The 70,721-nt window shown below is 48.9% G+C and overlaps 1 protein-coding gene and 1 non-coding gene across 3 annotated transcripts; both read left to right on the forward strand.

Moving 5' to 3' along the window:
• The first annotated feature begins 656 nt into the window (after nucleotides 1-656).
• On the forward strand, nucleotides 657-48,786 carry RAMP1 (receptor activity modifying protein 1). Of its 2 annotated transcripts, none has more exons than XM_053598139.1 (3): nucleotides 657-975; nucleotides 22,014-22,152; nucleotides 22,580-23,310. In XM_053598139.1, the coding sequence occupies exons 1-3, from the start codon at nucleotides 924-926 to the stop codon at nucleotides 22,833-22,835; spliced, it is 447 nt and encodes a 148-aa protein (XP_053454114.1). In that variant the 5' UTR covers nucleotides 657-923; the 3' UTR covers nucleotides 22,836-23,310. The 2 variants fall into 2 exon arrangements, with proteins under 2 accessions (XP_053454114.1, XP_053454113.1); XM_053598138.1 differs by lacking the exon at nucleotides 22,580-23,310 and adding an exon at nucleotides 48,282-48,786 and having other exon boundaries at nucleotides 818-975.
• LOC128591037 (small nucleolar RNA SNORD55/SNORD39) lies at nucleotides 16,291-16,367 on the forward strand. The gene has a single exon (XR_008381479.1). It is a non-coding gene; the product is annotated as a small nucleolar RNA SNORD55/SNORD39 (small nucleolar RNA).
• Nucleotides 48,787-70,721: the final 21,935 nt, after the last annotated feature.

Consider the following 70,721-nt stretch of genomic DNA (forward strand, 5'->3'; position numbering starts at 1 on the left):
AATGCATTTGACTCAATTCCTGAGAGTTCTTGAGACAAGATGTTACAAGCAAGGTAAAATCCAGCCAATAGCACTGAGAACCCTCCTGGGACCTGCTCCCCCATCCCCACAAGAGCTTCCCCAGCTGATCTCATGTCACTCCAGAGAGCTAGCTCTTCTGTCATCACTTTATGTAAACCATTACAATACAAGATTCTTCCCCCATCAGTTCTCCTTTGGTTGCCAGGTGACCATGCCCCAAGGCAAGTTTGTCTTCTTTCTACTTACCAAGCCCTTTGCCTCAAAGTGCATTGAGGGTTAGGACTCTGAAGCTCTCTTGCTCTCCTGTGGGCCTCTCCTCGCCTCTCTCCACCCAACCTGTCTGCAGCCCTTCAAAAGAGCCCAGTCCCTCTCATTTCCCCGCACCCCATGCAACCCTTCCCTGCAGTCCTCCCCTCTGGGGTACCTCTGGACACTCGTCTTGCAGGCCTCAGCATTCTAATTCCTTATACGTGGGTGTCTTATTGCTATGGGTCTCCCTGAGGGCTCCTCCTGGGCCTGTACCTGGGTGGAGAGGTATATGCGAAACTGGAGGCAAGCGTGGCCACACCTAAGCCACTAAGAGGTGGGGGAAGATGCTCAGGTCAGACTGCGGTGTTAGTAGAAGGCGCTGCCCAGTTTAAAGATTGCTCAGTGAACATTTCAAGAAGCCGCTCCCAGAGCCCAAGTGTGCTGCCCTGGGGGTGGGGGTGGGGGTCCGGAGACCTCCACGCTGTATCCGAGGGGTCTACCCAAGTGCTGCTCCGCCCAGCTACCGTTCGGTCTGCCTATCCCGGCGGCCACCGCCTCCCGCCCTCCCCGCCCCCCCGCGGCACTGCGGCAAACTCAGTCCTCCGCAGAGCGCACTGCGGTAGGACTCGGCTGGCTCGGCTCCTGTGTGCGCCATGGCTCTGGGCCTGCGTGACCTCCAGCGGCGCGGCCTCTGGCTGCTCCTGGGTGAGTAGGGGTCCGCCCTGAGCCCTGAATCTCCGCCGCGGCTCCCGCCCGGTGTCCTCGAAGGGAGGGCTGGGGAAGGCGGGTGCCTTGAGCTCACCGGCCCGCTGCCCTTGAACACTAACTAGCAGCCGCATTGCGGCGCGGGTTGGCAGCGAGGAGGGGTCCTCACGGCAGCTGAACGGGCAAACATTGGGGGCCGGGGCACCGGGAAGGAGGTTCTGTGATGAAGGAGAGGTGGGGGTCCGCGTTGGGCTTTGCCAACTGCGGAAGAAATAGACAGCTTTGGGGACGTCAGGAGAGCCCGGCATTCTGCAAGGCGATGGCCGGGAGGAGCGGCTGTTACCGCCGGCCGCAGGCTTCCTTGGGCTGTCTTATTAGCAAAGCCAGAAACAGGCACCTTGCAGATTAAGTGTATCGTTCCGGAATCAGAAATTAGTTAAGATTTGAAGGCTGACTCTTTGCCCCCTGCAGCGTTGCTTGTTTGTAAATGATGTCCTTTGCAGAAATGAAGCCAGCTGTCTTCCTTTTCGGGGATATGTCTACAGCTTTTTTGTTAATTTGCTTGCTTGTTAACTTGCCCCTTCTGGCTAATAGAAATTTAAAGAGAGACAGGCGCCTTTGGTAAGCCTGGAGAACATGCTTGGCTTTCTGCTTTGAAAGATGATAAACAACCTAGGACAGGCAGGAACCTGCAGCAGACTTAGCAAGAAAGCGTCCTCTTGTCTGTGATATTTTCATAAATTTGCTAAATTGAGACTGTTTCTAAACTCTGTTAGCTATTGGATTGATTTCATGAATTTAGCTACCTTTTAATGGGAACTAAACAGGATACGTCAGTGGGAGAACGCATGCCCTAGAAGGCCCCTGCGGTGATTTCTGGTACTTGTGGCCTTTCACCAAGATGGACGTGGTCAGAGGCACCTGGAGCACAGGACACCCTCGGTGCTGACAGTGGTGACAGGATGACCACCAGTGCTGGTTTTGTATCTGGGTAAGCAGCTTATGGCAAAGTGGCTGCTGGGGGTTACCAAAGTCTATAGGGGTTACCCAGACAGAGGGGCTGAGGGCTTCCCAGGAGCTTTGAGGTTTCTGGCCCTTATTGGTAAACCTCTCGCAGAAGTCTCATCTGCATAAAAGTTTCAGTTTCAACAGAATATAATCTGAAAACACATCTTGCCACTGTTGGTTAAACTTACATGAAAAGCAAAATCTTACAGTAATTTTATTCTCTTCTGTTGTGTTAGGATCTGTGTGGCTTGATATAGACATTTTGCTATTCTCGTTTCCTAAGAAACAAAACATTTCTCAGGTAGCAAGACAGACTGCTGCATTGTGTAATTTTTTTTAAAAATAGATAAATAAATAAATGTCCTTTACCGGTATCCAGAGGCTGCACCCTCTAACGCTTATGTAAATGAAACACTATGTCGAGATCACAGATAAAGACCTTCCTTGTTTACCAAGAAAACAATTCATGTTCTGCTGAAAGTCCAAAGTCATACAATCTTAACATTATTCTGAGTGGTCTGGCTAATGTTATATCTTGGAAGAACAACACAACTTTATTAGGTTATCAGTAAATTAATGTCACTGGACCTCAGCAGTAATTAGTGGAATTACCAACCACATGCTCTTTCCTTCCCAAGCTGTAGCATGAGCCAGATCTCCTTGGTAACGAAGATTTTGCTACCCAGAATGGCAACGTGGATTTTTTTTTTTTTTTAAGTGTGCTAGTCCATAGGTTTAAGAATTTATCTTTGGGCTTGGCACTCGTAGGTCAGTGAGTAGGGTGCCGGCCACATTCACCAAAGCTGGCGGGTTCGAGCCTTGCCTGGGCCTGCTAAACAACACTGACAACCGCAACCAAAAAAAAATAGCCGGGTATTGTGGCAGGCGCCTGTAGTCCCAGCTACTCGGTAGGCTGAGGCAAGAGAATCGCGTAAGCCCAAGAGTTTGAGGTTGCTGTGAGCTGTAACAGCACGGCACTCTACTGAGGGCGACAAGTGAGGCTCTGTCTCAAAAAAAAAAAAAAAAATTGGCAATTTTACAATCAAGATATTTTTCTTATGAAGTTATTAAATCTCACTATACATATAATTCTTTTCTCTCTGTGCACCCTGTGTAGTCTTCCCTTTACAGAATACTGATGACCACATGGATTTTTAAAGTTTTATGTGTAGCCACTGAAAGTTAGGCCATTTTCAGATGAGCTGGAGTTATTTATGCTGACCACATTGCAGGCCCCTGCTTTTCCCAGCCAGTCCTCACTGGGGCGTGCTGGCTGGTGCTGTCGCGTCATGAGCACTTCAGTCGTCACTCCAGGCAAACGCATGCCTTCCTTGGCTGTCGTGCTGGCAGCTTTGGGGATTTTCTTAAATGGCTGCAGTATTTATTAAAATATAGGATTTTATATAAATACAAGTATAACTGGAAATGATTGAGACAACACAGGAAATGCCAGGTATGTGACTGCTCCAGATTGTTACGTGCTTTTAAATCCTGAGTCCAAATCGGAAGGGTTCTTACTTGCTAATCAACTCAGTGTGTTTGTTTACCCTGTCTGTGTGTCTGGCTACAGGAAGAAATGTTTGGGTTTTTGTCTTCCTTCCACTGGCACATGCCTGTCAGTGTGCGTGCTGTCAGTCTGAGGCCAGGGCCGTTAAGAAACATTTATACCCACAATAGAAATAGCATTCAGAGCATGACGAGGAAATGTTTTAGGTGGAATCCTCACTTCCAGTGAATAGCTACTTGGAAAAGTTGTTCCTAATTCTCCTACAGAATGAACAAATTTCATAGCTTCTAATCAGTTAAAACTAGCATCCGGCAGAGTGTGTGTGTGATGTGAGCACCGTGTGTAGGGTGTGTTCCAGTGACAGTGCTGAACACCCTCTTTCAGGCCCAGCATCTGTCTTTCCTGAAGGTCCACAAAGCACGGTGGGCTGTCCCCACAGTGGGCCCTGACCTAGGCCTGGCCATCAGGATTGTCCTGAGGAGGAGAAGGGTAAACAGTTTTCTGCTAGAGCTATGGGGAAAAACTGAGTGAGGGCTGCCCGAGTCTGTTCTGCCAGCCAGGAAACAGGGTCTCCCAACACCTTTCAAGCCTCTAGATTGAGCCTGTGGGGTGCCCTTGTCAATCATGTGAGTCTCACATGTGCTGTTTGAGTTGGGTATCTATTGCCTCCAGGGACAGTGCCTAGTGGAAGCAGGGCTCAGGGGGCTCTAATAAGGGCACCCCTGGAATCCTGCCCAAGAGCCTCTCTCTCCACGGGGGACTCCAGGAGACCTCCTAAAGGAGGAGACACTGCCCCCAAGAATATAGTAGAAGCCAGGAAGGGGAGAAGGGGTGACCAAGGCTATAGGGCCCCAATGGCTCTAGTACCTGCATGGGACCAGTGTGCCCATGGCCTCTACACTACAGATTCTATGTGGCAACAGAAGAGACAAAGATGACACTAATATCCTGCCCTGCTCCCAGTCCACATGACAAGGCTCCCTCGGATGATCCTGCCCTGTTCCCAGTCCACATGACAAGGCTCCCTCAGCCCACGCTGCCTCTTCACCCTGCAAAGCTGCTGCAGAGATACCTTGTCACCAGCACTTCCCTCTCCAGGGCAGGCCAAGCCCAGGCTGGGCAGTGTTGCTAGAGAGGACTCATTTCTCTTCAGCAAGAAGGATTATGTCAATTTAGCTGCCATAGAAGGGAGGGCTCCTGACCTAAACAAGACCTTATTCATTTAGCATAATGGTGTTATTGTTGTTCAAGGAAAAGATATTTTTCCTAAGATGGTTTTATTTCAGTATTTTCTATAACATCCAGAAGATATCACTTTAATTATTGCTTAAACCACAGATTCTAAATGACTTTGTCATAGCAGGGTCCGTGGAGCCCACTGGCAAGACACAGCCAGGGTGCAGTGCCCACAGGCCTGGGCAACAAGCTAGCCTTATTTTATTTCCTCACTAGATCTTACAGTGAAACCTTGTTTTGCTACAAGATTGCCTCTTTTCCTCCCTGTGCAGTTTCCATGGTGGATTCTCTGGGACCCAGAACCCTGGCCATCCTCATGTCCTCCCCCACCCCATGTCTTCTCTAGAGTCCACAGCCCACCAGGGTCAGCCCAGCTCACCCCTTACCCTGTTGGCCACATGGCCTTCCTGAAGCCTGCCCTCCTGTCTCATGTGCCTTTCTTGGCCCCTGTGCCTCAACCCTGGTCAGCAGCTCTGGAGCTTGCTGAGAGATTGCTGAAACCAAGGGAGCCAGTGGCCCATAGCCTGGGTCTGACTCACAGGGCCTAGGCACAGCTGACCTGGGCAGCACCGACTGCTCCCCAAGCCCATGTACCCCCGAATGAAGCTTAGAAAGGGTTATCCTATGCAACTTCCACCCAGGAGGATAAAGCTAGCAATTTGCCCAAGCAAGAAATTTTTTGCAAAATAATGCCTGGCAGGTTGTACTCTGGCCAGTTACCACTGGAATAAAAGCAGCTCATGTGTCATGTAGCAAAGCCCACATCTTGGTGGGGAGAAGTCTAGAAAGCACACTCCCTTCAAGAGATGTATGGTGATGCTGCCCAGGGTGGTTCTCACTGTGTAGGCCTTAACCACCTCTAGAGTTGTGGGAGAGGAGGTGGGGAGATGCACTTATTGTTCTGGAAACTTCTGTCACATCGCAGGGGTGGTCCTACAGGGTTGTGCCTAGGAGGATTGGAAGCCACGACGCTGCTGAGCAGCTTCTGCTGTAGGGCATCCTGCATAGCACAGGGTCACCCTGAGCAGAATGACCAGCCCCAAATGCCCACAGTGCTGAGGCGGGACAGCCCTCCTCCCCCCAGCAGAGGATGACCAGCCCCAAATGCCCACAGTGCTGAGGCGGGACAGCCCTCCTCCCCCCAGCAGAGGATGACCAGCCCCAAATGCCCACAGTGCTGAGGCAGGACAGCCCTCCTCCCCCCAGCAGAGGACGACCAGCCCCAGATGCCCACAGTGCTGAGGCAGGACAGCCCTCTCCGTACACACTGCATGTGGCAGTGCCATTCACGCAGAAGAAAGCAAACAGGAGACCACAGGGGCAGAGCCTGAGATAGGTGCTTGGGAAGCATGCTTAAGAGTGCAAGGATGGCCCTGCAAAGGGCATGATTTCTTGGAGGTTTCTGGAAGGCTTTTTGACTGAGGATGGTAGGAAAGAGGACTCTGAACCAAGACTTATGCCAGAGGAGGGACTGCTCCCCTGATCATTCAGATCTCACTCCAAGGGCAGTGGGGAAACCTTGAAGAAGACCCAAGGGGATGATGTGATAGGACATACGGTTTAAGAGAGCCTGGGCTGTGGGCTCCAATGTGGGCTAGAGGTGCTGGGGTGGAGGGGGCTGCGCTGGGCTGGGAAGGGTTCCAGGTGTGGGAAGTGAGGCAGCTGGAGCAGCTAGAGAAGCTAGGAGGAGGGGAAGAGTGGGAGATGGTCACAGCAGAGCTGCAGGAACACAGGAGCCCGACAACCTGGAATTTCAGATAAGCAACAAATGGCTTAGTATAAGCATGCCTCATGCAACTTTTGGGACATACTTATACCAAAAAAAATTGTTTCTCTGAAATGCAGATGTAACAGGGCAGCCTGTGATTTTATTTGCTGCATCTGGCAGCCCTAACCACGGCAGCCTCAGGGGGTTAGGTGTTCCCTGTGGACATTCTGGAGATGGTGGGTAGGTGTCTATACAGGTATCTAGGGTTCAGGAGAGAGGTGTGGCTCGGAGAGGCATTTCGGGTGACACCAGCGTCCAGACAATGTCAAAGCCTTAGAAGGGGCAGCTAGTCAGAGTAGTGGAAACTGGCTTGGGCTCTCTGTGGGGAGCAAGACAGGAAGATGGGCCCCAGGCGCCAGTGGGCACCTTGTCCTGGCAGGTGGCAGGGTCATGTGTGGAAGAGGTGTCAGCAAATGCAACCTGGTGAGGCAGAGAGGAAATAAAACCAGAAAGCAAGTCCGTTGAGGTTTCCTCTGGTGCCGTATGGTTTACAACATGCAAACTTTTGCTTTATCTGGGATTGATCATGATATTTTAGCATTTTTAAATCATTTGCTAAGTATCTTTTGGGGGGTTTTTTATTGTTAAATCATAGCTGTATACATTAGTGCAATCAAAGGGTACAATGTGCTGGTTTCATATACGTTCTGAAATATTCTCATCAAACTGTTCAACATAGCCTTCATGGCATTTTCTTAGTTATTGTATGTAGGCATTTGTATTCTGCCTTTAGTAAGTTTCGCCTGTATCCATTCTAAGATGCACCGTAGGTGTGGCCCCACCTATTACCCTCCCTCCACTCTAACCTCCCCCCTCCCTTCCCCTTCCTTGGCCCTTTCCCCATATTCTTGTGCTATAGTTGGGTTATAGCTTTCATGTGAAAGCTGTAATTTAGCTTCATAGTAGGGCTGAGTACATTGGATACTTTTTCTTCCATTCTTGAGATACTTTGCTAAGAAGAATATGTTCCAGCTCCATCCATGTAAACATGAAAGAGGTCTCCATCTTTCTTTAAGGCTGCGTAATATTCCATGGTATACATGTACCACAATTTGCTAATCCATTCGTGGATCGATGGGCACTTGGGCTTCTTCTATGACTTAGCAATTATGAATTGGGCTGCCATAAACATTCTGGTACAGATGTCTTTGTTATATTGTGATTTTTTGGTCTTCTGGGTATAAACTTAGTAAAGGAATTACAGGATCGAACAGCAGGTCTATTTTTAGGTCTCTAAGTATTCTCCAAACGTCCTTCCAGAAGGAACGTATTAGTGTGCATTCCCACCAGCAGTGTAAAAGTGTGCCCTTTCTCCATATCCACGCCAACGTTTCTGGTTTGGGGATTTTGTTATGTGGGCTACTCTTACTGGGGTTAGGTGATATCTCAAAGTAGTTTTGATTTGCATTTCTCTGAGATTAAGGATGATGAGCTTTTTTTCATGTGTTTGTAGATCCTGTGTCTGTCTTCTTTACAGAAGTTGCTCTTCAAGTCCCTTGCCCACCCTGAGATGGGATCACTTGTTCTTTTCTTGCTAATACGTTTGAGTTCTCTGTGGATTCTGGTTGTTAGACTTTTATCGGAGGTATAACCTGCAAATATTTTCTCCCATTCCGAGGGCTATCTGCTTGCTTTACTTACTATGTTCTTGACTGTGCAGAAGCTTTTTAGTTTGATCAGGTCCCAGTAGTGTATTTTTGATACTGCTTCAATTGCCTGGGGAGTGCTCCTCATAAAATATTCACCCAGGCCGATTCCTTCAAGAGTTTTCCCTGTACTTTCTTCAAGTATTTTTATAGTCTCATGTCTTAAGTTTAAAGCTTTTATCCAGTGAGAGTCTATCTTAGTTAATGGTGAAAGGTGTGGGTCCAGTTTCAATCTTCTACAGGTTGCCAGCCAGTTCACCCAGCAGCATTTGTTAAATAGGGAATCTTTTCCCGATTGAATGTTTTTAATTGGCTTGTCAAAGATTAAATAACAGTAAGTAGCTGGATTCATCTCTTGGTTCTCTATTGTTCCAGACATCTACTTCTCTGTTTTTGTGCCAATACCATGCTGTTTTGATCACTATCGATTTATAGTACAGTCTCGGGTCTGGTAGCGTGATTCCTCCTGCTGTGTTTTTATTGCTGAGAACTGTTTTGGCTATTCTGTTTTTTTTCTGATTCCATATAAAACGAAGTATTATTTTTTCAAGATCTTTAAAATATGACAATGGAGCTTTAAATAGGAATTGCATTAGAATTATATATTGCTTCAGTGTAACTGGCTTATTGTACCCTCAATGAATCCCCAACAATAAAAAAAAAAAAAAGAATTATATATTGCTTTGGGTAGTACAGACATTTTGACAATGTTAATTCTTCCCAGCCAGGAGCATGGTATGTTTTTTCCATTTGTTAACATCTTCAGCTATTTCTTTTCTTAGAGTTTCATAGTTCTCTTTGTAGAGATCTTTCACGTCCTTTGTGAGGTATACTCCCAAATATTTCATCTTCTTTGGCACTACTGTGAAAGGAATAGAGTCCTTGACTGTTTTTTCGGCTTGGTTATTGATGGTATATATAAAGGCTACAGATTTATGGGTGTTGATTTTGTAGCCTGAGACATTGCTGTATTCCTTGATCACTTCTAAAAGTTTTGTAGTAGAATCTGTAGTGTTTTCCAGATATACGATGATATCATCTGCGAAGAGTGAAAGTTTGATCTCTTCTGACCCTATGCGGATACCCTTGATCGCCTTTTCTTCCCTAATTGCAATAGCTAAAACTTCCATTACAATGTTAAAGAGCAATAGATACAATGGGCAACCTTGCCTGGTTCCTGATCTAAGTGGAAATGATTCCAATTTAACTCCATTCAATACGATATTGGCTGTGGGTTTCCTGTAGATGGCCTCTATTAGTTTAAGAAATGTCCCTTCTATACCAATTTTCTTAAGTGCTCTGATCATGAAGTGATGCTGGATATTATCAAAAGCTTTTTCTGCATCAATTGAAAGAATCATATGGTCCTTATTTTTTAGTTTGTTTATGTGCTGAATTACATTTATAGATTTACGTATATTGAACCAGCCTCGAGAGCCTGGGATAAATCCCACTTGGTCGTGGTGTATAATTTTTTTGATGTGTTGTTGGATTCTGTTTGTTAGGATCTTATTGAGTATTTTAGCATCAATATTCATTAGTGATATTGGTCTATAATTTTCTTTTCTTGTTGGGTCTTTCCCTGGTTTGGGGCTCAAGGTGATGTTTGCTTCATAGAATGTGTTGGGTAATATTCCTTCTTTTTCTATATTTTGGAAGAGGTTTAGTAATATAGGTACTAGTTCTTCTTTAAAGGTTTGGTAGAATTATGAGGTAAAGATCTGGTCCTGGGCTTTTCTTTTTAGAGAGCTTTTGTATAGTTGATGCTATTTCAGAACTTGAGATAGGCCTGTTCAACATTTCCACTTCATTCTGGCTAAGTCTTGGTAGGTGGCATACTTCCAGGTATTGGTCGATTTCTTTCAGATTTTCATATTTCTGAGAGTAGAATTTCTTGTAGTATTTATTAAGGATATTTTAAATTTCTGAGGAGTCTGTTGTTATTGATGAAATTAGAGATTTTACTCTTTTTTTTCTGCTTAGGTTGGCCAAAGGTTTATCTATTTTTTGATCTTTTCAAAAAACCAACCTTTGGGTTTATTGATCCATTGTATAATTCTTTTGTTTTCAGTTTCATTTATTTCTGCTCTGATTTTGGTTATTTCTTTTCTTCTGCTGGGTTTGGGGTAGGAGTGTTCTTCCTTCTCCAGTTGCTTGAGATGTCCCATTAAGTTATTAACTTCTTCTCTTTCTGTTTTCTTGAGGAAGGCTTGCAGTGCTATAAATTTCCCTCTTGGGACTGCCTTTGCAGTATCCCAGAGGTTCTGGTAATTCGTGTCTTGATTGTTGTTTTGTTCCAAAAATTTGGTGATTTCCTTCTTAATCTCGTCTATAACCCATCTATCGTTCAGCATAAGGTTGTTTAGCTTCCATGTTTTTGTATGGGTTTGCAGGTTCCTGTTGTTATTGAGTTCAACTTTTATTCCATGATGATCTGAGAAGATGCAAGGAATAATTTCTATTTTTTAAAATTTGCTGAGGTTAGATTTATGGCCTAGGATGTGGTCGATTTTGGAGTATGTTCCGTGGGCTGATGAGAAGAAGGTATATTCAGTTTTGTTGGGATGAAATGTTCTGTAGATATCTGTTGAGTCCAAATGTTGAATGGTTAAGTTTAAATCTAAAATTTCTTTGCTTAGCTTCTTTTTGGAGGATCTATCCAGCACTGCTAGAGGGGTGTTATAATCTCCAACTACTATGGAACTGGAGGAAATCAAGTTGCTCATGTCTGTTAGAGTTTCTCTTATAAATTGAGGTGGGTTCTGGTTGGGTGCATAAATATTAATAATTGAAATCTCATCATATTGAGTATTACCTTTAACAAATATGAAGTGTCCATCCTTATCCTTCCTTATTTTGGTTGGTTTAAAGCCTATTGCGTCTGCAAATAGGATTGCAACGCCTGCTTTTTTCTGCTTTCCATTTGCCTGGAATATAGATGACCATCCCTTCACCTTGAGTCCATATTTGTCTTTTAATGTAAGATGTGATACTTGTATGCAGCAGATATCTGGCTTGAGTTTTTGTATTGAGTCAGCCAACCTGTGCCTCTTTAGAGGACAATTTAAACCATTCACATTAATTGAGAATATCGATAAGTCTTTCAAGAGTCCAGTGGACATTTTTAATCCTTTTGCGACTGTGGAGGTTGGCATTTGATCAACATTTTCTGGGTGGGTGGAGGATTTGTGGTGGAGGATTACGCTGGTCTTTATGGAGGATTGGTCTGAGAATATCCGGGAGAGCTTGTTTAGTTATGGCAAATTTCTTCAACATGTGAATGTCATTGAAGTATTTACTTTCTCCGTCATAAATGAAACTCAGTTTAGCTGGTACAGGATCCTGGGTTGAAAGTTATTTTGTTTTAGGAGATTAAAAGTCGATGACCATCCTCTTCTAGCTTGAAAGGTTTCAGCAGAGAGATCTGCAGTTATTCTAATATTCTTGCCCTTGTAGGTGATGGTTTTCTTTCATCTGGCTGCTTTCAGAATTTTCTCCTTCATATTAACTTTAGTGTAATTGATTATGATGTGTCTGGGGGATGTCTTATTTGGGTTGAGTTGTGCTGGAGTTCTGAAACCGTCTGCTATCTGAATTTCAGAATTTCTTGGCATGTATGGAAAGTTGTCCTTCATAATCTCATGGAGAAGAGACTCTGTGCCTTGTGAAGCCACTTTGTTTCTTTCGGGGATCCCTATAAGACAAATATTGGTTTTCTTCTAGTTATCCCAGAGCTCTCTGAGAGAGTGATCTATTTTTGCCCTCCATTTCTCTTCCTCTTTGAGAGTTTGGGAGCGTTTGAAAGCTTTGTCTTCAATGTCAGAAATCCTTTCTTCTGCTTGCTCCATTCTGTTACTGAGGGATTCTACTGTGTTTCTCAGATCTTTGAGGGCTGCAACTTCTTGTCACAATGTGTCAAAGTCTTTGGTCATTTGGTCTTTGAATTCGTTGAATTCTTGAGATATCTTTTGGGTTACTGCTTAGAATTCTAATTTGATCTTATTTGCTATCCAGATTCTGAATTCGATTTCTGACATCTCAGCTATTTGTTTGTGCATGGGATCTTGTGCTGTGTCTGCCCCATTGATCCTTGGGGGAATTGATCTACTCTGATTATTCATATTGCCAGAGTTTTTCTGTTGATTTCGCCTCATGATTGTTTTTTACCGTTGCCTCTGGCCGCCCTCAGAGTTGGGGAGGTGTCTCTCCAAGATTAGACCCCAGCAGGATCACTCTATCCTTGTAGGGAGTGACCCTGTGTAGTTCTTCTGGGGCTGCCCCAGCTGGGGAGTTCTGGTTGTGGAAGCAGCTCCAGAGTGTGACACATGGTTCTGGGAGTGCCTGGTGCCCAGTGACTTTGGCACAGAGAGCCCAAGGCTCCAGCAGTCTCTGGCCAGGAGAAGGGCTCTGTGCAGAGGCAGGGAGGGCTCCGGAGGTCACGTGGCTACAAGAGTCTTCTTTGGGGATTTTTAATGACAATTGCTCTGAATTTATTAACTGGTCAGGGAGGATTAAATAAAGACCAAGAAACAGCAGTCTGTTTCTCTGCCCTCAAATCTTTATCCGGGCCTTCCACAGGGGTCTCACTCCTCCCGCTATCATTTGCTCAGCGTCTAGGAGTCTGGTGGGCTTTGACTGCTACCATAAGTAGGGTATTTAGCTCCCAGTTTAATTTTTAGTGGCCGTTGCTGGACCTAAGGTAGGCTCCTATCTTGTGTATTTGCTTTGTGACTGTCATCTCCCTGTGCTCCTTCTGATTCTGGCAGGACTTGTTTCTTGTTCTCTCCCAGACTTCTTCAGACAGGTCTTTAGATCATCTCTATCCAAGGGTAACTTGCCACTTCCACTCTATTTCATTTTTTTCTCCAATCTCACCGTGTTGAAGAGCAGCTCACTGCTGCGGAGGGGAGTGACAGCAGCGGCCCTCCTTGGTGGCAGATTGATGGCCATAAGCTGCCCCTTGAACAACACGAGGCTGAGGCACCTACCTCCCATGCAGTCAAAAAGCAGTGAATAGCTTTTGATTTCCCCAAAACTAATAGCTGGTCGCCTACTGATGACCAGAAGCCTTACCAATAACATAATGTAGATTAATGGCCAGGCAAGGTGACTCATGCTGTAATCCAGCACTCTGGGAGCCTGAGGCAGGTGGATTGCTTGAATTCAGGAATTCAAAACCAGCCTAGACAAGGGCAAGACCCTGTCTCTACTAAAAATAGAAAAACTAGCTGGGCATTGTGGGCACCTGTAGTCCCAGCTACTCAGGAGACTGAGGCAGGAAGATCACTTGAGCCCAGGAGTTTGAGGTTGCTGTGAGCTGTGATGCATGGCATTCTACCCAGGGTGTCACAGTAAGACTCTATCTAAAAAATATAAAAATTAAAAAATAAACAGTGGATTAACACTTTTTTTTTTTAGAGACAGAGTCTCACTTTAGCACCCTCGGTAGAATGCCATGGTGTCACAGCTCACAGCAACCTCCAACCCTTGGGCTTAGGCGATTGTCTTGCCTCAGCCTCCCAAGCAGCTGGGACTACAGGCCACCACAACGCCTGGCTATAACACATGTTTTATATGTTGTATTTATTATATATACTATTCAGTATTTCATACAATAAAGTAAGCTAGAGAAAAGATAATATTAAGAAAATCCTAAGGAAGAGAAAACATTATTCTTTAAGTGGAAGTGGGTCATCATAAAGAATTGTCAAAAGAGGCGTTGGTTTTGCTGTCTCAGGGATGGCGGAAGTGGAAGAAAATCCAGATATAAGTGGGCCTGTGTAGCTCAACCCCATGTTGTTCAAGGGTCAGATGCTTTGCCGTAAGCCTTCCAGCTTTCTCCTTTGGGTCCAGAAGCTTTCTTAGTTTGTGGGGATAGCAAGCAGGACAGAGATGAGGAATGCACCTTTGCGTGTGTAAAGTACATCTTTATCAGGTTAAGGAAGACTCATTTGAATATCACGCCTAGCAGCTTGTTGAGTTTTGTGTTCCCTCCGCGGTTGGGGAGCTGCTGGCACTGATAGAGAAGAGCTGTGCCGGGAAGCATTCTGTGTTTCTGGAGTGAGTGGGGTGCTCCTCAGTCCCTTGGTGGTCTGGCAGCAGACTCCTGCTCATGAGTGTTTGGAGTTTTGCTTCATTATTCTTAGGTGAGATTGTTCCGTACTTTCTTTTGCAGGTTTTATTTCCAGTATCACGTTTTCTTCTCAAGAGAAATGTGTGCTATTTATCCCTCCCTCTGAGCTGGGACCGTCTAGAATGGGTGCTGGGAGTGAGCAGTTCCTCCAATCTCAAGGGTCTTCACTTCATCTGCCAAACGATGGCAGCCAGACCCTTTGGAGCAGTGAATATAACTGGCAACCTTTTTAGTATCTTTCACAGTTGTTGGTCCGCCTCGGTTGTCTTTGTCTTATAACAGGAAGCTGTTTTGTATTTTCCTACGAATGCATCTACTTTACCCATCATGTTCTATTGACACTTATTTTTCTAGTTCCTTTGCATTCGTGATGGTTGCCCTTTTTGTGAATTGGTGTTTTCATGTTATTTCTTGATTAGAATGGACAGTGATTAATCTCTACAATTAGGCTCCTTCCCTCCCAGCACCAAACCCAGTTCTTGAGTTTACTTATTCCGCTTCTATCCTTAAATGCCTGATCCATTTGTTCTTGTCCTTCCTTGCGTAGGAATGAAACGTGCTTGTCAGTCCTCTGGCATCTTGGCTGCATCCCCTGAGTTTTTGTCTGTCTTGTGCCCATTGTTGATATTTTCTGGATTTTCTGTGTCTGTGGTTTGTATTTCCTCTTTGATATGTGAATTTCTTGGAAGCGAAGTTTTATAAATCCCAGTGGCTCAGGCTTTTTGATTTCTGTGCCAATTACTAGTTTTATTGTACTGTGGCCAGGAAACAGATCATGGGCCACAGCCACTACTTAGCATGTGTTGTGGGTTCCTTCCTGGTCTTATAAATTTTTCCTCTTATAATGGTCCTATAAATCCATGGGAAGAGTGTGGAATTTTTATGTGTCGATTCTAGTCAGCGTATTAAATTACAATATGTTGTCCTCTGTATCCTTATTTATCTTAGTCTTCCAGATCTGTGAGAGTTACATTAAAAGCTCACACTGCTTTTGTGATTCTGTCAGTTTTCCCTGTGGTTGTATTCCTGGATGCTCTGCCAGGGAAGATGACAGGGAATACAGCTGCCTGGTGACTTCTTTTTTTGAGACAGGGTCTCGCTCTGTTATCTATGCTAGAGTACAGTGATACCATCACAGCTCACAGCAGCCTCCAACTCCAGGGCTCAAGGGATCCTCCTGCCTCAGCCTCCCAAGTAGCTGGGACTGCCAGTGCCCCCCATTGTGGATGGCTAGTGTTCCTATTTTTAGTAGAGATGGGTCTTACTCTTGCTCAGGTTGGTCTCAAACTCCTGGGCTCAAGCAATGCACCTGCCTCGGCCTACAAGAGTGCTAGGGTTACAGGTGTGAGCCACTACTCTCAGCTGACTTCTTAGGGCATAACCTTCTCTGTCTCATTCATTGCTTTTTAATTTTATTTTTAGCTGTGGTAAAGTACACACAATGTGAAATTTACCATCCTAACCATTTTTAAAGATACAGTTCAATGGCATTAATACATTCTCATTGTTATACAACCACTGTCACCACTATCCCTCTCCAGGACTCTAGCTGTCTTGCAAAACTGAAACTGTTGCCACTGAACACTAACCCTACATTCCTCACTCTCCCCCCAGGCCCTCACACCCATCATCCTACTTTCTGTCTCTGATTTTGACTACTGCAGGGACCTCATATAGGTGGAATCACATAGTATTTGTCCTTTTATAACTAGCTTATTTAATTTCCGTAAGGTTCATCCATGTTGTAGAGTGTGTCAGAATGTCTTTCTTTTTGAAGGACAAATATTATTCTATTTGCGAGCACGCACAACATTTGTCTATCTGTAACGCTGCCGTGAACGTGAGGGCACTGATCTCTTTGCTTTCGCTTCTTCTGTATATATACCCCAAAGTGCAACTGCTCAGGCATACAGTAATTCTATGCTTAACTTTTTGAGGAACCAAATACTGTTTACTGTAATGGCTGCCACACTTTACATCCTACAAACCCTGCACAGGATTCAGATTTCTGCATATCCAGGTGTGGTGACGCCCCAGTCATGCTGCAGACTCCTAAGTCCACAGTGGGGAGGCCAACCTAGGGGAGCTGAGCAGGAAAAAAAAAGAAGAGATAAGTTTCTCTACGTCCTTGCTAGAACTTTTTATTTTCTGGATTTTTTTTTTGTTTGTTTGTTTGTTTTGTGGGGTTTTGTTTGTTTGTTTTGATAGTAGCCATCCTAAAAAAGTGTAAGGGGCCATTCATTATGTTGTATTAGAATTTTGGTGGGTGGTGGCCCTGGGCAGAACCCAGACCAGGGAGGAGCATGGATCAGGTGGGGGGGGGGGGCCCTATGTACAGAGAGTCTGTCACTAGGTGGGCAGGAGTTAGGAGGCAAGGGCAGAAGCTGCCACACTGATCCGAGTATGTGGACACCAAGGATGTAGGGGAGGGCCACCAAGCTGTGTGCAGATCCCCCACGTCCAACACAGAGCAGGCACCTCTGGGGACAGTAGGCTGGAATGTGGTCCTTGTCCTGGTCTGCAGACTGGCTGGGAAGATCAAAATCAGACAGAAGGAGCATTGGCCTGGTGAAGGACTCACTGGGCCAGCAGCTGTGTGAACAGGAAGTGGACAGCCCGGGCCCAGGAGAGCTACCCCTTCACTCACTCCACTTCCACTAGCTATTCAGAGCTTGAGAAGCTGCAATGAGAGGTTCTTGTGGGGACAGAAAATGTCTGGGGTCAGGGTCAGCAGCCCTTCTGGAGAGGCCTGTGGACAGAGAGGGGCCAGAGAGGGGGAAAGTTCAGAAGGACCACAGTGGGGAAACATCCACTGTGCAGAAGACACTGGGCCATCGTTGGCACCTCACTTGGGGACTATGGTACCTGAACAGACCAGGTGGCCACACAGGAGCACAGGGATGGATCGTGGTGACCAAGGGGGCCCTGCTCTGGAGACCTCGCCACTGGGGAGGCAGGATTGGGCAATTCACGGGCCGGGGAGCTCCAGGTTCCTCCTCACCCCTGCCCCCACCGTGCTGAGTGCTCCATCCTCTGGAAGGGTCATCCCCAGACTCTCTGTCTTGCCCTGCCAGGACCATGGATGTGGTGGTGGGGCCTGGGCAGTGCATCTTCTGGAAGTGGTGAGGACCTGATCTAGAGTCTGATCTGGAACCCAAGCCGCTTTCTATCCATTTGTACCCACTCTGCTACCAGAAAGAATTTATGGTGGCTTTCGGCAGGGACATGCGCATCAAAGGTGCCAAACTGTGACGCTGCATCACATGACACTGAGAGGAGACCAGTGAACGCTTATCCGAAACCATCTCAGGAGAGCCAGGCTGAGGAAAGGTGAAGGTCGTCAGGCCAAAACCCTCTGAGCTTCCAGAGTGGTCCCACCCTGGCAGGAGCCCAGGTCCTGAGACCCTGACCTCGGCCACGCAAAGGGCTCCTCCTCACTGGGCGGATGCCACGTTCCTTCCAGGTTGTTGTTCTTGGTTCTTGTTTTCCCTTTCAGAGTGGGCAGCCTGTTCAGAGCAAGGCATGTGGCTCCTGGGGACTTGGCTCCCGAGTGGGTGTCACTGGGGAGTCCTGGAAGTGGTGGTTCCCACACTGTTGGCCTCCGCTGGGCGAGCAGGAAATGACTGGAGGCCGCAGCAAGGAGCTGCAGGGCCAGGGTCTTCCCAGCACCTGCCAGAGAAGGGCCACTGGAATAAGAGGCAGTGTTCTCCAGATTTTATGGTGGGGTTTTAACCTGTGGAACACTCAGAAGGGCACAGGCAGAAAATGAAGATCACGTGTAATCACACCGCTGAGAGAACCCACTCTCTCCCTTTATGATTTTAAACATGCCACTGACCTAAAATAAAAACGAATAAAGGCTCTGACATATGTATACGCCTGGAACACCCTCACCACACTCGAGAAAGTGAACATAAGTACTCACCACCTCCAAGCATCCCTGCTGCCCATCCCACTGCTTCTCGCCCACCACCCCTGCCCCTTGCTGTCCACCAGGCCACAGTTCCAAGGATCTGGGCCTGAGTGTCCCATGAGTTGCCAAAATCCCGCAGGGGCAGGCTGCTTGTTGTGAGTGGTTCAGTCCAGGAAAGCGTCCTCTGGAAGTCCATCCTTTTGTCCTGGGAGGTCCCCAATTCACAGGTAAAGAAACTGCTGCTCCAGAGGTGGAGAAACTCCTCTGGTGGCAGGGCAGCTACTCCTGGGCTTTGAGTGAGGCTGGCGCAGCAACAGAGGCTCTGTTCTAGTCTGCGATCCCACAGTGCAGGGTAAGTAGGCTGCTCTGATAGGTGACAGTCCCAACTGCCCACTACCCTGTCCTGTAAGAAGACAGTGGCCAGGTATGAGGTCCTGACTACGAACATAAAGTGCACATCAGCAGGATCAGCCTCTCCTGCCCGACTACAGGCACTAGCCCAACACACCTACCAGCTGGCTCGCACCTCTGTGCCCATCTCTTTAGATAACTCAAGTACCTGCCGGGCAATATCCTGGGTCCCCTCTGGGGACTGGCTGCCCTGCGGACACAGCCCCTGTTTTCAGCCTGCTTCTGTGCTGGAGGACCACCCCAACCCCTGCCTCTGCTGCAGCTATTTAAGTTCATTTCAGGGTGAGTTTCCTGCTGGTGGGAGAGTGGCCCTTTCTCTGAGCTCCCTCCTCTCCTGCAACAGTGAATTCCTAAATTATACACAACTCCAGGGAAGCTCCTGTCTTAACACGCCTGAGGGAGGAAGGCTGCCTCAGCACACAGCTCTTTAAAGACAGGAGTTGTGAATGATTACTTTTAAATCACACAGGAATGAGACCCATTTGGCACCAAACGGCTGCCAAGTTTTTAAACTTGGCAACTATTTAGTTTTGAAACGGTGATGTTTCCTTTCTCTCCAATGAAAGAAATATCCGGCTTGCTTAAGAAAAATGACATGTTCTCCTATATCTAAAAATGAACCTGGTTTCCAGATTCCTCTGAACAGCTCCCCTGGCCTCAGCCCAGCTGTAGGGGAGAAAGAGCAGGGGATGGGTTGGGCTGGGCCTGGCAGGCTCTGCCCCTTGGGAGGCAGGAGATGGCTCAAAGATAGGACCAAGACAGCAGGGGGTGGAGGGTTGGTGGGAGCTAGAGCTGTCTGGGCAAGGTGGCCTGGCTGTAGGACAGGACAGCCACTGAGGGCCCGGCAGGTGTGGGGGCAGGCAGCTGTTCACAGCCTAGAGGATAGCAGGAGATTGATTGGAATGTGTCAGGGAGGGTGGCCTGGGGTCTTCCTGCATGGAGTATATCCCAAGAGGGTGCAGGGGACAGTATCAGTCTTTCTGGCCTCCAGCATTCCCCTTGCCCGTTAGGAATGCCCACCAGAGGAGGCATCTGGGGCTCTCCTGGGACTGGCTCTGCAGCTTCTGCTTCCCCAGCCCTCCTGGGGCCTTGAGAGCCACCCAGGTGCTTGTACCAGAGTCCTACACTGCTCATAGTTGGCTTCTGTTGTGTGCAGCCGAGACTGGGCACAGAGAGGCACATTCAACTCTGTGACTCTTACAATGTGGAAGTGGCCCCCAGAGACACCAGCCTGCCCATGGCAGTCAGACAGCCTGAGGCACCATGCTTCACTCCCCCGCAGAACGTCCACCCATCAAGTTGGGTACGGCTTGCTCATTTGTTGGTTCCTGTGACATGTTAATGTGCAGAGCAGCTCAGTGCCAGGGAGGACATATGCATGAGTCAGGAAGGAGTGGGAGGTGAGTGGGCAGCACTAAGGTTCTGAGGAAAGAAAGCACCTACTGGCTGAGGGGAGGCTCTGTGAAGGGGGCTGCGGCCTCTTGGAGGACAGGTCAGGTTGGGGCCTGGGGTTTACTGGGGAGGGCATCTAGGTAGGGAGCAGTGAGAGACAGATAGAGGGATGGCCCTGTAGCTAGCTGGACAGGAGGCTTGAAATTCCTTCCATGAGCTGAGTTCATGTCTGAGTCTCCAGCCCAGAGTGCCTTGGTTCACTGCTTTTGCCTGTGTCCCATCCTGGCCCAGGTCCCCAGAGGCACAGGCCTTGGCCAGGGTTGGGTCCCTGGAGGTGCCTAGGCAGAGCACACAAGAGGCTGACTTCAGGGGGCACTGCCTGTGCTACTGGCGTCACACACGTGGCCTTGTGCCCAGCTGGGCTCCCAGCCCTCCGTGGACGCCTTGAGCCCCCATCAGTCTGTCCCTTTTGTCTAAGGCAGCTGGTTGGCTGTTGCCTAAAACCAGGAACCATTTTCTGCCTGTTCTCTTGTAGGTTCACACAACTGGCTCTTTCTGCCCCATCTAGGGCTTTAGATTTCCCGTTCACCCCTCTCGGGCTTGTGGCTCGGGGCTGGGCCAATGGCCAGGTCTGCAGTTTGTGAGGTCATCCATCCTGTCTCCAGCCAGTGGGCCTCTGGAGCAGTGCTATAGGCCACGCCCCTGGCCCTATCGCCCACCCCCTCTCTGAGACCACCTGCTTGGTCCCCCTCTCCTCTCCCACCCCCTCCCCAGGTCTACCTGAGCCTTGAGCCCGGAGCCAGTTGGCGCAGGGCCTCGGGAGGTGAGGCGTGGGTTCAGCTCGCACTACACTGCGCCCTGCTGTGGGACTTGGGGCCTGTTCCTGAACTCTGAAGCCTCAGTGCTCCCTGCGAACTGATGATCATAGTGAGACCCACCTCCAAGGTAGCTGTGTGTGAGGAGCTGTGCAGGTGCCTGGCACATCCAGGGACTTGATTCTAGTTCCTCTGCATTTTACTTTGGAGTTCCAGGGGTCACTCGAGTTCACATCCCTCCCTGGGCCATATTCTGAAACTAGAACTTAACCCCCCTACTCATCTGCCTACCCAAAGCTGCTGGCCTCTCCCTGGGGGGCCACTCTGCCACTGCCCCTGTGGGCTCCGTGGGCCCCAGGACTGTAAGAAGCAGCTTGGTGTCCATACTCAGGAAACCGAGGGTCGCCTCCCACCTCCACCCCCCAGTGTCTGATAAGGACCACTGGGGAGTCCGAGAATTCCCAGTGCAGCCCTGGCCTCCCAGATCTCTCCAGCAGTTAGGAAGGGTGCTCTGTGGGCAGAGGATCCTAGCCTGAGGAAAAAGGGAGGCCCAGGGAGGGCAAAGGTGGCCTGAACAGGGAACACACAGACACCCCAGCTGTCCCCCAGAGAGTCTGCGGAGGAGGAATTGGCGGGGGCCGTCCCACCGGCCCCCACCCCACCCTCCAGCAGCGGGCTCTGGTCTCATGCAGTGTGCTGCTCCACTCCTCACCATGGCTCTTACACATGTGTCAGGAAGGAGCATGAACACAGCTCGTGCTTCAGTTTGTCAGCTTGGTTTATAGCCAGCAAATAATAAGACAGAGATGTGCCAGTGGCTCTCCGGCTGGTGGCCTGGCCCTGGGTACACACTGAGGCAGGTCAGCCACAAGCGTGGAGGCTGCAGACCTGGGTTCACTCCTAGCCAGTTCTTGTTGCCTTGGTCTCCACACCTGTGAAGTGGATGTGGTGGGAGAACCACAGCAGTGGTTGGTGCCTTGTCATCTGCCATGAGAAGTCCTCTGGCCCTGCCGGAAGTGGTGAGGGCACTGCCAGGGCCTTTGGAGGCAAGGTGGGCCTTTGTGGGGACACAGAGTGATGATGATGGAAGCATCTGGTCAGAACCGCTCTCCAAGGACCACTCAGAGACCTGTCCTAGTGGTGCTCCTGGGGTGGGCCCGGGTGGGGGCCCTGGGGCTGGTGGTCACAGTCTTGCCATCTCTGTTGCAGCCCATCACATCTTCCTGGTCACCGCCTGCAAGGAAGCCCAATCCGGTGTCCTCATGCAGGAGATTTGCCTCTCCCGGTTCAAGATGAGGATGGACGCCATTGGGGAGAGGCTGTGGTGCCACTGGGGCAAGACTATCAGGTAAGTCCCTTCCCCTGGGGCACCCCCGGGGCAGGAGCCCGGGCCTCAGGGACATCCTGTGGTCATGCCAAGGCTGTCACTCCCACCCCACCCATAGTCCCCACTGAGGCTGCCGAAGGCCCTTCTCACCCTGGGGGACTCTCTCATTGCCCCCTCGGTCTCTCAGGCCCTGGGCACCCCTCAGCGGGCATGGGGTCCTCCTCTGTTTTCTGGAACAGAGATGAGAACATGGCATGTCCAGTCTTTGTCTCTGCCTCTGTGTGCCAGGTACTGGGGACATCCCAGGGAACCCACCTGGGTGAGAACCTGGGTTAGCAGTGCCCCTCAGGAGTAGGGAACCCTGGGGCTGGGCTGGGGAGGGTCTTGCAGAGGAAGAGTCCAGTCAAGGTCACACACAAAGCACATTTGGCTTTGCTGTCTTCCACAGGTCCAGAACTCACCGGACAGACCCTGTGGGATTCAGCTCCCTACTTGGAGCTCGCAGCCCCTCCCTGTGGGGCTCAGGCCAGGGTGGGGTGGGGCACGCCCAGGGCCACCCCTTCCATCTGCAGGTCCATGAGGCCAGGCACTATGACGGCTTAGCCCCAGTGTATCCTCTTCTCTCACTGAGGGGGTGGACACGAGCCCTGTCTTTCTCCTCCCAGGAGCCACGTCCTCCTGCAGGCAGAGCTCAGGGCCCCTGAGAGGATACAACTGACCAAGGAGCCCCCTTCCACCTCGCACCTGGGGTGCCCGCAGCGGGATCTCCTCCCCTGCCATACTCAAGGCTGCTTCAAGGCTTCAGGGTCTCATTTTCCAGGCTGAGAAAGGAATCAAGAGTTAGAATCTGAGGGGTGAGAGCTTGTTACAAATGAGAACAGCCTGTTCTTTAGGCTAATTGGCCTTCTGCCTTGGCTGAGTAATCTGTACTTAAACTGAGCTCACATCTGATTATGATCGGCGAAGGCACCTCCCGGAGGGCCCTGGGAAAGCACCCTCCACCTGCTTTCTGTGGACAATCGCTGATTGGCGTGGATGGATTGCCCCATGAGGCCTGGGGAGGGCAGCTGGCAGCACAGGCCACACTCTGAAGGAAGTGAGGTTATGTCTTGGGGCAAAGAGCACTTGCCCCCGTTAGAGCCCTATGGTGGCAACACAGCTGGTAACAGGATGGGGAGAATGCTGGGAATTTTATTTAATAAAAAAATCAAAATAATTTGTAGCATTTTTTTTTGAGACAGTCTTACTTTGTTGCCCTCTGTAGAGTGCCCTGGCATCACAGCTTACAGCAACCTCAAACTCTTGGACTTAAGCAATTCTTTTGCCTCAGCCTCCTAAGTAGCTGGGATTATAGGCCCCGCCACAACGCCCAGGTATTTTTAAAGATGAGGTCTCACTCTGGTTCAGGCTGGTCTGGAACTTGTGAGCTCAGGCAATCCACCCATCTTGGTCTCCCAGAGTACTAGGATTACAGGTGTGAGCCACTGTGCCCAGCCAGTTTGCAACATTCTTGAGACAGAGTTTCTTAGCTAATTAAGGCATGTTGACTAAAGGGGCCCCCCACACACACACCATCCAGGGCCATTTCCTCAAGGCGGTTGAGTGGAGATGTCACCCACATCTCCAGAATAGCCCACAGTGACATCTGAGGGTGGATAACCAGGCACCATGGCTCAGCCAGGGCAACACAAAATCACATCACACCGTGGTGCTGAAGCTCCAAGCTCTGAGGCTCCAAGGTGTGCTCAGAGAGCTGCCCTTTCCCCACCCCCTGCACCCCCTTTCCCACCTCTCTCATTCCTGGCATTTGGTTCCCACCCACGTCCAGTGGACAACTATTCTGGTTAGTTTCTGGTGTTTCCTTCCCGTATCTCTTTTGTACAAGGGAGCAGATGTATACGGTTTTTCTCATGTCCCCTTCTGTCTCACATAAAGGACAGTCTACACATGATACTATTTTACACTCTGGTGTGTTTTCCTTTTCACTTAACAGTATATGCTGGAAATTGCAGCAGAGGACAGAGAGCGTCCTCGTTGGTTTCCACGCCGTGCAGTGAGCCGCTGTGCAGAGTGTTTCAGCTGTTTCCCGTGACTGCGTCCTCCACGTGCGGACAGTGTTGGGAAGGGCGGCCTGTGCCGGGGGCTTGGCAGTGCTGCAGCTGTCTTCAGGATAGACATGCCCTGAATGGGAGCCACTGGGTCAGAAAGTAGGGCTGTGTCGCCCCAGGAGGCTTAACCAGTCCCATTTTACCAGCAGCACAGACGTCAGGGTCCTCACTGTGTGGTTAGTGAGGAGTGGCATTCTGTGCTCTGTTAACCTGCATTTCTCACATTACCAGGGAGTCTGGGCATCTTTCATGTGTCCAAGGGCCTTTCTTCTATTTTCGCTCTTTGATTTGTCCCTGTCTTTCCATTTTCTGTCAGGTTTCTGGCCCCTTTTAAGGAGCTCTTTGTATGTGAAATGAGACGTGAGTCCTTCGTCTCTGATACGGGTGAAGTTTTTTCTCCTAGTTTGATGGTTGTCTTCGGACTTGGGTGTTTCTGTTGCCATGCCTGTGGTCAGACCCACCAAACGTTCCTCCCCTTTGGGTCTGAGTCCTTGGAAAGCTGTCCTCCACGCTAGGGTCAAAGAGGGGCCCTCCATACTCCTTTTAGCTCATCTGCCTCCTTTGCTTGCACCAAAGCCCTGTGCTATCTGGAGTTTGTTCTGTGTACGGTGTGAACTAGGAATCAAATTGTATCTTTCTCCGGATGGGCCACGCAGTAGCCCCATTTATTTAAAAGTCCATCTTTACCCCCAGTGATCGGAGATGCCGCCTTTGTCATGTAGAGTTTCCCTGCGCACTTTGCCTGTCTGTACCTTTCCAAATATAGTCCCTTTTTCAAACCTTCCTCATATTATTTGTATCTATATTAATTCTTCTCCAGAGTGGGTCCTCGCCACTTACTGAATGTTTAACTATCCCTCACCCCAGTCCCCCACAGCTTATTACAGCTAGCGTGTATCGAGCGCTCACTGGCTGCCCAGCTTCGCACAGAGCACTAAGTCACCCTGTCTCGAGACGACAGTCTGAGGAGGCAGAACTGCCCAAATCCCTGCTTTGTCTGCCCAGGGCCTCACCTAGTAGCTGGCGGCTCTCTCCTGATCCCCGGGAGTGTGGGGATGCCCTGCCTTCGTGCAACTCTGGCCTCCTGGGAGGTGGACACCAGTCTTCAGGTGCCATCTCAGCCCGGCCAGTGTCCCACGGGCCGCCACAGTCCATTTGCACCAATATGCTAAGCCCGGTGCTTGGGTCAAGGGCAGCCTTTCCAGTCTCCTGGAGCAGTGGAGATGTGGGGGTCTAGGTGGACAGAGAAGAGGACCCTGGAGGGATCACGGGGGACCCCAAAGGCAGGAGCCACCAGAGCCAGAGCCCCACATTCCTGCTACCTGAGGTCATAGCTGTCCTGGCGGCCTGGGCTGAGCCTGTAGCTGGCTCTGGATATGGCAGAAGGAAGCTTCTGGGCCCCCTGAAATCAGAGATCGGCTTTAACAACAACTGCATGTCATAGGGAACTCACCTTCCACAGCGAGCCAGCCGGCCCTTTGTGGGACCCACACGCAGGAGCATTGGGACACATTCGTGCCAGCAAATTCTCCGGGCTCTGGTCCAGCAGACAGAGGGGAGGACTCAGGAGCCCTGCCTCATTTGGGACATCAGGTGGAAGTCTTCAGATATTCAGAAGGGGCTTCTCAGAACCACAGTGTGTTGTGGCTTAAAAATAGAAATTTCCCCAGTGAGAGCAAAGGGCTGCTGAGAACATTCAGGCCACATTCCAACCGGAGGACAGTAGACGTTTTTGAGGGGCCTGCCTTGGACTGTAGGCCCACTTTGCTTTTGCATTTTCAGAGTTTGCGATGGCTGAAGCCTGCTCTGACCACAGCTGCCCAGCATGGGTCTGCATTCATGTCCGCAAGGCCAGCATGACCATGACCCCCACTCGACCTCCCGACCCCCTGTCCCTTTGATGCATTGCCTGGACAGGTGGATATTGTTGGGTTGCTGTAAGGATGACTGGGGGTTATTCCTGAGTCCTTTCTCGAGGGCTGAGTGTCTCCTACCCAGCTGCACTGAACAGGGCCCTGCGGAGCAGGTGGGTGAGCTCAGCGCGGCCCCACTGAGTGGGCAGTCATCTCACTGCACGGCTGCCCTGGTCTGCTAATGGACACGTAATGTAATCTAGTGCATTAGCTGTGACTCTTGTCTAATTTGGAAGGTACAGAATGTGGAAAATGCGTCACAGGAACTCTCATGTCCAGAAACCTTCCTGTGGGTGTTGGGGAAGGAGAGCACAGCAGAGAAGAATCTAGAACATGCCTGGACTCAACTACAGAATGTCGGTTTTAGGATGCCACACATCGGATTTTCTGTGATTTAAAAGAAAGGGACACCTCTGCTCCCCTTTCCTGTACAGCTTCCATGTCTGAGGTGTCGTGTAGAGCAGGAGAAAGCTGTCAGGGGCAAGGGAGATGCCGGGGCACAGGGCTGGTGTCCACCGTGCTGGGCCATGAGAGTTCAGCAGGCCCCTAAGAACCCTGCTCTACCCTCATGCCAGTCAGCACCTCCTTCCGTCTGCCCTAAAGCTTTATAAACACTGCTGTTCCAGCCTCAGCTCCACTCAACTTCCACATACAGTCCTGAGTCCCAGGCCCAGGGTACCCGTGCTGGGCGAAGAAGGGCCCAGTGGCCTGGCCTAGCTGCCCAATCATGGGGGAGAAGGTCCGGGCCCCAGGGAGCAGTGGCTGCCCATGTGTTAACTGAAGAACGCAAGACACGTGTTCAGAGTGCAGCGATGGTGCTGTTGCTGAGATCGCGAGCAGGAAGCATGACGTCTCATTCCAGAAGACCACTGGTGAGGGCAGGGTGCACTGACCCACTGTGGGTCTGCCCTGGGCCTGCCACATCTCCAACTTGCGTTTGGAACAAAGAGCCTCCTTTGTGTCCCTGCTAAAAGAGTCAAGTCAGGAAATTCTTCAGAACACAGCAACAACGTTGGAACAGCTGCTTTTGTTTTGAATTTCAACAGGAACTGAGAAGGAGGCATCTTGTTAAATCACGAGAGCCCTTCAGGCCAGCAGGCGCATCATCCTCCCTGGGGTCCTGCTGAGGTAGGCTGTCTCACCAAGGTCTTGGGGGGCCAATTGCCAGAGTCCTTCCAGCAGCATGGCCCCTCCTGGCCAGGCCCCCGTCTTCCTGAGTCTATTCTACATGTTTAGGAGCTTTAGAGCAGGGCTGGGGCTGCCAGAAGTACCCTCAGGGACTGGTCATTCAGGCATCTGCCCTGGAACTTAGGACATGCCCACAGCCCTGGAGTCACATGTGTGTTCTGGTGGCTGTAGTACTGACCTCCCTCTGTGCACTGGTAGGAGAGTGAGTTCCAAAGAAAGATCACGGAAGGCTCCCCAGCACAGCCAGGCCTCAGAGGATGGGAAGGGGGGTGCTGCCCAGGCCAAGGCTGCCCATCATGGGTCTGCACAGGGCACAAAGCCACTTCTTGTGGGGGGAGACCTGGTGCAGAAGCCCACTCCCCACCCCTTGCCCAGCTGGGTAGGAGCATACTTCCAGTGTTTCCAGAGCACATGTCCACTACCTAGAGGTCTGGCTGCCGACTCAGGGTGTCTTGGGGCCTTCAGGGTGACGGCCAGCCCTGTAGGGAGGTGAAAGGAGCAGGAAGAGGCCCAAGGACCAGGTCCCCACAGATGCCAGGCCACGGCCTAATGAGGCGGGAAGGAGCAGAGGAGGCGGGGCTGTACCAGGAAGAGCCCTGCCCTCTCCTAGAGACACCAGACTGGCTCTGCTGAGGACATCACTCCTGTGCCAACACAGGCATCAGCTGGGGTGTTGTATCTCGACCGGGAAGAGTTGTAGACGCAGCTCATGGCTGGGGCAGAGGACATCTGCTGAGGCCCATCCCAGAGCCCCCTCCGCTGTTTCATTTACCTTGACCCACATCTCTGGTGTGCACAAGTGGCAAGGCGGGGACCACCTATGTTGCTGGGTTTCAGCAGGAGGAATAAACCCGAGCTGGGCCCAGAACCCTTGGCAGCCACCTTGGAACCCACTGGTGTTGGTGCTGCCAGCCAGCAGCGAGGGGCTGCCTCACTCAGCACCCTGCATCCCTCTCCACAGGAGTTCCAGGGGTACCCACCTGCCGGCTGTAGACTCTGGAGGGGTAGGGGAAGAGGAACCCCACTTTGGTTCTCAGAAAGCTCCTAGAGAAACATGTCTAGGGAGACCTGCCTCCCGCCCTCCACACCCAGGGGCCCCTGTGTTGTCCTCAGCCCCACTCCATCTCTGGGGCACCAAGCCTTCTGGCCCTGGGGGAGGGCACAGTGGTAACTTAGCACTGAAGGCCCTGAGCCCACAGTACCGTCTCTTCCCACCAGGAGATCAGCTGCCCAGTTTCACATCCTCCTTGGTCTGTGTGCGATGACAGCAGGCTTGCCTGTCACCAGAGAAAAGGCCAGAAATGGGGAAACACTAAGCCGATCCCACTGTGAGCAGAAGGGTGGACGGGTGGGCTGTGTCCCCTGGTGGGGGTGGTGAACACTACTGTCCATTATCCGCCCCCAAAGCCCTAGAACCATCCTGGCTGTGCGCACAGCACTTGGCTGTCCTGGGACACAGGCTGGGATTGCTCACACTGGCAGCTGCCCAGCAAGGCAGGCGCAGTGGGAAGGATGATGACAATGTGCTCAGTGGACACAGTGGGCAGCGAGCGGGCAGGGGTGGTGACTGATGTCCCTTCCTGACGCTGACCCTCACCCCACCCCCAGGCCCCGTTTAGGCACCTCCCAGGATCTGTCCATTCATCATTTTGTTGGCAGACATCTCCCAAGCACAGGCAAGGACAGGGCCGTGCTGGGACTCCTGTGAGGAGGCCTCCAGGAAGCGGTGGCTCAGCGTGACAGCAGCCTTCCCCATGTGTATTTGGAGGGCTCTGGGTATCTTGCAGGACTTGGCCTTAGGTCTAAGTTCCCTCTTCTCCCAGCTTCCTGTCTCCATCAAAAAATAGAGAAGCCACCATCACTTCCAGGGCCAGGTGCAAGCAGGAAGGCCAAATTAGCGCATTGTGACCGTGCCTCTGCCGGTGGAGCCATTTCCGGGTTCTTGCTGTTGTAAGCTAAGGGATGCCACCATAAAAACCTGTGTACATATGTCCCCTTCTTCGTTTAAAAATTCCTGGGAGAAATCATTCTTGCACGTGTGCTTACTGTAGCATGTACTGTGAACACTCTGTGGTCCTGAATAGGTTCTGCTCTTCTAAAGAACATCGCTAACACTACCTGCAATATAGGAAGATACTTCCTCATAGGTTCACAGGCACTGCGTTTGTGGAGATTCTACTGTTTTATCAAAACAGCAAAGGGGTTTCACCTTAGGTCTGACTTTGGCCATCGCACAAAGATCCAGTTGCTGAGAGAATGAGGGTTGCCAACCGAGGGAGAAGGGAGTGTTGTAATAGGACGGATGTCTTGCCAAGAGAATCTGCATGAGTAACAGGATCGTGGCTCCTAAAGGAGGGGCGAGGGCCTGGGGGCAGGTCTGCTGTGACTAACATGGGGCCACGCGTGTTGTAGGGGTGTGGAGAGTTGCGAATCTTGGCATCAGGAAGTTTTTCAGGGGCTTCAGAATCTCAGCTTCTTTCCCAGAAAATCCACCATTTCTGGGAAACAACTCAAAAGGTCAAGTAGGTAGTTAAGGAAGAGTATTATAAAAAAGCACTTAGGGGTCACTGAAGTTTGCTCATGGGGCAAGTCACTTGAGTTTTGCAAGTTTTAATGTGATTTCCTCTTGTGTTTTAATGTGCACATCTCTGATTTTAGGAAAGTTGACCTGATCTCCTGCAATTATCTTCAATCTGTTTCTTCTCAAGTGCAGATTACCTCACCATGACCTTTCCTATTTGTCCTTTGAGTCAGTACATTTTTTTCTTTTTTTTTTTTGGTTTTTCCCTTTTTTAGGTTTTTCCCTTTTTTAAAGACTTTATTTTTTAGAGCAGTTTGAAGCTCACGGCTAAACTGAGAGGAAAGTACAGAGATTTCTCATGTACCCAGGTATTTTTAATGCTCTTTTACAAATCCTTGAATAGTGTAGCTATTAACTATAGTGAACCTCCACAGTGGACCCATTCCCTACACTGACCACCTCCTTACGGTGACCCAGTTTTCACAGATGGGACACGCACCACATGTACCTGTAGGCTTAGTTCCTTATGGTGACCACCTCCACATGTTGACCAGTTTGCTACAGTCCCTTAGTGGTCAACTCACAGGGGTTCCACTATATTTGCCATTATGTTCTAAGTATTTTCTTATTTCATTTGTGTTGACTTTGATGTTTACTTTCTGTGTTTTAGTAAATCAGCTAACACACTCAGGTCCTCAGAGGTTGGTGCCTGCTGACCTCTGTGCTTCCTGTCCACAGAGTCAGATGGCCACGGTGTTACGTCCTGTTTCTTCATAGTTCTGTGTTTTATGATAATATTTATATCAACATAATGGGCAGACATATATTAAAATTTATTTCCATCCTAACATAATTTGTTAAATCACATCTCCTGACTCCGTTGTCTCATTACGCTTAGTTTAACACACAACATCTTGTGTGTATTTTAGTCTATTTCAATTAATTTTTATTTATGTTCTGGATCACACCACATTGTTTAAATTACCATGGCTCTACAGCATTTTCTACAATTTTCTTTATATTGTTTTGCTTTCTTTGATACATTTTATGCCTGTTTTGTCAAAAGAACTTAAGCATCATTTTGCCAGATTCCTTGAAAAGTCATTGAGATTCTGGGTGGCACCTGTGACTCAAAGGAATAGGACGCTGGCCCCATATGCCAGAGGTGGCGGGTTCAAACCCAGCTTCAGCCAAAAAACTGCAAAAAAAAAAAAAAAAAAGGAAAAGTCATTGAGATTCTATTTGAAACAGCCAAATTAATAAGCCATGACTTTCATTCAATTAGTCAACTTGGGAATCCCTGCCCTCTAAGAGTCCTTCCTTTGGGGGGTGAGCCTTTAGGTGTCCTGAGAGTTGTCAGCTGGCCTACTTTGGTGGGTTGTTACTTTCTTAGTAGAAACTGCTTTTTAGCAATTAATACAAAAACCATCACGGACCTTGTGGACCAAGCCTGGTGTCCCACCTGGGCACAGGTCCCACTGTGCAAACCGTAAGCCTCAGATTCCTCCCGATAGTTAGTATAGACGTTTTGTTTCATTGACCATTCCTGGTTTTCCTTTTTATGTGTTTCCTTAATCAGGTCTTAGGATCAGGGTCACATTTGCCTAATGGAATATATTTGCTAGCTGCCCATTAGAGTTAAGATGGGAAATAATTTGTGAGCATTACTCGTTCTTTAGAAATTTGCATTCACCACTAAATGGTGAAATTCACCACTAAGTGGTGAAATTTTATTCACCACTAAAACCAACATGTCTGGACGGTTTGGGGGATTTCCCTGTCTGGCTTTTCCACTATTGATTTATTTTGATTTTCTATGTCTTAATGTTTATATTTTATCTGTGCTTCTTTGGTCCTCTCAGGCCTCTCAATTCACTGACACATACTGATGTACAGTATTTCTTTAAGCATCTGATGTCCTATTTATTCAAGTTTATACCTCTGCTTCTGTTTTGTCTCTGCTTTCCTTCTTTTCCTTTTTTCTTTCTTTAGATGACACTTCATCAAAAGAAAATGATGTCATCCACTTTTTAATTGAATGTACTTTCTTCATATAAATATTATTTCTATTTTTTTCCCTTTTTAAAACAATTGCTTCTTTCCTAAGATATAATATAGATATTTCATCTTTTTTTCCTACCTTTTTAACATATAAAGGCATTTAAAGCTATGGTGTTTTTCTCCAAGTCCCTTATTCATCAGTTACTATAGATTTTGAAAGTCCGGTTTGTTTTTTGTTTTGTTTTTTTTTTTTACTGCCTTCTAGACAGTTTTTTCCTTGGGTAAGTATATCTTAATTCTCACAGATCAGTGATTTTCAATGCGTGTGTCATGGCACACTGTCACAGATTTCACTCTGTTCTTAGTCTCTTCTTTTGATGTACAGAGAGACGGTAGTGTGAATAATTTCTGCTTTCACATTTTTAGAGGTTTTCTTTGAGACCTTCTATATATGATTATCTTTTGTGAACATACCGTGAATAAATGAAAATGAAATATTTTCTCTGTTCATTCTGTTCAATTCCATCAAAACACTGTCAAAAGAAAATAACTCAAACTGTGTAAAATAATTTAAAGAGCTTAATTCTGAGCCAAGTATGAGGACCATGGCCCAGAGCCGTGCCCAAGATTCCTTGAGCAAGTGGACTCACCGTGGTTGGGTTCTGGTTTGTGTTGTATGTTCTGGGGAGACAGAAGTTACACGTAAAGTCATAAATCAGTACATGAAGGCAAACATTGGCCTAAACAGGCAGGACATCTTGAATGCAGGGACTTAGAGGGGTATAGGTGGGCTTAAAGTTTCTTTTGTTTGTGATTTCTTAAAGAAATGAAGCTTTGTCCAAAGTCCTCGAATGCTTTAAGTGAAGGAAGTCTGCTGATCAGAGACAGGCCACCAGACACAGACTCTCCAGATATGTTGGGTAAGGTGAGGCCCTGCTTGTGTGATTCAGGCTCTGTCGTGCACAGCCTTCAGCCTGGCACTGAGTTACAGAGGACAAGAAGGGAGGGGACGTGAGGAGGCGTGTCTGGCCTCCTCCTCATGGTCAACAACTCAGCTTTAGGGTATTTCTGGGGTCCCCTTGGCCAATAGGGGGTCTTTTCAGTTGGCTGGGGGAGCTTAAGATTTTGTTTTAGTTCACACACAACCATTAATGGGACTTTGTTGAGTTCTTTTGTTATTTAGCTCTTTTGTACATGTGTATGAATTTTTTGTGTACTTGATAATGAAGTATTAAGTTCTTCCATTCTAATCATGTTTTCATAGTTTCTATTGTACTTTATTTTTCTAGCAGGTTCTTATATATACATTTTGCTCTATCTTTAGAGCACCTCAATTTGATATAATTATGCTGCTACAGCTGTGCCTCTTATCATATCCTCCTTGTCACCTTCAATAGTTTTTGTTTTGAATGATTCTTTCGCTCTTATTAACTTATAACCCCAGCATTTTAGCTACTTGCGTTTGTTTTAATTGCCTCTCTTGCAAACAGTTATTGCCAGATTTTATTTTTTCATCTGGAGAGTGACAGCCTTTGACAAAAGAAGTTACATTGTTTTTGTCTTTTTGGTTCAATCTTCAGGCACTCCAGTTTTTGGACTTCCTAATTTTTATCTTGCTATGCGAATTCTTTTTCTTTTTTTAAAGACAGAGCCTCAAGCTGTCGCCCTGGGTAGAGTGGCGTGGCATCACAGCTCACAGCAACCTCCAGCTCCTGGGCTTAAGCAATTCTCCTGCCTCCACCTCCCAAGTAGCTGGGACTACAGGCGCCCACCCCAATCCCTGGCTATTTTTTGGTTGCAGCCGTCATTGTTTGGCAGGCCCAGGCTGGATTTGAACCCGCCAGCTCAGGTGTATGTGGCTGGTGCCTTAGCCGCTTGAGCCACAGGTGCCGAGCCACTAATTATTTTTCTTTTCTTCCTATTGTTGAAACACTATGTGTTTTCTCTTTTAAATGAGATTGAATCACTGGCAAGCTATTTTCCAGTCAACCACTAGTGAAACGTGTTCTCAGCTCAGCACCTGTAGCTCAGTGGCTGGGGCGCTGGCCACATACACCATACACCGGAGCTGGCAGGTTTGAATCCAGCCCGGGCCTGCCAAACAACAATGACAGCTAGAACAAAAAAATAGCCAGGGATTGTGGTGGGCGCCTGTAGTCCCAGCTACTTGGGAGGCTGAGGCAAGAGAATCTCTTAAGCCCAAGAGTTGGAGGTTGCTGTGAGCTATGACACCAGGCACTCCACCGAGAGTGACATAATGAGACACTGTCTCAAAAAAAAAAAAAAAAAAGAAAGAAAGAAACATGTTCTTATTCCTGTATTTATTTTTTTACATGGTCAAGCCATACACTTTGGCCTCCCCTCTATGAAAGAACGGGAGTCTCGGGGTTTGGGGGCTTTTTTCGCTCCATCTGTGTGTCTGTGTCATTGATGCCCTTAATGTTCTAAAACCTCCCTCTTTCTGTCCTCTGTTTTGGTTTTGATTTGTTACACTGCACGTTATTTCTGACAGCTGTACTATTTGCATACTTTATCGGTGACAACCTTTGCTCTGATTGGGTTCTTGTTTACTTATCTTTGCAAATCGAGCAAATTAACAAATAGAGAATTTGTTCATTTAAGTATGTCTTATTTTTGACCTCATCATTCCCTTTACATGTATCTTTTAAATTCAGGAGCTTGTTTGAAGTCTATCCTCAGAGTGATCCCTGTGTTAACACAGCCTCAGAATTCAGACATTTCAGAGGCACTTCCTGCTGCCTTTGCTGTGAATGACAGTTTGGCAGGATGACGAGTCTTCAGGGACAGCCTGCCCCTTGGAAGCTCCTCTAGACATTGTCCCCTTGTCTCTGGGTGTGTATTTTGTCACCAGAGAAAGCAGAAGTGATTTTTTTGATTTCTGTGTATTTTTTAAATACAACCTCCTTTCTGGCGCGGTTGCTTGCAGTATTCCTTTTAGTTTAAAATTTTGTGAGAACTAGTTTTGCAATGACTTTGTTACACTTGGGGGCTTTATTGTCACTGCAGTTCCTACCTGGGTCTTGGAGGACCCAGATGTTTCTTGCCCCATTAACTAAGGACTCAGGACCTGCTTCCTGGAGCCCCTAGACCCCCCTGCCCCCATAATTCCGTATGTCCTTTGCCATCTGCCGTATCTCACACTATTTCCACCTCTACTTGTTATATCTTTCTGGATGGGTTTTTTTAGTTATTCTATTTTTATTTTCTTTAGTACAGCAGTTCGTAACTAGGATATTGCCATTGATACTAATACGATGAGCTCAAGTTTCCTTTATCCCCAGACCGATTGGGCATACTGAGTAAACTCTTTTGGGGAGGCCAGAGTTCAGCCGTTGTGGGGTGGGGGTGGCAGCCTGAAAGGAGGCAGGGACAGGACCACCTGCGAAAGGGCGTTTAGGCAACTCTCATGCCACATGTCCTCAGACTCTGGGCCGCTAGGACCACCAGGGAGGGCTGTGCCAGGCAGCACCACTGCCTGAATTCCCCTCCCCAGGTGGACCCAGGTGGGAAGTGAGACCACCATGTTACCCCTCCATCCTAAAAGCCAGATAGGGTCTGGGGCTCTATGGGTCCCCACAACACTTATTTTTCAGTGTCCTGCCGGGACACTGGGGCTGCTTCAAGGCTTGTGTCTATAGTGGCTTTGAATTCAGCTCAGGAAAAGCCACCGTGGATGGCCGGAAGCATCGCCCTTGCAGGGGGTATGGTGGCTTCCCATTGTGCGTTGGCTCATTCAAAAATGCAATGATGGACACGTGTTCGCAGGAGGCAAGACAAAGTGCTGCCATCCCAGGGGGACAGGGTAGCCCATCTCCACCCCTGCCTGGAGATGGTTCTCCTTTAAGAGGTTAGGAAAGGGCACCTCGGTACCATGGAGGCCTTCAGAACCCAGATACTTGACTCAGCTCAGCAGCTGTGTGCTAAGGAATTAGTGGGCACGTGGCCAGTGGTGCTGGCCACTCAGGACCCAGCAAGACAGGACCTTCTCTCTTCTGGGGCCACAGCCCCCGGCCCAATCCTCCCTTGGTTCAGCCCCCTGGTGGGGACTGGCACCTCCAGCTCCAGCCCGATGTCAGGGCACTCTGCTAGCTGGTGTGTGCTTCTGCCAGGAGTGAGGACGGGACAGAAAGCTGTGAGGGCACAGAGAAGCCACCACCTGTCTCCCCTCCTGGTGGCTTTGACCACTCCCTGCTCTCCAGCCCACCCCTGTGCCCTCTGCTGTGCCCACCCCCAGCTGGGTCTCAACCTGGAGGCCACCTGGGCTTCACCCCAAGGTCAGGGTTTCCTGAGGGACAGTGGTCAGCTCTTGCTCCATGTAACAACCTCAGTGGGGTTTGGACTCCCTGCCTGGTTCACATCCTGAGCAAGGCCACGGCGTGATGTCTCTGTGCCCCACACTGGCCAGGGCCCTGCACATCTGATGGCACAAGCCAGTCCTTCCTAGCACCTCTGACAGCTTGTTCCACGCAAGGCCTGGTGACAAGTTCTACATGTAAATGGTATTCTCTGCAGAGGGGTCCTACCAACTCTGTGGATTCAAGAGGAAGACAGGAGGCCGAGAACTGCCCACACACATGGGGCTTTTGTGCAGAGGCGGGTGGGTGAGAGCCAGACACTTACCCAGGACTATGTGAGCCAGAGACTTGCGGGGCCCTGGGAAGGCTGTTGAGGGCCCCCGGGGTCCCTTCTGTCTGCCAGGGACCACTGTACCTATTTTAAGGGTGAAAACATCAAAGGTCAGTAATAAGTGACTCCTTGAAGCCCCACTCACAGTAAGTACTGTGTTATGTGGAATGTGCAGGGCCCTTCTGCCGCACCTGATGTTGCCCTGAGCTGGGATGGGGTCTCTGGGACAGAAGTGGCCAGTTGCTAGGATTCGTGGGAGAGGCCAGCCCAGGGGGGCATCCTCTGGGGTCCCAGCGGGATTCAGTGGCATGAGGGAGGCAATGCATTGCTCGGGGAGGGAGGGCAGAGTGTCCTTTGGGTCCTTCTAGCTACCAGCATTGCTTCAAGGATAAGGATACTATCTCCAGGGTGTTTGCATCCAAATATAGTGTCCCAGCTGTCATGCCTGACCCTGAGGCTTGGACACATGTCACAGCCATGTCCTCATGAGCTGGGAGCTCTTAGGCCCAGCAGGCTCATGTACCATCCCAGTCCCACCACATACAGCACTGTGCAGCTAGACCTGGGTGTCCCCATAGGGGTCCCAGGAAATCTCCTGGGGGTTCAGTGAGCCTGCAGGGCTCCCAAGTGTTCTCAGACCCTGGGCCAGGATCAGTGCAGGCACAGAGCACCCCTGCCAGGCCCAGATACTGGTGCCAGCACAGGACAGTCTGTGACTTTCCTGGGATACCCACTGAATTTTAAAGCAGCGTTTCATCTGACGGCCCAGGAGCAGAGTCACTGCCTGGGCCTGTCCTCAGAAGAGGCATTATGCCCGCCTGGTGGGGCCTCTCTGTGGGGAGCCTGGCTTGGCAGCTCCCGAGCTGTGTCTGGTGCCAGAGCCGGTTGCACATGGAGCCAGGGATGGATTTAGACCCTTTCAACTTCCTCCCAGTGTGGGCAGGGGCACTCAGAGTCCTCCCGGCCTGGAGCTGTCAGAGCAGGAACCCTGAAGACAGGGACAGGGTATCCAGGATGGCCCCTCCCTGGGAGTCAGGGGAGGCGACCACCTGATTAGAGGCCAAGCTGGCCACAAGTCAGGTCCCCAGGCCAGTCCCCACTCTGCACTGCTACCTCTGACACCTCCCGCAGTCACCCCGGCAGGCTCTCTTGTCTGTGAGGGGAGGTGAGGTCACCTGTTCCAGGGCGGCAGTGAGGGTGCCCCTGCCCTCGGAACAACAGAGAGGCCAGGCCTGTAACTGTCTCAGGGATGAGGAATGTTGTCCTCAGAGGACACAGCCAGCCACAATCTACCCCAGCCCTCCCCAATCCCCATTTCATACGCCAACAGCTCGCTGGGTGCTTCCGTGTGGCATTCTTAGTTATGGAGTATCCACCAGTTCCTAGGGGTGACTGGGCCTGTCCTCTCCAGAGAGCCAGCATGCACCCACTGGCCTCTGGGCCTCAGCCTCCCCCATACCTCTGCAGCCTCCAGTCCTAAGGTTGTGATCTTCCAGGGGGTGCAGAGAAGCCCTCTGAGAGCCTCCTGCTCCCTGTGCCCCCAAGGGGTGTTTCTCTGCAGGCTTGGTCCCTCTGAAGAAGCCTATAGCACGGACAGGGGGTACAGGGCCTCCACCGCCCCCCCAAGAGTGAGCAGATATGAGAGCCACACTCTCACTGTGGCCCGGCCAGGCCTGGGTTAAGAGCCACCTGTGTGGCAGCAAAGCCCTACGTTGCCCACCTTGGCTGGGCACCTCTCCACAAGGGCAGGGGTGGCGGCCTCACCCCACTGCCCCGGCTAGGTGGCCTCCATCTCATCCTGGGGGATCTTCCCACATGGAGATACCAGGCCATGTCTCTGACCGTGTCCTGCACAGGGCTGCCGGCCGAGGCAGAGGCTGAGCTCTAGCTTAGCATCCTCTGGCCAAGCCTCGCACCCAGACTGGAACAGAGGGCTCCCTTCCCCATTGCACACAGGAGGACGCGGGCTGCTGAGCTGACGGGGTGCTTTAGGGCATCCCTGCTCCTCCCACAAAGTGGGCCTCCTGGTGGTGGGGGCGAAAGGGGCAGGGGTGGGTGAGGCCCGCTCAGGGACACACGTAATTCTGACTGTACAGAGCACACACCAGGCCACTGAGAGGCATGGGGGAGCCTTAGGCCCAGGCAGGAATCTCAGACCTCCCCAGGGCTCCTCTGCCCATGTTGGGGCCCACTGACCACAGCCACCAGGTGCTGTACCCCCCAGGCTTGGGAACCGGCCCCAGGACAGTGCCCTCTGGTGGCGTTGGAGGCTCAGACGCATTAGCCTCATTGTCATTCACTGTCAATCACTGAGCCCTGTTGTGTGCCTGCAGGGATTTGGGCACCCAGGATCCAGCAGGGTACAGAGCCGCAGAGCAGCCTGCCCTGCCCCTCCTGGGAGTCTTCGTCCAGCGATGAAGGTGGCAGCAAACAGGCAGCCACAATAGGGCAAGAGGGACAGGGTAGGGGCCCCATGGAGGCCGAGAAGACAAGGCCAGGGTAGGTGTCCTAGAGAGAGAGGTGCGAAGACAGGACCCAAGGACTAAGTTGGAGGAAGCAGCATGTTAGGGGGCCTGTGGCTGTTCCAAAGGGCTTCCAGGCAGGCCCCCAGTAACAGGCAACAGACTGGAGGTGTTAAGAGAAGGGCAGTGTCCCCCACCCCCTTCTCCTGCCCTCCCTGCTATTGAAGCAGGAGTGGAGCAAGCAGCTGCTTCCCCCAGAAAGGACACAGGAGGCAGGTCATCACAGCCGGAGTGGGAGCAGGTAAGCCGGGGCACAGTGAAGTCGCAGGAGGCAGGTCATCACAGTGGGAGTAGGGATCAGGTAAGCCGGGGCACGGTGAAGTCGGGGCTGTGGATCCGCTCTGGGGCAGGCGGGGCCTCTCCTGTGCTGGAAGTCAGGAGTGCTCCTGTGGGCAGCATTGTCTAAGCTGGCTTGACCCCAGAAGACTGTTTTAAGGGTTTCCTTTGCAGAATGTTCTAGGATTAGAGAACCAGGTTCACCCTGGGCCAAGAACAGAAGAGAGTGAAAGAGCATATAAGATAGGGAAGGGGACAAAGCCAGGGGCCCAGCATGGCCGTGAGGGGAGTCAGGAGGCCGCAGAGGCCCTGGTGCCACGTCGGCCTTCCCTAAGCAAGGTGCAGAGGGGTCCGGCACATTCCCTAGCAGTCCAAGTCTGCTGCTTATCAGCGTGTTCTGAGTTGCCTGCTGTGCGATGTGGGGGGTTGTTGGCTCCTGCACAGCAGTGGAAGAACTGGGCCCGTTTCCATCTATCGTCTTCTTGTTACCTTGAACCCTCCCCAGGGTTCCTTCTTCTGTGTACTATTCATGGTTTTCTTGTTCCCAAAAGAGAAAGGCCTTTGTCCTCCTTGGTCGGGGAGCACCCAGTCGGTGGTGGGGGAAGTACAATATTTAGCTGGTGACCAAGGTGTGGGATGGAATTGATTTCCGGGACTCGGCAAGGCATCACGTGAAGCCCGTGGTGGTGCTTTTTGTTGTTTACTGACCGAGAGTCTTAGTGGAAGCCTCGGTGTGTGACCCATGCTCATCCTGGACATTCTTTGGGCAGAGGTGAAGCTGGCATCGCCTGTGCTCCCTGGGAAGAGAGCCTTGCTAGGATGGCAGGAGTCTGTGTTGCACAGTGAGCAGATAAATCATGTTAAGAATCTTGGGGAAATCTAGGGTGGCGTCTGTGGCTCAGTGAGTAGGATGCCGGCCCCATATACTGAAGGTGGTGGGTTCAAACCCGCCCTGGCCAAACTGCAACAAAAAAATAGTCAGGCATTGTGGCAGGCACCTTAGTCCCAGCTACTCGGGAGGCTGAGGCAAGAGAATCGTCTAAGCCCAGGAGTTAGAGGTTGCTGTGAACTGTGACGCCACATCACTCTACCGAGGGCGACAAAGTGAAACTCTATCTCTAAAAAAAAACAAACAAAAAAGAATCTTGAGGAAATCCCTGAGAAAGCCGTCATCTGCACCCAGCGGTGATGTGGCTTCCGATGATGATGTTCCTGTCTTAGCAGCGCTGTGCGTGGCCGAGTGCTTGGCTTCCCTGGCCCTTGGAGATGTGTGAGGACTTCTAACCCCGTGGTCTTGTGGCCTTTTCCCTAGTTTGATTGGCTTTCTCTCCAACCAGACTGATTTAGGGAGGGTTTGACAGACAGAAATCCATCTTTCCACTCTCCTGCAACCAAGCCTCGGCGCAGGAGCAGCCACTTGTGCAGGGCGAGTTCCAGGTGTGCACAGCGGGCTCAGGTCCTGCCGGCCCAGCACCCACTTTTCAGGTTGATGACAGTGGCTGAGGTGAAGTAGTTTTAATTGAACAATTAAGACTTTCTTATACGTTCCCCCAACACAGAGCAAACGAAAGCTGCCCTGTCTCTCAGTGGTAGGCAGACAGGCAGGAAGCAGCCTCAGGCTAACACACTCAGATGCCAGTGGGAGAGCAAAGCACAGGCCGCCTTGTCCCTGGGTCTGGGCTGAGGCCTCTGGGGGGATGAGCAGACCCTGCACGCCCCATGCTTGCTACACGCCAGGCCGGGCTGGCCCCAGCATGGTCTCTGTCACAAAGGAAGTGGCGCAGTGAGTGGCCAGCCTGTCCTGCTCTGCAAAGGTCCTGACACAACTGTTTATGGAATCCTGGGCAGAAACCACAAAGGAGAAGACAGATCTGATGCCCTGGACCTAAAAGAAGCCTGTTCCTGACTGTGAGGAAGGTGTCTCCAATGTTCCAGTAAAAAATGTGATGTCTGGGCTCGGTGCCCGTAGCTCAGTGGTTAGGGCGCCAGCCACATTCACCAGGGCTGGTGGGTTGGAACCAGCCTGGGCCTGCTAAACAACAGTTACAGCTACAACAACAAAAAATAGCTGGGCGTTGTGGTGGGTGCCTGTAGTCCCAGCTACTCGGGAGGCTGAGGCAAAAGAAAATTCTTAGCTCAAGAGTTGGAGGTTGCTGTGAGCTGTGACACCACAGCACTTTACCAAGGGTGATAGAGTTAGACTCTGTCTCAAAAAAAAGAAAGAAATGTGATGCCTACTGTTGATTGAGAGAAAGCTTTTTATTTTTTTTTTCTGAGACAGTCTCACTCTGTTGCCCTGGGTAGAGTGCCGTGGCATCATCATAGCTCACAGCAACTTCAAACTCTTGGCCTCAAGCAATCCTCCTGCCTCAGCCTCCCGAATAGCTGGGAATTCAGCTACCTGCAACCACACCAATTTTTCTATTTTTGGTAGAGACTGGGTCTCACTCTTGTCCCAGCTGGTCCCTGAGCTCAAGGGAGCCTCCTGCCTCGGCTTCCTAGAGTGCTGGGATTATAGGCAGAGCCACTGTACCCAGCCTGAAAAGACTTTTATCAGGTAAAGAAAAGATCCTCTTCATGGTTTTCAAGGTTGGGTTTTTTTTGCAGTTTTTGGCCGGGGCTGGGTTTGAACCTGTCACCTCCGACATATGGGGCTGGCGCCCTACTCCATTGAGCCACAGGCACCGCCCAAGTTTGTGCTTTTTTTTAAAAAACAGACATGAATATTGAATCAAATGCCTCCTCAGGGTGTACTGAGCTGACAGAACGTTTGTTCCTTGGACGTGTGGAAGTGTGATTTTGTAGGAACAGATTTAAAACATTCCTGAAATCAGCCTTCTCTGGACTGTTCCGCGCAGCTAGATGAAATTTGCTAGCATTTTATAGAGGACTTTTGTGTCTGTTTCTAAGCGTGTGTCCCCTCTGTGTGTGTGTGCGTGCACTGGGCGCATGGCATGCCATGGGGTGAGGACCAGGCTCTGTTAACTTCTTTAAATGAACTGGGAAGCTTGACGTCTTTTTCTGTGATCTTAAGAATTTGAAAGAGTTGCCTGGTTCTAATACCTTGTGGGAAAGTCATTCTTTAATAATATTTTCCATTCTTTTCAGATTTCATACTTTTTTAAGTCATTATTTGCTAGTATATAATTTCCCCCAAAGTATCCCAATTCATTGAGGATTTTCTAAATTTTAACACTTTTTTTTACTGGTTAATATTATACTTTTTCTAATATTCTATCTGTGATTTTGTATGTTGTTTTCTTGGGGGGAGGTTCTCTGCTTTTTTTTCCCTAATTATACTATTTAGAAAAGTGTCGCTTTCATTGTAGGTATTTTTCTAAAGAGTCATCTAGCGGCCAAGAGTGGTGGTGCGTACCTCCCAGCTATTTGGATACCTAATTAAATCTGGATACTTATTTATTTTCATTTCTTTTAATGATAATTTGCAGCTATGAATTTTTCTCAGCACTCAGTTTGGGCCCTGTTCCATTACATGCAATATTGTCCTCTGGGCCAGCACCCTGCAGCCGCCCTCAGGGCGGCCCAGCCCTGCCTGTCTGAGCCCCCGAGGAGGAAGCCGCAGCTGTCCCAGAAACAAGGCATGGTGACTGCAGATTCAGTGATGTCAATGTCCAGTGTTCTGTGGACCACTTTCCTAAAATAAACTTTTGAATGTAAATAAAATATGCTCACTGTGGAAAACAAGCCAAGACGAGAGGGTGAAAGTCCTCAAGTCGGGAACATTCAGGCACTCACAGCCCCATTACCATTCCGGTGTATCCTTCCACGTGGCCCATTGCACACAGAGCCCACTTCGTGTCTGTAACCTGGTCCAGTCTATTGCTGCACGGATTCAGCTTTATAACATACATATTTTCCTGTGTATAACTTTAATAGCTGTACGGTAAAGCCTCAGATATAGTTTCTGTGACCACCATCCTAGCCTGTGCTGTTTTCACGAGTCCGCAATGGACCCCTTACAGGACTGCTGTCTGCATTTCACATTATTAACTTAGGTTAATTCCCAGAAATGGAAATACTGGGTCAAAGCATGTCCATGATTTTAAAGTTACTGGTGCATACTGCCCCCCACCAAATCATGCCAGTTTATCTCCCATCACTGCCTACGTCATCTCCCACACCTTCACCAGCACCGAGTACTTTCATTTTGAAAACAAGTGCCATTGGGATGTTGGCCTTTTTTATTAGGCAAGTAAAAATTTTTTTCAGATGCTTGTTGGTCATTTGTATTTCCAAAAGAAATGAGGACCCCCTCTGTGCCTTGCAGCCCCCCACACTCCCTATCTGAACACCACCTCCCACCCTGGCATTTTGACAGGCTCAGGCCAGCCTTGAGGTGCATTACCTGCTCTGACGGCCAGGAGGTCAGGTGGTGGCTCCACCCCTAGAGGGACCGGAAACTGTAGAAGCTGCCGAGCTGTGAGCCACCAGACTGCAGGAGGCAGGTCCAGCTGCAGATGACAGAACTGAATCCCCAGAGTGCTTCCTTCCTGAGGGTTTAGACATGTGTTGCCTGCTCAACGAGTAGGCCCTACTGTAAGTTGAACCCTCTACCTCGCTTAGCTTGGTCTGCCCAGTCACCCTGTCGGGCAGGCACCTGCCTCTGCATTTTAATGTAAGGAGAGTAGCGCTCCAGTAGGTGAGACAAGGTCTCCAGGATGAGCAGTGAAGCTGGGATTTGAACCCAGGTCTGTGGGGTGCCAGGGCCCAGGCTCAGATGCTTCATATTGGGGCTGGCTGGGACACAACTGCAATTACAGGGTGTCCCCAGAGCAGATGACTCGCCTATGGGCATCAGTGGACACGCTTTCTCATCAGCAGGTTAAGCAACTGCGAATCATGAAGCCTGGGGCCTTGAGGTGGGAGCCAGATACTTTGGAAACTCCCATCATAGTATTCAGGAACAGTCCAAGTGAAGTTTGCTTAGGGGCCCAGAATAGGCAAGTCCTAGCCAAAAAAGGACAATTATTCAGTGACACAAGAACTGAAACTTCAGAGTTAAAGCCAGAGTATTTTTACAACTGTTTTAGTTCCTTCAGTCAGTGCTGTGTTCACTTGCGCAGAAGAATGTTTGCACTCTCTGGGGAATTTGCGTGTCACATCCCTGCTGACGGAGCTCACATTTATTGAAAGTTTCAGCTGTCATTTCTGTATAAATAAACAGGATGAAGTGGGCAGCCGACTGCACATTAGAGATATTTTTAGACATGAGTGCCTTTTCGATCTAGAAGGCTATCAGGGAAAGAGTGTCTGCTCCCAGAATAGCCCACCTTGTGCTCAGCCTCGGATGAGGTCTGTGGCGATGTGGCTTCCTGAGTCCTGGGCTCCCTCCTGGTCTGCTTGGCAGCCCAGAGAGCGCTACAGCTCTTGGAAAAGACATCCCAGCCCCACTCCTCAGGCCACAGAGGATGGGGGGATGGTGTTCAGGACCATTTGTCACTGAGTCTGCAGAGCACCAAAACTAACTTCGAGTCTGGTAAGGGTGCAGTCGGGGGAGAATAATCGCCCAAACCAGAGATGGTTCTGTGCCATCTAGCAGGTGTCAACCTCCTACAAGGGCCAAACTTTGCCTTTCAGTAACAACGCCTGGCACATTTAATGCTTACCATGTGCCGGGCTCGGGATATGCACTAATTCATATTTTCCTCATAATAAGACTGCTGGTCACAGGGACTTCCTGGGGCTTTGTCTGTTTTCTCCCTGAAATCTAAGCTCTTGTTCACTTAGACCACACATCCTGGTGCCAGTGAACTGTGGGAGCCCCCAAACCTTTGGTCTGTCCCCCTCCTTGAGCGTCATCCACTTGGCCCCTGCATGGGCTGAGGGAAGCCCTGTGCACTTGGGATGCTGACCCAGAGGGAAGCCAGGGAAGAAATACCATAATTGTATAGTCGAGAGGGGCGTTGGATGCTGGAGAGGCCCCCTTTTTCCCAGGCAGCCTCTCAAGCCTCCTAAGGCCTCCTCACTGTTGGTGTATGGCCTCTGCTCTGTGTATTCACATTCTAGATTTAAAATATGGGAAAGTACTTTTTAATTATCTTACTTTTACTATTTCTGGAGCTTGTCATTTGTGTAGATATAAAATTCTTTCTGGTATATTCTTTTGAGTGAAGAACTTTAAAATTCCTTGTAGCACAGATCTGCTGGCAATGAATTCTCCTGGCTTCTTTTTTTCTGAAAAGGTTCTTATTTCAACTCCATATTTGAAAGATTTTCACTAGTGTGTAATTCTGGGCTGCCAGGAGCATGCCCCCCACTCTGCACCTGCAGCACCTGAAGCCGCTGCCCACCGTCTCCCAGCTTCCGGCTCTGATGAGAATCTGCTGCCGCATGTCATTCTCCTCACGATCTGGCTTTGTTTCTCTGAACAACTTCAAGATTTTTTCATTGTCTTTTGTTTTTAGCACTTTGATATGTCCATGTGGTTACTTGTTGTTGCTGTTGATTTGTTTCTTGTCCTTTTTGGGGTTCTGTGAGATTCTTGAATTTGTAGCATTGATGCTTTTGTTGTTTTTGGAAAACCTTAGCCACCAACTTTCCAAGTATTTCTTCTCCATTCCTTCTCCTCCTTCTAAGGCTCAAATTATGAGCTGGATTTGATATCATTTATAATGTTATTTTACCCAGCTCTTGGATGTTTTGTTATGCTATGGGTTTTTTTTCTTTTTTTTTTTTTTTCAGTTTGAGTAATTTCTACCGACCTATTTTCAATTTCAGCAGCTCTTTCCTCACTTGTCATGTCTGCTGATGAGCCCATCAAAGCAGGTCTTTCTGAGACCATGCTTTTCTCTAGTAAATGTCTGACTTTCTTAGAGTTTGCATCTTTCTGCTGAAATTCCCCATCTGTCCCTGCATATTATCTACCTTTTGCACTAGACCCTTTATCATATGAACCATTTTAAATTCCCTGTCTGAGAGTTATAACTAGGTCATCTCTGAGTCTTATTCTATTGACTATTTTGCCTCTTGGCAATGGCTTGGTTGTTTTTTGTTCCTTTTGAGCAAAAGATTTATAATTTTTTATTGAAGAGATTGAGGTAAATAGTATTACCTCTGGAAATGAGCAGATGTTCTTTCTGTCTATACGTGTAGAACTTGAATCAATCCTGTCAGGAATTGAGATGGCTTTGGAATTTGTCGATTGCCTTCAATGCACCACAGGCCTCTAATACTTCTAGCAGTGGGCTGCAATTGCCTTGTGCTCAGGGCAGGGGCTAGGGCTCTGGAAAATATTCCTCAGGGAGGTGTCCCACCTCCGCTTTCAGCTGTCCTCCACCTGCCTGTGCCATAGCATAGATCTCTCCCTACCCTACCCTACCCTACCCTACTCAGAAGCAGACAGCTGCTGATTGTTTCTGTGTTGCAGATTTGTACTGGGGCATAGCACGAGGTTCTCTGTGTCCTGATCCAGCCCAGTTTAGACAAGCCATGTACCCTCAGCCTCCACACTGCTTTCTCTCCTTCCTGTGGCACCCAAACTCTGCCTTTTCTCTGCAGGGATCTTGGGTGAGAGTCTCCCTCCCTTCTCCAGACCTCTGTTTGGTATTGTGCAAGATCCTAGGCTTGGGATAGTTTCCTGGGCCCTCTCAAGGGAAAAGAATTCTTTCTTATCCTCCCCCAGCCATAGTGTGCTTTTGCCTATGCCCTGGGGGTGACAGACTTTGCTGTCCTTCCTTCAGCAGCTTAAGGTATTTGCTGCTCTGGAGAAAAGAGTCTGGGACTGCAGGAAGGGCTCTGGGCCTATTCCTACCCACAGATCAGCTCCTTTGCACCTAAGGGCAGGAGGTTCTCTGCTCTACCTCCAGGGCAGGGGTGAGGACCCTGCAGTCAGACCCTGACCCTTGCATCCCAGCCTTCCAGCAGCTCTGGAACCTTCCTAAACCCCATTTTTCCTTCTGTAAAATGATGGTGACTTTGACATTTGGGAGTGAATGAGATCACAAGCAGAACCACTGAGCCCACACTGGCGTACACATGAGCACCCAGTGTGTGTTGGCGATGGGAGAGGTTGTTATGGAGGTGATGACAACAGTGAAGTGCCACCAAGACCCCTGTGAGCCCGTCAGCCCTGAGACAGCCCCTGAGCCCGCTTGCAACCCCCATAAGTAGAGTAAGAGGTCGGGGGCAGCAGGAGCCAGTGTGGTCTGGGCTCAGCCCCACGAGAGGTGCAATCTCGGTTTCATGCACTGTGACGGGGCACTTGGTTCCCACGTCCTGAGATGGAAGATGACGCAGAAAGGCTGCAGCAGGGCCCACTTGGGGATGGTGTTGTTCTGCTTCATTTCAGAAGCGCCCTGTGGCCCATGAGCCCATGTCTGTGGAAAAGCTGACTGAGAGAGGAAGAGATGGAATTTGATATTTCCTCGGGGAGCCCTGTCCTGCGGGCTGCAGTGGGAAAGGAAGCTGCCTTGGGCTGGGGACAGTGTTCTGAGACCATCCCAAGGAGCAGGGCTGGGGCAGCTCACTGCTTCTGGTGCTGGGGTTGGAACCCTCGGGCCGAAGGACTCAGGATGGCCTCTTTGTGAGCTGTGCCCTAGGAACACACCCACAGCACAGCCACCTCTGCCTCCTTCCCTCTACCCTGGCTAGAGGCTGGTCAAGGCCACACTTACGGGCAAAGGCACCAGAGCCACACTCCAGGATAAGGATGTAGAGAGCCCTGTGGGTCCCAGACAGGAAAACACAGCCACACACACACACAGAATAACACGGTCACACCCACACACAGGGTCACACACAGAATTACACAGTCACACACACGCATCGCCCTACAGTCCTAGGAGTCTGGGAATCTCCTGGCACTGTCAGAACCTCAGCTCCTGTAGCCAGGGCCCTGGGCACCTGGTCTCCTGGGGCACTTCCCCACGTGAGGGGAGGGGAGGCAGCCCCCAGCTGGGTCCTGCCTGGGTTCCCCCATGGCCCAGAGTCTGACGACCTCCTTTTCTTCCCACAGGAGCTATGGGGAGCTCACAGACTGCACCCAGCGCGTGGCAGTGAAGATGGGCTGCTTCTGGCCCAACGCAGAGGTGGACAAGTTCTTCATCGCCGTCCACCGGCACTACTTCAAACAATGCCCCACCTCCGGCAGGACCTTGCTGGAGCCGCCCCACACCATCCTCTGCCCCTTCGTCGTGCTCCCCATCGTGGTGACACTGCTGATGACATCGCTAGTGGTCTGGAAGACCAAACAACCCGACACCATGGTGTAGGTGGCAGCCACAAGGCAAGACCCTGGAGGGCTGGGCCCCTCCCCCTCCCCTTGCCAAAAAGAGCCGTAGGCATTTCCTAGATGTCGCAGCTCCCCCAGCCCCCCACCCCTCCTGCATTTGCCAGACCTGCTTGCCCCATAGACACAGCTCTCCCAGCACCCCACTCCCCACCCCCGTTTGCCAGACCTGCTTACCCTGTAGACGCCTGTGGATGAGAAGTGTGTGATTAAAGGATGTTCTTAAACTTGGGCAGTGTTGTTGTTTGTGGGTGTCTGTCACTGGGGGTAGAAGGTGGGAGAAGCCAAGCCCCTACGGGTTCCGTGTCCTCCCTGGACCAGTGAGGTCGCAGAATGCACGGAAGCTGCCCCGTGGGGTCTGGTGCCCCCACCACCCCCACAGTCTGGAGCCTCTGGCTCAGGGCAGGGGTCAGGTCAGGCCTGGCATCCACCAGTACAGGTACACGTGCCTGTCCCCCGCTGGGGCCTCTTGGTCCCTGCCTACCCAGGTGATTGCTACCACCCCCCACCCACACTACTTCCCAAGGTTCTGGATCCCCAAAGGGAACCCCCGACCCCATCTGATGTCCTCTGAGTTCAGACCCCTCCTCTTAGGCCCTGTTCCCTCCTCCAGATGACTGGCTGGCCAGTTGTCCACCCACTCCAGGGGTCAGCCCCTCCTGCTGCCCTAAAGGACAGCCTGGTCTGAACTTGACATTCCAGTGCCAAGGCCTTGTATCTGTTCAGCTTTAGCACACCACAGCCACGTGGGGTCACCCACTGCCCAGCCCCGGCCAGACTGCCCTCCTTCCAGGAAGGGTCCTGAGCCTCCCCAGGTGTCCTCCAACAGCTGCTCCCCAGCTGCGCCCACCACAGAGCTGCCCCCTCCCAGCCCAACCCAGTCCAAAGAGCTGCCGCTGGCCTAGAGGAGCAGAGGGGCCCTCTGGGCTCAGCCATGTGGTATGGCTGCTGTCCCCAAGACAAGCCCTATACCAGGTCAGGAGAGGGTTTGCTAATGGGAGAGTGACAGACTCAAGAGTTAATCCCCAGGGATTCCAGTGTCCACATCTAGTCCCAGGCCCTGGTCAGACCTCCGTGCTAGAGCTGGCTTCCTCCAGTTCTACAACATGGCCGCCTATGAGTGAAGAAGCAAAGGGTCCCCACAGGCCAGTGGCTCAACGACAAGCATAGCAGGGCACTGACAGTGAACCTGGCCCTGGGCTACAGACCTGTGTCCACCAAGCTCCCAGGGAAGCCCAGGGAGGAGGTCCTGTCAGGGTGCCCATCTTGCAGAAGAGGAAAAGTGAGTTCAAGTCACTTGCCCAAGCCATCTAAGGAATCCTTCTGAAAAATCAAACTTACCGAGAAACCCAGTACACAGGGCAGATGAAGGCCAGGAGGGTGCCCAGAATACCACCTCCACTCTCTTCACCCCTGCCTGCACCAAACTGGAAGGCCAGGCCCTGCCCACATGTCCACAGGAGACCTTTCCGGAGAGGCCCCAGTCAGGTGAGACAGGAAGAATGGGGGTGGGATGAGGGGCTCCTCAGGTGAACTTGACCTGGGGGGAGGGGAACTCCAGCAGCTCTGGGGGCCAGGCCACAGCCAGGTGGCTGGGCAGGCCTGAGAGCTTCAAAGCGAGCTCCCTGGAAGGGGACTTGGGAAAAGAGTGATGCACTGGAAATTACCACTGAAGCAGAACCATGGGCGCACGCCCCACAGGTCCACGAAGCATTCAGCAAATGCCTACGAAATTAATTACAAGAGTCTAACAACAAGGCCAGGCTGGAGCCATCCTCATACCTGTGGGCACCTGTCACCTCTGCTCTCAGTGCACAGTGGTTTGTGCTCTGGTAGGAGTGAGTGTGCAGAAACACTGACATTCAGGTAGGTACTGTCCCTGCAGTGTCCTATGGCCTGGTCACAGCACAGAGTTTAATGTGGTAAAGCCGTATCTGCTTTGCTGCTGGTCAGTGAAGGGTGGGTTCTACTTTCTGGAAACGGCCCGCCTATCTTTTCCAAGTGGCCACTTACATCTGCTATACCATTGACCTGATTAGGGACAGAAGGTTTCTCACTTGTGGTTAAGGAAAGTCACCTTTTCCAGCATACCAGGACACTTGTCTTAACTAGGCCAACTATCCAGAAAGCAGGGCAAAGGGGAAAAATGTAAAAGAAAGTTCCAGAGAGGTGCTTGCAGAATCAGCCTGCCGAGGGCAGTGGGGGAGGCAGCCTGGGCCTGCTCCTGAGGGCAAGAGATGGGCGGTGGGGCTGTAACAGCAACAAGTAACCACCCCTTTTCTCGCTCTCTCCCTCTCTTTTTTTCTTTTCTTAAGGAAAGGCACAGTCACATGTACGATGCAGAAGGACCAAAAAAATTCCTAATGCTTATAGCCGCTAGCACACGGTGGGTGTTCAAAAAGAATTATGAATTTACTAATTATAATTAATAACTCAGTGCACAGCACTTCAGCAGCCAGTCCCCTATTGTTAGACAGGTAGCTTTTTAGCAATTTCCCCCTATTTCTCTCATGCCAAATGGAACGCAAAAGCAACCTCTTTTGTAATAGAAGTACATTGTCAATTATACAGGTAAACAAACAAAAAGCCTTAATTCCTGCCACTCAGATAATTTTTAAAATACATTTTTGCATGTAGTGTTCCAAACTTTAATTTATGCTTAGGTACACAGATGATAGATTTGAAAAAAATAGGCTCGTGGCTCAAGGAAAAAAATAGGCTCATGCTGTTTTATAAATGACTCTTTCAATTAAAAAAAAACATTGTAAAAATGAATACAGTTTTTATAAGCTTCTAAGGGCAAGGATTTTGTCTGTTTTGTTTATTAAGATTTATAAATAACTCTTTGATGTGCATTCCCTTAAAAAAATGTTTAGAAATAGACTGCTTAGGCCAAAGAGATCCTTAAGCTCTGTGTAAATATTGCCTGACCCTTGTGCATGTTTGCACCAGCTCCACTTGCCAGCATCAATTCCAGTTTCTACTTACACTTTTGCTAAAACTGGGTATTATCTCTTCCCTTAAATCAAAGAAAACTTTAAACAGTTGGGTAAGGAAAAAACGCTCTCTTGGTGGGATGTGGTGGCTCATGCCTGTAATCCCAGCACTTTGGGAGGCCAAGATGGGAGGATCACTTGAGGCCTGGGAAATACAGCAAGACCCTGTCTCTAAAATAAATAAAAATTAGCTGGGTGTGGTATTGTGCACCTGTAGTCCAAGCTACTCAGGAGGCTGAGGCAGGAGGATTCCCTGAGCCCAGGAGTTCAAGGCTGCGGTGAGCTAAGATGACACCACTGTACTCACAGGGCAACAGAATAAGACCCTGTTTCCTAAATAAATAAATAAATAAATAAATAAATAAATAAATAAAAAGGTCTCAACAGCTGTTCTCACTACACACATCTGATTAAAACGAGGAGGACGTTTTTCCCCATGGGTGTGTTCTATGGGAATCCTGTTTGGCCAATTATAGCACTGGTCTTTGCCCGTCTGTTGACAAACTATGGCTGCCCTCCCAGCAGCCGTCTGCCCACACACGCGGGTTGTGTGCATACTTCCAGGAACATATTTTATGCATAAAATGCCTCTATTTTCTTTACTGTTTTTGCACATATATTCATCAGTGAGCTGTATGGTTTTTTGTAGGGGGGTGTCCCTTTTTATCAGGATTATGTGAGTTGCCAGATTTGTGTCATTTTGTAAAATGAATTGGAAAACTTCTGTCTATGCCCTGAATGGTTTACAGAGCATGAGAAATGTGGCAAAGGAAAGTGGAAACACTCAATAAATGTAGGGAGAGGTGCCCTGCCTCGAGGGGACCAGGGAAATGCAAATTAAAATAATAGAAACTGTTCTCTGTATGTTATGTTAGCAAAATTTTTATTTATTTTTATTATTATTATTTTTGGTTTTGGCAGTTTTTGGCCAGGCCAGGTTTGAACCCACCACCTCTGGTATGTGGGGCCAGCACCCTGCTCCTTGAGCCATAGGTGCTGCCTCACAAAATTTTTAAAGAATGATAAAACCAGCGTGGCAACCATAGCTCAGTGAGTAGGGTGCCGGCCACATGAGGCTGGTGGGTTCGAGCCCAGCCAGGGCCTGCTAAACAACAATAATAACTGCAACCAAAAAATAGCCAGCATTGTGGCAGATGCCAGTAGTCCCAGCTACTCAGGAGGCTGAGACAAGAGAAATGCGTAAGCCAAAGAGTTTGAGTTTGCTATAAGATGTGACACCATGGCACTCTACCAAGGGGGACATAGTAAGACTCTGTCTCAAAAAAAAAAGATAAAACCCATTATGATAACAGTAACAGAAATGCAAAGAATTGTGGCCTTGGTCAGGCCATTCTCTGTATGTTATATAAGCAAAATTTTTATTTATTTTTATTTTTATTATTATTTTTCTTTTCTAACATACTCACACCTGTAATCCCAGAACTCTGGGAGGCCGAGGTGGGTGGATCACCTGGACTCAGGAGGTCAAGACCACCCAGAGTGAGACCCCATCTCTACTAAAGTAGAAAAACTAGCCAGGCCTTTTGGCACCTGTAGTCACAGCTACTCCGGAGGCTAGGCAAGACCATTGCTTGAGCCCAGGAGTTAGAGGTTGCTGTGAGCTATGATGACACCATGGGACTCTACCCAGGGTGACAGAGTAAGACTCTGTCTCAAAAAAAAAAGTATAGCCTTGGGGGAGGCCAAATGTCCAGAAACTATGAAACTTTTAAATTTGCATTCCTTTTGGCCCAGTTGTGCCTCTTCTAGGAATCCATCCTATGTGAATTATTGTGAGGAAAAAGTCCCACAGTGTTCACTGATGTATTTATGGAACTAGAGAAAAGCTGGAAATGACCCAACATTTCAGTGAGGCAGTGGTGAAGTCACTGTGGCACAGCCCCTTGAGGGAGAGTATGTTGCCAATAAAATAACAGGGTAATTCTGGGGGCCTTTCCTGAGGTAGAGGATGTCCTTGCTCAGTGAAAACAAGGTAGCCCCAGAACAGTGCATGAGGGGCCGACTACGAGTTGGTAACCTGGGAGAGCAGGCTCAGAAGGCACATGACACCTGCTCACCTTCAAGGCTGGTGCAGCTGAGATGGACCCAGACAGGGAGACCCGCCACACGGAGCGCTGAGTGCTCACTGCAGATGGAGGTTTATAATGACCCTAACTTTTTCACTTTACCGTAAGTTTAAATAAGACTAATAAAGCACCTAATGCAGAACCCAGGAAACACGTGCGTGAAATCAGATAATTCCTCTTCTAAATGAGTTCCATTTTACTCTCTTCCTGGGCTGTTGATACATCCAAGTTTCCTGAGTTTCCTTGCTAATTTTTGCTACTCTACTTTTTGCTATTTCCCAGATAATCATTCCATTTTAAATCTTTTTTTTTTTTTTAAGACAGAGTCTCACTTTATTGCCCTCAGTTGAGTGCCGTGGCGTCACAGGTCACAGCAACCTCCAGCTCTTGGGCTTAGGCGATTCTCTTGCCTCAGCCTCCGGAGTAACTGGGACTACAGGTGCCAACCACAACACCCAGCTATTTTTTTTTTTGTTGTTGTTGCAGTTTGGCCGGGGCCGGGTTCAAACACGCCACCCTCGATATATGGGGCCAGCATCCTACCCACTAAGCCACAGGCACTGCCCCATTTAAATATTTTTTGTAAAATATAATACACTGAAAGTAACTTGAGAAGAGAAATATAAACATCAATTATCACTGATGAAAAGAAAGTGGGGAAAGTACCAGGCCTGTGTGGCATTAACAGGTAAATTCTTCAAAGAACAAATCATTAAAAAGCAAATATATTCAATAATATTTAAAGTATCTCAGGGCCTTCACAAATAAGAGAACCTCAAACTGTCTTTATGAAGGGAGCATATCATTAATACCAAAGCTTGACAAAAAGAAACAGCAAAAAATACGAGCCAATCTCATATGTGGACATTAATGCAAATATCCTAAATACAAAGGTCACCAGAGTCCAGTTCCACATTAAAAGAATAACATACCAAAGAAAGATAGAATTTATTCCAATGAAGCAATAATGTGTTGATATAAGGAAATTTTAATGTGCAAACAAAGGAGATAGCTTATATGAAACGGACAAATTCCTAGGAAGAAAAAATTACGGAAACTAACTCAAGAAAAAATACAAATCAGAATATATTTATAAAAAGTAAGAATCTGAATTAGTAACAAAAAGAATTTCCCACAAAGAAAAGCTGGGGACCAGAAGGCTTTCCTGATAAATTCTACCAAACAGTTAAAGAATAATCAACTCCAATTATTCATAAACTCTTCCAAAAAAAAAAAAAGAGAAGAGGGAAAATTTCCCTTTCCAACTCATTTCAGGAAGCCAATATTATCCTGATGCCAAAACCACTTAAGGACAACACAGAAAAGAAAACCACAGACTAATGCCCTCTAGGTATACGATTCAAAAATCACCAGCAAAATACTAGTGAACCAAATGCAGAGACACATCAAAAGTACTTCACACCATGACCAAATGGGAATGCAGGACTGGGTACCGTACACAAATCAGTCAATAGTGCACCTTGTTACTATAATAAAACTAATTGTAAGGAATAAAAACATTATAAGTGAAAATGCAAATACTATAATAAAGGCCGAACACCATATGATATGATCATCTCAGTTGACAATGAAAAAGCATTTGACAAAACACGATACCTTTTACCAAAAAAACATGCAACAAATTGCAAATAGAACAAACTTCTCAACCTACTGAGGAGGACATACAAAAAGCCCACAGCTAGCACCGTACTTCACGGTGGAAGACTCATTGCTTTCCTCAACCCCTCTCTTTTCTTCATTCTGTACTGGAAGGAGCAGCTGGGACAATTGCTCAAGAAAATGGAGTGAAAGGCTTTGAGATTGTAGAGGAAGAAGTAAAGCTCTTTATGTGCAGATAACACAACAGCGCATATAGAAAATCCTACAGAATCCGTATATAAACAAAAAGCTGTTTCAGTGAAATTCAAGATAAAAACAAAGGCAAAAAATCAGTTGTATTGCTAGCTACACTATCCATGAACAATAGGAAAAGGAAATTAAGAAAAAAATTCATTTATAATTGCTTTTGAAAGAATAAAATCTGGGGGAATAAATTAGTTAAATAATTACCGTACACTGAAAGCACACAAAATGTTGCAGAAAGGAATTAAAGAAGACGTAAATACAGGGAAGGTCTTTTTTCCAGAATTGGACAAACTGATCGTAAAATTTATATGAAAGTGTAAGGGGCCCCGAGTAGCTGAAAGAATTAAAAAAGAAGAACAATAGCCGGGCGTTGTGGCGGGCGCCTGTAGTCCCAGCTACTTGGGAGGCTGAGGCAAGAGAATCGCCTAATTCCAGAAGCTGGAGGTTGCTGTGAGCTGTGTGATGCCATAGCACTCTACTGAGGGCCATAAAGTGAGACTCTGTCTCTAAAAAAAAAAATAAAAAAAAAAAAAAAGAAGAACAAATTTGGAGGGCTCACACTTCCTGATTTCAAAACTTACTAGAAGATGGTGTGGTACGGGCAGGGGGGCAGGTAAAGAGAGCAATAAAATACAACTGAGAGTCCAGAAATAAGCCCATGCATCAAGGGTCAATTGATTTTCAACAAGCATTCCAGGACCACTCAGTGGAGAAAGAAGGGTCTTCTCAACGAATGTCTCTGGACATCTGGATGTACATGCAGAAGGTGTGCTCTATCATACCGCACGGGAAAATTATCTCCAGACGGATCAAAGGTCTAAATGTAAAAAAACAACTCTTAGAAGGAAACACAGGAGAAACATTCATGACCTTGGATCGAGGAATTATTTCACAATATGATGCCAAAAGCACAAGCAATAAAAGGAAAAAATAAATAAATTGGACTTCGCAAAAATTTAAAAATTTTTTTACATGAAAGGATGGACTCTTATTGAGAAAGTGAAAACACAATCCACAGGTTAGGAGAAGATATTTGCAGATTATATATCTGATAAGGGACTTGTATCCAGAAGATGTAAAAAAATTCTTACAATTTAACAACAAAAAGATAAATAATCCAATTAACGGTGGGCAAAAGGTTGCAGTAAATTTTTCTTCACAAAAGATACACGAATGGAAAGAATGTAAAAAGATGCCTAACAGCATTGGTTATTAAGGAAATCCAAATCAAAAACCACAGTGAACTACCACTTCACACCCACTAGGATGGCTGCAATACAGATGAAAATAAAAACAGGAAATGCCTAGTGTTGGTACAGATGAAATTGGAGCCCCTGTGGTTTTCTAGTAGCACTGCAAAACGGAGCTACTGCTAAAGAAAACTGTGTCCTCAGGTCAAGCATAGAATTACCAGGTGACTCAGCAATCCCCCTCTTGGGTCTATCTCCAAGAGAAACTGGAAACACAGGACCATGCAAAAAATTATATATGAATGTTTGCAGCAGCACTACTTATATTATCCCCCAAATGGATGAAGCCCTGACACTTGCTACAACACAAATGAGCCTGAGGACAGTGTGTCCAGGGACAGAAGCCAGGCACAGAAGACCATTTGTGCTGTGCCACCCTGGGGATAAGCGGGATCCAGAAGCAGCAGCTCGGGTGAGTCAGAAAGTAGATTCAGAGTTGCTGGGACCTGGGAGGGGTCCTCAAACTTTTTAAACAGGGGGCCAGTTCACTGTCCCTCAGACCGTTGGAGGGCAGGACTATAGTTTAAAAAAAAAACTATGAACAAATTCCTGTGCACACTGCACATATCTTATTTTAAAGTAAAAAAACAAAATGGGAACAAATACAAGCATACCGCCTCATGTGGCCCGCGCGCCGTAGTTTGAGGACCTCCGCTTTAGAGGCTGAAGATGGAAATGTTCTAGAATTTGATAGCGATGAAAGCTACACAACATTAAGAATATGCCATAAACAATTGAATAAGATACTTTTTTTTTTTTTTTAGATTTTATTTTATTTATTTATTTTTGGTTTTTGGCCGGGGCTGGGTTTGAACCCACCACCTCCAGCATATGGGTACCCTTATGAGCCACAGGCGCCACCCTGAAGAAGATACTTTTAAATAGTGAGTTTAGGTGGCTCATGCCTGTAATCCCAGGACTCTGGGAGCTTGAGGTAGGTGGATTGCCTGAGCTCAGGAGGTCTACACCAGCCTGAACAAAGAGAGATCCTGTCTGTAAAAATAGAAAAACTAGCTGGATGTGATAGATGTCTGCAGTACCAGCTACTCAGGTGGCTGAGGCAGGAGGAACCCTGGAGTCTAGGAGTTTGAGGTTGCTGTGAGCTGTGACACCATGGCAGGAGGAACCCTGGAGTCCAGGAGTTTGAGGTTGCTGTGAGCTGTGACACCATGGCAGGAGGAACCCTTGAGTCCAGAAGTTTGAGGTTGCTGTGAGCTGTGACACCATGGCAGGAGGAACCCTTGAGTCCAGGAGTTTGAGGTTGCTGTGAGCTGTGACACCATGGCACTCTACCCAGGGTGACAGACTAAGACTCCATCTCAAAAAATAAACAAAATAAAATAAAATAGTGATTTGTAGTTTAAGGGAATTATATCTCAATTTTTCTAATTGGGGGGAAAACAATCTAATGGTAGAATAAAAGTCATCTTACAGTGATGAAATTTTTCTATTTTTAGTAGAGGTGGGGTCTTGCTCTTGCTCATGTTGGTCTCCAACTACTGACTCCAAACGATCCTCCACCTTAGCCTCCCAAAGTGCTAGGATTACAGGCATGAGCTGCTGTGCCCAGCCAAAGTGCATATTTTTTTTTTAGACAGAGTCTCACTCTGTCCCCCAGGTAGAGTGCCATGGCCTTATCATGGCTCACAGTAACCTCAACCTCTTGTGCTCCAGAGATCCTCCTTCCTCAGCCTCCCAAAGTGCTAGAATTACAGGTGCGAGCCACTGCACCCACCTAGAGTGTGTATTTTTAGTGTGATATGTTGAGAATGGCACTTCACCTCTTTAGTCTTCCTCCCAAAAAATTACAGCCTCTGTCTGACCATGAGAAAAACATCAGACAAGTTCAAGTTGAGAGACAGTCTACCAAATGTAAGACCAGCACTCTTCAAAACTACCAGGGTTTTGAAGGCAAAGTCTGAAAAACTGCCACAACCAGGAGAAACGTAACGAGAAATGACAACCCAATGTCACAGCATCCTGATGGGACGCTGCAGATAAAAATGACATTAGGGAGAGGGCGGCGCCGCGGCACTCAACCTGAGGGGCATAAAGTGAAACTCTGTCTCTACAAAAAAAAAAAAAAAAATGACATTAGGGAGAAACTAAGGAAATGGGAATAAAGTACATGTTTTAATAATAACGTGTGCCAATATTGGTTCATTAATTGTGACAAAAACATCAAGTTAACATAAAATGTTGGCTCAGCACCTGTAGCTCAGTGGTTAGGGCCTGGTCCCAGCCTGCTAAACAACAATGACAACTGCAACCAAAAAATAGCCGGGCGTTGTGGTGGGCACCTGTAGTCCCAGCTACTTGGGAGGCTGAGGCAAGAGAATCGCTTAAGCCCAGGAGTTGGAGGTTGCTGTGAGCTGTGATGCCATAGCACTCTATCGAGGGTGATAGAGTGAGACTCTGCCTCAAAAAAAAAAAAAAAAAAAAAAACACAAAAAAACCATAAAATGTTAATACCAGGGTTAATAGCATGAATGTGTGGGAGCTCTCTGCACTCTCTTTACAATTGTTCTGTAAATCTAAAACCATTCTAAAGTAAAAGCATTCTTCTAAAAAGATAAAAACAGCCTCTGAGGGGCGGCGCCTGTGGCTCAGTCGGTAGGGCGCTGGCCCCATATACCGAGGGTGGCGGGTTCAAACCCGGCCCTGGCCAAACTGCAACCAAAAAATAGCCGGGCGTTGTGGCGGGCGCCTGTAGTCCCAGCTACTCGGGAGGCTGAGGCAAGAGAATCGCTTAAGCCCAGGAGTTGAAGGTTGCTGTGAGCTGTGTGAGGCCACGGCACTCTACCGAGGGCCATAAAGTGAGACTCTGTCTCTACAAAAAAAAAAAAAAAAAACAGCCTCTGTGCCTCTTTCATCAGTCTGGTGAGTCGGTGTCCCTGTAGATTGCAGAATGAAAACATCCCCTCCTGCCTCTGCGAGAGGGGCTCTTCTGCAAATGGAACTTTCCCTGGAAGTGAGAACAATGTAATCTAAAAATTGTACCCTCATGTTAATTTGAAAAAATAAAAATAGGGCGGCGCCTGTGGTTCAGTCGGTAAGGCGCTGGCCCCATATACCGAGGGTGGCGGGTTCAAACCCGGCCCCGGCCAAACTGCAACCAAAAAAAAAAAAAATAGCCGGGCGTTGTGGGGCGCCTGTGGTCCCAGCTGCTTGGGAGGCTGAGGCAGGAGAATCGCTTAGGCCCAGGAGTTGGAGGTTGCTGTGAGCTGTGTGAGGCCACGGCACTCTACAGTGGGCCATAAAGTGAGACTCTGTCTCTACAAAAAAAGAGAAAAAAAAAAAAAGAAAAAATAAAAATATACTCAAAAATAAACAAACAAAAAGGGTTATGGAATCAACTTAAAAAAAATTCTAGCCCTGCAAATCAGATGCAATGCAAAAACGATTGTGTGGGTGGCTCAAAGAGAGTGATTCAAATATTCAAGGTTTCTGGAGGCACAGGAGAAAACCCATTAGGTTCTCTGGCAAACACGCCTTGCTGGGCAGATTTCAAAGTGAGCTGTCTGTCTCCATGACTACTGAAACCCAATCAATACACGATGGATTCTTTTTTCTTTTCTTTTCTTTTTTTTTTTCCTAGAGACAGGGTCTCCCTCTGTCGCCCAGGCTGGAGTGATTGTAGGTCCTTGCAGCCTTGAACACGTGAGCTCAAATGATCCTCCCACATTAGCTGGGATCCCCAACTAATTGCTTTGTTTTCTGTAGAGATGAGGGTTCACCATGCTGCCCAGTCCGGGTTTGACTTCTGGCCTCAAGTGATTCTTCTCCCACCTCACCCATCCGAAGTGCTAGGCTTATAGACATGAGCCACTGCACCCAGCCTCGATGGAGTGTTTGTCCTAGAATGGGCAGGTGGTTCCAGCCCCAGGAAGACGATGGGTTCTGGCCGCTGTGACAGCCCTATAGCCTGGGTCACTTGAAGCCACCCTGCACTGTTCATTGGAGGCAGAAAGGAGGCAGGAGCCCACGTCCACAGGACTAACAAATGGCTCCAGGCTCTGAATTCAAAGCCATGGAATGAAGAACACAGATGTGGGTGGGAATGCTGGGAAGGCCTTCTGTGGCTCTCCCGCGGGAACTCCATGGTTGCAGGTGTGCACCCTACACCTGATCTGGAAGGGGCTGGGGCAGGGAAGGGTCTGCATGGGAGCGGGAGGGATAGGCCGGCAGGGACAGGACAGTCCCTCTTTTGCAAGTAGCCAGCAGACCAACGTCTGGTAGGAAGAGTCAGCTCTGGGGCAGCCCGATTCTGTGCTTTGAGAAGTCCACTGTAACCATCCTTTGGTGACAAATTCTCAAAGCTGCTCCCACAAGTCTTCTTGGGGAAACTGGAACTTTGGCACAGCCAGCAGCAGCGTTCAGGGTCCTGGGCGTGACAGGCGGGGCCCAGCTGGGCTGTGTCTGAGCTCTCTCACTGTCCTTTATCTCCACGGAAAGTGAGTGTAGACAAATTGAGACAATCGTGACTTGCACTGTGACTCATTCTGGGGGATCCTTTGAGTGTTTTGCCAGGGCAGAGTGAGGCAGGGAACACACACACCCCCACACAAGGGACAGTCATGTAGCCACTGACAAGAAGGTCTGTAAATACTGATGGGGAATTGTCTCCACAGCACCCTGTTCAGTGAAGAGAACATAAAAATGTGAGCCCGTTTGTCCACTGAAAAGTTGTAGCAGTCAGACCAGAAATTTAACATCGTTTGCCTCCGAGAAAAGTGACTGGGGCACTGGATTAGGAAGGAATTTGGGGAACTTTATACCCTCCTGAGTGGTGAATTTTTACCACTGTTTGTGTTTGTGTATTTTGTAACGTCTCCTATATTACATTATAATTTGTTAGATCGAATCTGGGTCAAAAAGTTAGAAGGACAACGACAACCACCCTTCTCATACCACTTAACTGTTCTAGGATGTTAACTGCCTCTTCCACCTGCCTCCACCTGCTCCTGGCTGCTGGGCTGGGTGCTGAGTCCCAGGTGGTGCACGGGGACTTGGGGACTTCTCAGAGCACGAGCTTTCTGAGGATCTGGTCAGGCTCCAGGCCCACGGATGGACCGTAAATCTCCGCCACTGAGTTCACTTCACACCACATCCTCTTTCCAGCTGTTCTTTGACTCTTCAGTTCCTCAAACACATCTCCAACTTGAAATATTTTCTCTGGAACTTTTGGCTCTGTTTTTACCCTAGGCAATCCAAAACTCGCAGCTTCTGGGAGTTTTTGTTTTTACACTGCTTCTCTAGAAACGAAGCACCGATCCTGATTCTTCTGGATCTGTTGTCACGTGGGTGGAGGCAGCCCACCCATCCCCATGATTCTCAGTGGCCCTGTCACAATTACAGGTTATGTGCACACCCCCAAAGAGTTCAACTAATTCCCAGATGTCTTTAGCACAGCCCCAAAATATTTGCAATTAACAATAAACATAGAAGGCACAGAATTTCAGAATAGCATCATTGAGTTTGTTTCAGGATGAATTTACTGCGATAAACCACATTCTGGACCTTAAGACAAGTCTTGAAAAGTTTCTGAAGAATTCAAGTCATATAAATCATGTTCTGTGACCAAAGTGGAACTGAATGATAAAGCAGAAAGATCTTTGGAAAATCTCCAAATGTTTGGAAACAGAATAACACACTTCTAAATAACCCATTGGTCAATAAAAAATGAAATGAGGAAATATTAGGATTTTGAACTGAGTAAAAATAAACTGCAACATACCGAATTTGTGGGATATCTCTAGAGCAGGAATTAGGGGCAATCTCTTATGGATGATTTTCAGCCAGGGTACCTCGACAGGCTCTTAGGTGTACCTCAAGACTTTCTAAAGATTGTTAAACTATGTTCAAAAGAAGTTCAAAGCACAGTAAGTATATCCTTTTTTTTTTTTTGATCACCATAATTTAAGAGTGCCATAGAAGTTTAACTATAGGTTCAAGTGTGCTGTGAGATAAAATGGTTAAAAAATATTGGCCTATATTATAAATTTATAATCAATGCCTACATTAGAAAAGAAGAAAGGTCTCAAATCAATGACCACCTGAAGAAACTAAAAACAGAACAAGGGGGCATCTCAGACCATGTGTCCAAAGCCCAGTGTGACCCCACCTGCTCCTCCTGTGGTCTTCCTGCCGCGGCAGCATCGCCCGGCCCTCCAGACTGCTCAGGCTGAAACTGAGTCAAGTTCACTTTCCCTTCCACTGGTCTCTAGCCCATCTGTCAATCCTGTCCACTTTGCCTTCAAAGGCAGGCCGGGACACATCCTTCTCATTCAAGGTACCCAGGCACCTATAATCACCCCCACTTTCAGTCTCCCCATTTCTCTTTTTCCTTCCTGGCTGCCTATTAGTGGGCAGAGTGATCCTTTAAAAACAGAAGCCAGGTGGTGCCTGTGGCTCAAAGGAGTAGGGCACCAGCCCCAAATGCTGGAAGTGATAGGTTCAAACCCAGCCCCAGCCAAAAACTGCAAAAAAACCCAGAAGCCAGATGGCATCCTCTCAGCACAATGCCACCACTAGCTTCCAATTCCCTGCAATGGACAAGGTTCTCCTTGATCTGGCTTATGTGTCTGCTGTGACCTCATTCCATCCACTGCCTGCCCCTCCCACACCACTGCAGCCAGCCGGCCACCTCACGGTCCCCAGGGAGCCCAGACACCCCTCCCAGGCCTCTGCACTGCTGTGTGGGCCTGGGACCACTCCTGCCACCGTTCAGCTTCTGTGGGTCTCTATTTTCAGGTTATCTATTTCTCCTTGTTTGAGATTTGGTAGTTTGTGTCTTTCAAGGAATTATCAGTTCATTTATGTGATCAAATTTGTGAGCATACACTTTTTATAATATCACTTATTTTCCTTTATTATCCACAGGCTCAGTAGTAATGACCCCACTTACAATTCTAATATTGGTAAATCATGTCTTCTTTCTTTTTTTCTTGGTTATCCTGGGTAAAGATTTACCAATTTTAATTTTTTCCTCCTAAGAGATGGGGTATTGCTCCATTGCCCAAACTGGAGCACAGAGGCCTGATCATAGCTTACGGCACCTCAAACTCCTGGACTCAAGTTATTCTCCAGTCTCAGCCTCCCAAGTAGCTGGAACTACAGGCACACACCATGACATCTGGCTAAATTTTTAATTTTTTTGTGGAGACAGTCTTACTGTGTTGCCCAGGCTGGTCTCAAAGTAACTTCGTGCCTCAGCCCAAAAGGCTGGGATTACAGGCACCAGCCCAAGTCTGAAGAAATAAAGACAAATGTTTGAGTTGGTTTTATGGGGAAGACACATCAGATAATGGTAAGGCTTTTGCGAATGAGATCTTTTCTCCCTGTAGTGCTGGGAGCATGTGCTATATTTTTATGAAAATAAACAAAGATCCACCCAATGAGAAAAGCGGAGGCTGTTTATTTACTGAGAGCTTGCTATAAGACGGGAAGCAGCCACTGTCACTTTTGTTTTGTTGGAGACTCACAGCAGCAGGCCAGGCAGGAGGACACTCCCCAGTGGGAAGGGGAGACTGGCGTGCCCAGGTGGGGCTGCCGTCTGGGAGCTGTTGGGCTCCCTATGGGGGTCTCCTATGTGATTGGGTGGGCGGCCCACGGCTTTCTCTCATCAATCCCTAAGTTGGAAGTGGAAGCAAAAATTAGGGAAGCTGTCCATTATTAATCAAGTCCAGGCCGTTTGGGGCTGATTGGTACAGAAGGAATTGCATAACTTCTGGATTGTTAGTAGAAATAGCAATCTAACTTCCACCAGACCTGAGTTACAGCGGCTGCCCTCCTGGGCTGGTTGCTGCAGGTGGTGGCGCAGTTCTGCTGCTACATAGGGCCTGGCCCTCATCTGTGTATAAGGCTACTGTTGAGCTGTGGAGCAGCAGAGGAGACAAGAGTAAGTTGAACTACCACGAAACTGCTGTTCTTGTTGAGCTTCGGCTGTTCCTCTTAATAAGTGCTTTCTTGTTTCCTCATAAGTCTTTGGTTATGTCCAGAATTCAAAAAGTTGACTCTAGCAATTTTTTTGCCAAGTTTTTGTTGCTTTTTAGAATGGGCAGACTTGCATATTTCTTACTGTATTCTCACTAGCATCACTTGCCATGTTAGTTTTGGGAAGGCACAGGGACGCTTACCACGTACATGTGGGTTGTTCTTCAGAGGTTTTTTTCTTGCCAGCTGACTGTCACTTTCCTGTCTGGTCTTATCATGGTGATGACAAAGCGCCTCTGAGCCATGAATTTGTTATGCAGCCTATTCTCATCCTCTGTGATTTTATTTTATTTATTTATTTTTTTTGTAGAGACAGAGTCTCACTTTGTAACCCTTGGTAGAGTGCTGTGGCATCACAGCTCACAGCAACTTCCAACTCCTGGGCTTAGGTGATTCTCTGCCCTCAGCCTCCCAAGTAGCTGAGACTACAGGCTCCCAACCACAAATAATAATTTTTTGTTATTGTTGTTGCAGTTTAGCCGGGGCCAGGTTTGAACCTGCTACTCTCGGTAAATGGGGCCAACGCCCTACCCACTGAGCCACAGGCGCTGCCCCTGATTTTTTTGAGACAGAGTCTCACTCTGTCACCCAGGGTAGACTACCATAGTGTCACAGCTCACAGCTACCCCACACTCTTGGGTTCAAGCCCTCCTCTTGCCTTAGCCTCCCAAGTAGCTGGGACTACAGGTATCCACCACCATCCCCGGCTAGCTTTGTATTTTTAGTAGAGATGGGTCTGGCCCTCGCTCAGTCTGGTCTTCAACTCCCAAGCTCACATAATCCTCCCACCTCGGCCTTCCAGAGTGCTGGGATTACAGGTATGAGCCACTGTTGAGTACCAACACGAGAGGGGGACCTGAGTGGAAAGGTGAGAATTAAAGAAGATGGACACACACGAGAACAAAACCCTCACACGAAACGAGAGAGAGGATGACATCGGAGGAGGGACGCAGCTGATGGCTGCAGCGGCGCCTCAACCGTGGAAACGGCTTTATTTATACAGTATCTGAACAGGGTTGCATAAATCTTAACACATGAGGTAGAGAGAAAACTGTACTTGCCGGTAACAAGTATGCATGGGCTCCGTGACTTCTGACAGGTGCAGAGAATACTATAAGAGGAGGCGAGGTGGTCGGGGCTCTCTCCCTGAGCATTTCCCAGGCTGTGGGGGCCCACAGCCTGCTCCCCGCAAGCCACCAGGCCCAGCTCTGTGATTTATTTTCTTTCTTTCTTCTTTTTAGAAAAATGTAAGTAGAGAGTTTATTTGGGCCAAATTTGAGGACTTCCATAACCTGGAAGACACAGCCTGGATTGCCAGAACGTACGTCCCCACTGTGGTTTCCGGCTAGTGCTGCCCAGCTCCTGCTACACATGTGAACCGCCTGTGCCGTGGCTTTAATGGAGAACAGGCACCTTTTTTTTGTTGTTGTTGTTCATTTTCTTCTTCCTCTGGCGATGCTTTGACCCATTGCCTCCCCAGTAGCTGGGATTACAGATGCCCACCACAACGTCGGGCTGTTTTGATGTTGTTAGTAGAGACGGGGTCTTACTTTGGCTCACTGCTGCTCATACTGGTCTCGAACCTCTGAGCTCAGGCAATCCACCAGCCTCAACCTCCCACAGCGCTGGGACTACAGGTGTGAGCCACCACGCCCGGCCGAGAACAGGCACCTTTTATACCTTGTGTTTATCATCAGAGTTGCCAAGCTCAGCACAGGTTCCAGCACAGGATAGGTGCGTAACAAACGTGCATTCAGTTGGGTGGATAAGCCCCCTCTTGGCTGACACATTCTTTCTAGGGATGCAATGAACACCTGCCAGGTGGAGTGAGAGCAGGCAGACTTAGCTGGCTTCAGACAGGAGAGGGACATGGAAAGAGAGACAGGCTGGGGGACCCCAGAGAGGAGAGAAGCTTCCCTTCCCAAAGACCTGCTAGAATCCTGAGGCTTTCTACCTGACCTGCCGCAGCTTTGAGACGGTGTTTTAGTGAGAGCAAGTTTGCGGGGTTTCTGTTTGCTGCTGCCAAAGACTCTTCTTTGACTACAGCAACATGGATTAAGGGAGTTTATTTGGGCCAAATTTGAGGACTTCCATAACCTGGAAGACACAGCCTGGAATTGCCAGAACGTACGTCCCCGCTGTGGTTTCCGGCTAGTGCTGCCCAGCTCCTGCTACACATGTGAACCGCCTGTGCCGTGGCTTTAATGGAGAAGTAGAGACGGGCTCTTACTTTCAGTGGAACCAGTGCATGATTCTCCCTCCTGTGACCCACAGAGGAGCCATGTGGCATGTTCCCGGGGCCCTGCAGTGCACATGCTCAGAGCCCTGCATCACCAGGAATTCCACCCCCCACTCCCCGCACCAATGCTATGGAGTAATTGGCCACACACACAACAAGTAGGTAAGGCAGCTGCTCCTTAGGGCTGGGTGTGGGGTGGGCTCAGGCACACGGCCGGAGGGGGAGCACCTGAAACGCTGACCAGGGGAGGGGGCCTCTGAAGGCTTGGGCAGCCTTTGTAGCCTCCTCACCACCACCTCAACTGAGCCAAGTGATGGATGAAGAGAGTCTTCTGGGCTTTCAAATACCTGCTTCTCAGAATCACTTTGGAGAGCCCCAGGAGTGCAGGAGCACCAAGGAGCCTACCCCATAGACGTCATCCCCTCTGTGCAGCCTTCCCGCCCTGGACCTTCCTTGCTAGTGCCAAGGGACACCGAGCAATTTGCCCAGCTTGAAGTTAGGGCTTTGTTATAGGAGAAAGGGAAGGAGGAATGTCAGCACAGGCAACCAGCCTGGCCTGGCTTCTTCCCCCGGCTGCGAATCTCCCCAGGAGATACCCTCTGGGGACCAGGTGCCCAAGTGTGAGTCTTAGGCCTGGAAGGTGAAAAGGGATGTCTGTTTCCATCTCCTGTGTAAATTGAGGTGAGCCACTTCACTCCTCCCACAGCCCTACAGCCGTAGCTCAGGAAGGGCCCCTCCCTGCAAGGGGCTGGGACTAAAGAATAGCAGCACCATCTTAGTTGTCCTAAATCCTCTCAGCTAGGGCCCTGTGGAATGGGCAGGTGCCAACTGGCAGGAGATAGGGCGCTGCCCTTCCAGGCCCTTTAGCATCCCAGGACACTTCCAGAGGTTTCTCTGAGATGCCCATAGGATAGGTAACCCTGTGCCACTTGCTCAGCCTGGGCATGCCCCACAGAGTTCCCACCATTTGCAACCAGCGTTCCAGGCTCTGTCCCTGGGAAGACAAGGAGAAAGGAGCCTCTAGAGAGGCCTTTTGCTGGAGCAGGTGTCCCCTCGCCCCCTCCCTCCCCAGAGCACTTGATCTCCATGGGCAGTGATCTGAAGATCCCTGACTATCCCCAGGCTCTTACACAATCTAAATCTATGAAGTAAAAATAACCTGTTCTCACCCTCACCCCATAGTACTAAGCAGAGCAAATGTTAACAGTCGGTACATTTAGCAACATGCCTCTAAATTTATATATTGAAGTCCTAAGCTCCATTACTTCAGAGTATAACCTTATTTGGAGAATGGGTCATTTCAGAGGTAATTAAGTAAAAGTGAGGTTGTGAGGTGGGCCCTGATCCAATATGACTGATGTCCTTATAAAAAAGGGATAGCCAGGGTTGGTGAGGCATACCTATAATCCCATAGGTGGGAAGCTGAGGCGGAAGTGGGGGGGCGCCATGGGGCCGGGTCGGGTGAATTGTGTCACTCTCCCACCTCTCACACTAGGGAGCCTGGAAACCGCCCTGAGGCTGGCTGTATTTTCCTGTAGAAAATGCACGGTCACAATTTCCCTGACTGGACCTTAATATCCTGGGAGTCTAGCCCAGAGGTGAGCAATTTTATTGCCACATGGATTTGACCTAAAACAAACATAGTATCCCCCAAATCACTGGTTGGGCATTTATTTTAAGTTGATTTTGTCTGTCTTCCTGGGTGTAGGAAGGCCTTCCTGCAGCGTGAGTGATTCAGGCAGCCTGTGTGTCTTCAACACCCTGTCCAGGGGAGCCTTAAGCTTCTCTGCTCTTTTCTCCAGCAAGTATCAACATTCGAATTGCTTCTTTGGTGGTGACTTGTGCTCTGAGTTAAGGATCAATCATGTTTTAAAAGGAACCGTTGTACTGTTAGGAAGACAACATAATCAACATAAATGAAAGTTTGAAGGGAAAAAAGAGAAAAATTTACTCCAAATCCTGCCACCCTGACACAAAAATTCTGTTCATTTTGCTTATGTACTTTTAGTCTCTGCCCATGTATTTGTCTTTTTCAGAATTGCAGTCATTGAATTTATACGATGAGTGTTGCTTGTTTAATCAGCACGTTCATGGTTCCACATAATGCGTGATGATCATGCTTAATGACGGCCTAATGTTCCCTGGGAGTAATTGGATGGTGATCTGGCTCACCAGCCCGTCATGGAGCTTCAGCTTGCTTCCAAGTTTTCAAGATTGTGCATCATACGATGGACACTTCACGCCAGCACTTTGGGTTACTTCCTCGGGACAACCCCGAGAGTGGAATTACTGGGTCAAAAGATCAGACGGATTTTAGGATTTGTATTGCCCTCCTAAGGAGCTGTGCTGGCTGCCGGCACAGGAACCGGAGCCCAGCCCATTCTGAAGGGCGGCTCCTCCTCTTCACCGGCAGGACCTCCAGAGCTGCTATTGCTTGAGTCCTGCTGGACTTCAATCAGGAGGGTTTGGAAAGGAGTCTCAGAGTCTCCAACATGAGCGGTGGCTGCGGGGGTGGGGGCTCTCCCTGGAAGGGACTGCCTTGAGATGACCCCAGGAGGGCCCCAAGGGTTGCAGCCTGAAGTGCAGACCCTATGGACGCTGCCCTGCCTGTTCCCCACGCCGGGAATGCAAGCCAGCTGCTCCCGCTCACGGCCCTGCCTTGCTCACTCCAGTGTTTACATAAACTCTAACAGACATACATTTTTAGCCATGTTTTTCTAAGGGAAAAGTGTTTACTGGCATTTTGCCCACAGCACCCAGCGAAGTGGCCAGTGTCTGATACCCTGAACGATGCAAACTGGGAACGGCACAAACGCAAGACCCAGCGGCAGAACATCCCTGCCAGGGCGGTTTCAGCACCTTGAGTCCCAGTGGAACCAGCCACTATGTGCCCTGGGCTGGGGCCACTGCCTCTCCCCCCAGCCAGGCCTCCCTGAGCCACGATCCAGGCTGCCCCTGCAGCCACCAGCTGCCTGCACTGGGAATGTTCTGGGGGAGACCCCGTGTGCTGCATCTTGTGGTGGCCACCACGCAGTCCCACAGTTCCGAATGTGAGCCATCTAAAACCAAGGCAGGCCTATTGGTCAGCTCAGCTGCCATAACAAAGTACCACAGACAGGGAGACTTAAACAACAAAAATTAATTCTCTCACAGTTGTTGGAGGTGGGAAGTGCAAGGTCAAGGTGTTGGTAGGATAGATTTCTCCTAAGCCTTTCTTCTCCCTGCATTTTCACCTGGTTTCCTTCTGTGCATGTCTGGGTTGTGACCTCCTTTAAGGACACCAGTCCATATTAACTTGGGGCCCATTCTAATGATCTCATTCTAACTTAATGACCTGTTGAAAATGCTCTATGTTTAGGCCCAGTGCCATGGCTCACACCTGTAATCCCAGCACTCTGGGAGACCAAGGCATGATGATCACTTGAACTCAGGAGCTGTAGACCAGCCTGAGAAAGAGCAGGACCCATCCGTACTAAAAATAGAAAAACTAGCCAGAAGTCTTGGTGGGTACCTGTCGTCCCAGCTACTTAGGAAGCTGAGGCAACGGATCTCATGAGTCCAGGAGTTTGAGATTGCTGTGAGCTGTGATGACACCGTGGCACTGTACCCAGGTGACAGAGTGAGACTCTGTCTCAAAAAAGGGGGGAGGGGAGAAAAGAAAATGCCCTATGGCCAACTAAAGTCCCACTCTGGGTCCTAGAGTTAGTTAGAACTTCATACATGAATTTGGAGGG

The sequence above is a fragment of the Nycticebus coucang genome, chromosome 7 (assembly GCF_027406575.1).
Source record: "Nycticebus coucang isolate mNycCou1 chromosome 7, mNycCou1.pri, whole genome shotgun sequence".
NCBI lineage: Eukaryota > Metazoa > Chordata > Mammalia > Primates > Lorisidae > Nycticebus > Nycticebus coucang.

What these genes read in the sequence shown, in the direction of transcription:
- RAMP1 (XM_053598139.1), top strand. Translation starts at nt 924, where the DNA reads ATGGCTCTGGGCCTGCGTGACCTCCAGCGGCGCGGCCTCTGGCTGCTC. An exon ending in CGGCCTCTGGCTGCTCCTGG is followed by an intron (nt 976 to 22,013) that starts GTGAGTAGGGGT and finishes TCTCTGTTGCAG; the next exon opens with CCCATCACATCTTCCTGGTC. An exon ending in CACTGGGGCAAGACTATCAG is followed by an intron (nt 22,153 to 22,579) that starts GTAAGTCCCTTC and finishes TGTCTTCCACAG; the next exon opens with GTCCAGAACTCACCGGACAG.